The sequence below is a fragment of the Zea mays genome, chromosome 7 (assembly GCF_902167145.1).
Source record: "Zea mays cultivar B73 chromosome 7, Zm-B73-REFERENCE-NAM-5.0, whole genome shotgun sequence".
Lineage (NCBI taxonomy): Eukaryota > Viridiplantae > Streptophyta > Magnoliopsida > Poales > Poaceae > Zea > Zea mays.
This window is the reverse complement of record NC_050102.1, coordinates 28,340,193-28,412,281: the sequence shown is the minus strand read 5'-3', so window position 1 is coordinate 28,412,281 and position 72,089 is coordinate 28,340,193. Positions and strand designations below refer to the sequence as shown.

Here is a 72,089-nt window from a genome sequence, read left to right as displayed (position 1 = left end):
TGCGGATTGGGTGATGGCGATGCAAGAGGAGCTCAACAATTTCACAAGGAACGAGGTATGGCACTTAGTTCCATGTCCTAACCAAAATGTTGTAGGAACCAAGTGGGTCTTCCGCAACAAACAAGACGAGCATGGTGTGGTGACAAGGAACAAAGCTCGACTCGTGGCCAAGGGGTATTCACAAGTCGAAGGTTTGGATTTTGGTGAAACCTATGCACCCGTAGCTAGGCTTGAGTCAATTCGTATATTATTGGCCTATGCTACTTACCATGGCTTCAAGCTCTACCAAATGGACGTGAAGAGTGCCTTCCTCAATGGACCAATCAAGGAAGAGGTCTACGTTGAGCAACCTCCCGGCTTTGAAGACAGTGAGTACCCTAACCATGTTTATAGGCTCTCTAAGGCGCTTTATGGGCTCAAGCAAGCCCCAAGAGCGTGGTATGAATGCCTTAGAGATTTCCTTATTGCAAATGGCTTCAAAGTCGGCAAAGCCGATCCTACTTTATTCACCAAAACACTTGATAATGATTTGTTTGTATGCCAAATTTATGTTGATGATATTATATTTGGGTCTACTAACAAATCTACATGTGAAGAATTTAGTAGGATCATGACACAGAAATTCGGGATGTCTATGATGGGGGAGTTGAAGTATTTTCTAGGATTTCAAGTCAAGCAACTCCAAGAGGTCACGTTCATTAGCCAAACGAAGTATACTCAAGACATTTTAAGCAAGTTTGGAATGAAGGATGCCAAGCCCATCAAGACTCCCATGGGAACCAATGGGCATCTCGACCTCGACACGGGAGGTAAGTCCGTGGATCAAAAGGTATACCGGTCGATGATTGGTTCATTGCTTTATTTATGTGCATCTCGACCGGACATTATGCTTTCAGTTTGCATGTGTGCAAGATTCCAATCCGACCCTAAGGAATCTCACCTTACGGCCGTAAAACGAATCTTGAGATATTTGGCTTACACACCTAAGTTTGGGCTTTGGTACCCTCGGGGATCCACATTTGATTTGATTGGTTATTCGGATGCCGATTGGGCAGGGTGTAAGATTAATAGGAAGAGCACATCGGGGACTTGCCAGTTCTTGGGAAGATCCTTGGTGTCTTGGGCTTCAAAGAAGCAAAATTCGGTCGCTCTTTCTACCGCCGAAGCCGAGTACATTGCCGCAGGCCATTGTTGCGCGCGATTGCTTTGGATGAGGCAAACCCTGCGGGACTACGGTTACAAACTAACCAAAGTTCCTCTTCTATGTGATAATGAGAGTGCAATCCGCATGGCGGATAATCCCGTTGAGCATAGCCGCACTAAACACATAGCCATTCGGTATCATTTTCTTAGGGATCACCAACAAAAAGGGGATATCGAGATTTCATACATCAACACTAAAGATCAATTAGCCGATATCTTTACCAAGCCACTTGATGAACAATCTTTAACCAGACTTAGGCATGAGCTTAATATTCTTGATTCTAGGAATTTCTTTTGCTAAACTTGCACACATAGCTCATAAGTATACCTTTGATCATATCTCTTTTATATGCTATGACTAATGTGTATTCAAGTGTATTTCAAACCAAGTCATAGGTATATTGAAAGGGAATTGGAGTCTTCGGCGAAGACAAGGCTTCGACTCCACTCTACTACTCATCCTTCGCCGTCACTCCGCTCCACTCTCCGTCTTTGGTATAATCTTCACTCATATGTTTTATTTGCCAAAGGGGAGAAAATAGTTAACAAAAGGGCTCTAATGATTCCGTTTTTGGCGATTCATGCCAAAGGGGGAGAAAATATGAGCCCAAAGCAAAAGGACCGCACCACCACCCTAATTTTTTTAAAAAAAATTAATGATTTTCAATTGGATGGCAAATTTCAAAATTGGTATCTCTTTGTGTTCTAAAGGGGGAGCAAGTAGTATTTTCAAAATTGTTGTCCTAAAACCCTCTTGAACACTAAGAGGAGAATTTATTTGAGGGGGAGTTTTGTTTAGTCAAAGGAAAAGCATTTCAAACAAAAGGAGAAAATTTCAAATCTTGAAAATGCCTCTCAAAATTCTTATTCATTTACCTTTGACTATCTTGCAAAAGGACTTTGAAAAGAATTTACAAAAGGATTTGCAAAAACAAAACATGTGGTGCAAATGTGGTCCAATATGTTAAAAACAAAGAAGCAATCCATGCACATCATGTAAGTATTTATATTGGCTCAATTCCAAGCAACCTTTGCACTTACATTATGCAAACTAGTTCAATTATGCACTTTTATATTTGCTCTGGTTTGTGTTGGCATCAATCACCAAAAAGGGGGAGATTGAAAGGGAATTAGGCTTACATCTAGCTCCTAAATAATTTTGGTGGTTGAATTGCCCAACACAAATATTGGACTAACTAGTTTGCTCTAGTGTATAAGTTATACAGGTGCAAAAGGTTAATACTTAGTCAATAAAAAGACCAAGTGTTGGGTTCAACAAAAGAGCAAGGGTCAACCGAAGGCACCTCTGGTCTGGCGCACAGGACTGTCCGGTGTGCCACCGGACATGTCCGGTGCACCAGGGGACTCCGACTTCAAACTCTTCACTCTCGGGAATTTCCAAAGGCCACTCCGCTATAATTCACCGGACTGTCCGGTGTACACGGCCTCAGGAACTCGCCAGCCTCGGGTTTTCACTTGCGGCTGCTCCGCTAAAATTCACCGGACTGTCCGGTGTACACCGGACTGTCCGGTGTAACAGCGGGGCAATGGCTACTTTGCGCCAACGGTCACCTGCAGGCGCATTTAATGCGCGCCAGAAACACACAGTCGTCAGGCACGCGGAGCAGGCGCACCGGACACTCTACAGTACATGTCCGGTGCGCCACCGGACATCAAGACGGGCCCAGAAGTCAGAACCCCAACGGTCAAATTGCAACGGCTATGGTGACGTGGCTGTCGCACCGGACATGTCCGGTGTGCACCGGACTGTCCGGTGCACCATACGACAGATAGCTCCACCAACGGTCAAGTTTGGTGGTTGGGGCTATAAATACCCCAACCACCCCACCATTCATTGCATCCAAGTTTTCCACTTCCCAACTACTTACAAGAGCTCTAGCATTCAATTCTAGACACACCAAAGAGATCAAATCCTCTCCAAATTCCACACAACGCCCTAGTGATTAGAGAGAGTGATTTGCTTGTGTTCTTTCGAGCTCTTGCGCTTGGATTGCTTTCTTCTTTCTTGATTCTTTCTTGTGATCAAACACTCACTTGTAATTGAGGCAAGAGACACCAATCGTGTGGTGGTCCTTGCGGGAACTTTGTGTTCCAAGTGATTGAGAAGAGAAAGCTCACTCGGTCCGAGGGACCGTTTGAGAGAGGGAAGGGTTGAAAGAGACCCGGCCTTTGTGGCCTCCTCAACGGGGAGTAGGTTTGCAAGAACCGAACCTCGGTAAAACAAATCCGTGTGTCAATCCCCTTGTTCTCTTGCGATTTGTTTTGCACCCTCTCTCGCGGACTCAATTATATTTCTAATGCTAACCCGGCTTGTAGTTGTGATTATTTTTGAGAATTTCAATTTCGCCCTATTCACCCCCCCTCTAGGCAACTTTCAGTTGCCTACAGCGCCGAAGGTTATTGATACTCCTCTCAGCAGCCTATTGCTGAGAGTCTGACAACTAGGTTCAAGGTGGCTGCGAGCACGGAATTTTCTCCTAGCGTGGACAAGACTAGCACTTTGAAGGCTTACTCCATAACAAATGCTATTAGGGAGAAGGAACAAGAGAAGGCTGAGGTCTCTAAAGATGAAGGGTCTACATAAGAAAAGGCTTCAGCAGTGATTGAAGAAATGCCATCTGAACGACACGAATACATTATCCGCCATGCCTCTGGGGAAAATAGATTGTTGAGTAGACTGATGAAGTCCAAGACAATGTGAAAGCTCTCATGTGGGTTTTGGTGGTTTGGATGACAACCCAATTAAAGGATTGACAAGCGCGTTCAGTGTTGGACAGGTGCTTAGTGTAAAGCTTGTAAATTTCAACACAAGTGTTCAAGAGTGATGGTCCAAAGGTTGAATTATTTATGAATAATGGACGTCACAAGAAAGATGGACATTACTGAATTATTTATGAATAATGGACATTGCGTAATTCAGAGACAACTGATCAAGCTAAAGATGGAAGCAAGAAGTGCTCTGAGGTACCGAGTGCACGGGAGAAGGTCAAGGAGGCCGAGGAACCCAAAGCTAGGCGTGAAGGAGATGACTTGCTAAATCAAGGTTGATCAAGTTGAGAAGAGCTACGGTGCATCAAGGATCATCACCTAAGAACATGATTTACAACCCATGAGGTAACATCTATTATTATGTGGTGTAAGTCATAAGGCTCAAGATCAAGCTCAAGACGAAAAACACGGTCATTAGAAAGTAGAGCTTTGCTTGAGGTGAAACAGAAAAGATGGGAGAAGATATGAAAAGAGGTAATCTTCTAGGACTTATTCAATTGAATTATACTCTAAAAGTATTTGTCTAAGTCACAGGAAAGTCCTCACAAAAGTTGAAGATGAATGGGAAGAAAGAAGAGGAAAGCACACAAGTGTGCTGCTGTCTGGGTAGCACCGGATAGTTTGGTGCACCTCACTAGACAGTCCAATGTGCATCGAATAGTCTGGTGTCCTAGACGACCAACTACCCAGCCTCGGGTGTCTTGGCTAAACATGTCGAACAGTCTGGCCCCATGCACCAGACAGTCTGGGGCCGGTCACTGGACAGTCTAGTGCGTCTCAGAGGCAACGTCTAGTTGACACGTCAGCTGCGCCAATGGGAAGATTGGAGCACCAGACAGTCTGGTGCCCCACAAAAGTGGAAGGTAGCCAATCGTCGATTCTGTGACCTATTTGGATGGAGGCGCACCGGACAGTCCGGTGCTGGCGCTGGACAATCCGGTGCCCCCGCAGAGTGGCAGTTATCTTCTAGATTTGAGATCTTTGCATGGAAAGGGGGCAATGACTAGGGGATCTTTTGGAGCTATAAAAGGACCCCTAGGCACCCTTTTGAAGACACAAGTGCAGCCAACAAGTCCATACATCATTATGGTCAATTCTTTATCTCCCTCTTTTGTGTATCTCTCTAGTTTGTGTAGAGGCGAAGTTATAAGCCTTAGAAAGAGGGGAAGTGTTGCTGAGAGCTAGAGAAAAATCTTGAGTGCATTGTTACTCTGCCGGAGTGCTGTCTAGAAGATTGTAAGGAGCCACGACATCATTGTAACTGACGTCAACATAGTGGAAGGCTCTATCTATCATACTGACAGAGCTGAGCAACCAGAGGAAGGAGTTGAACTAGACTCCAATCCAAGGTGTGGCTAACTCCAACGAGGACTAGACAAGCATTTCAGGCTTGGCCATACCTCAGGATAAATCCCTGTGTCTTTGTGCTCTGCTCTGTGTTGTGTGCTATCTCTATATCTTAATTGCTTTTTATACTTGCACTTCAATACTTATCTGTGGTACAAGCATGCTTTTAGGTGCAGGGTATTTTGAGACAGGAACTTCAATTCCGTTGCGACCTACTCGAAGAGTCTTTCATTCCATTGTGATCCAGTCTCCGAGTAGAGTAAGAATTTCCAGTTTTAAGTGTTAATTTTTATTCGCCTATTCACCCCCTCTAGGCGACATCTAGATCGTGTTCCCGGACAAAGGGAACTTTTAATTGGTATTAGAGGTAGGTATGTCCAGTGTGAGCTTAGCCGTCCGGAGATGACGATGTCGTCACAAGAGGTAACTCTTGAACTTCTTTTAGGCGATGGTTCTAATTATAAATCTTGGTCTGTCTCGATTAAATGCTTTCATGTATATTGATCCTGATTTGAGACAGATTTTTAGTAGAAGTATTTTTCCCTCCGATATTAGTAAAAATCCTTCTAAGGTTGAACTAAGAAGTTTATCTCTCAATCACCATGCTTGCAACATCTTAGTTGACTCTCTAAAGGTGCTTATTTTGTCGTCATGAGTAGTGATAGTGATTTATTTGTTGATGCTCATGATGTATCGACTAGAATTAAGTTGAAAATTTTTAAGTCCATATGCACTGCTTCTGCTCCCTCTATTGCTTGTGGTACTAACATGTCCAAGGGAGAAGAACAAGAATGATGGACACCAAGCGATGAATCGACCTCACCGATAGGTTCATCTCCTACTAGTTATAAATGTCTTATTGCTAACGATGATAGTGGAGACAAAAGCGACGATGAGGAGGGGCATGATGATAGCGAGAATGAATCCACATCATCACAAGGTACATTTTTCCATATTGCTTCCACTAATAATGATGATAGGGAAAATAGACCGATGATGTGTTCGAGGAAAAAAATCCCTAGCTCTACACCAATCTCAACAAAAACTACAAGATGCTCCTGATGAAATTGTTGAGAAGAAATAAAGAACAAGGTGAGATGCTTCTCAAGCTAGAGAAGACACTCATCGAAACTAACGATAGCCTGGAGAAGATGACCAAAGAACATGAGGAGCTAAGGTGCTCTCATGATGATTTGGTCCAACGGTATGATTCAGTTCTAATAGAGAAAAGTAGTGATGATGCTTTATCTTGTATTGCTCAACTTAAAATTGAAAACGCCATACTTAAGAGGCAAGTAGAATTGCTAAATCTTGAGAAACTTGCTCTTAGTGAAAAATATGATATATTGTCTTATTATCATGATAATCTTTTGGATACACATATCATGCTTGATGTTGCTCATGAGGTTGTAATTGTGAGTTTAAATTCATGTAACCTCATTCTTGCACATGTGCACAATTATATAATATATCACCATGTGCTAACACCTGTTACTCAAAAGAAAGCCAATTTTTGACTGAGCTTCAAGCTGCAGGATCAAAAGAAAAGTTTCTCATAAATAAAGAAAGGAACAAGAACGCAAAGCAACTAAGGAGAAGACACATTGCTCAATCTCCTCAAGATATCCATGAACGCATGGTGAATAAGCTTGAGAATGGTGAAACCACAACAAGTGTAAAACTCCACAAGAAGGAAGTTCCTAAAGCAATAGATGAAGCAATCAACATGAAGAAAGAAAAAGGTAAAGATTCAATTAGTCATGTTGTTTGCACTTATCATCTCTTTATATCCTCCAAGAGCAAAAAGGGAAGAGGAAAAAGGAGATGCTTCAAATGCAAGGAACCAGGCCACTTCATTGCGTCTTGTCCACACAAAGACAAGGATGAAATGATGAGGAGATGCTTTGGCTGCAATAATATGGACCATGTGATCACTTCATGCCTGCTCATGAAGAATCAAAGACATGCATTCCCCACTGAAAGAATCTAGGCCCTGGTTGGTTTTAGTGATTAATGACAACTTAAGATTATATGTGACTAACGTGTGTTTTGCAGAGCAAATGGTAAGTTAGGTCGCATTACAGGAGGTTGCGCTGCAATGGTGAAAACAATCCCTGAGATAAGAACTTGAAGCAACGGCTGAAAAAGGCGAATCAAAAGATGAAGGTCTTCGTATTCCAAGTGTCAAAGGAGTTGTGGACACTTGGTGTAGAGTTAGGTCTTATATTTTTACTTTAGCCGTATTATAAAGAGGGGTTGTGGATGAGTAGTTTGACCAAGAGAATTCTAGTGTAGTGTTGGTGCATGTTCACACTCACAACTAGTGCTAGGTGTCACTCTATAACACACTCACGAGTTAGAACGAAATCAGGTTAGAAAAACCTAAGGAAAAGAAGTTGGCTTTGCTGTCTAAGGGGCACCGGGCTGTCCGGTGTGCACCGGACTATCCGGTGTGACCCCTAACAGTGGGGCCAGGTCCTCTGCCCCCGAGAAAACCCGAGAGCAATGAGTTCGCAGAGTCAATTTTTAGCTGCGCATCGGCCGTTTGGTGCATACCGGACACTCAGTGTTCATTGTCCGGTGCACAGTCAGAGCAACGGCTAGATGTCAGGACTAGCCATTGCAGCGCACCGGTGGCGCACCGGATTGTCTGGTGCGCTCATGCGCAGCAGCCTACAATAACGACTAGTTTTGGTTGTTGGGGGTATTTATACCCCTCCACTAGCCACATTAAGTGTCTTGCAGCCCACATACACTTGTGTTCTTTGCTAGTGCATTGCAAGCCCTAAAAGCCTAGTGAGGTGATTAGAAAATCATAATCTCGTGTTAGGACCTCATTAGTGCGCATCAGAGCCACCTAGAGCACACACCATATGCATTAGGCTTCTCTTAGTCAAGTGAAAGTCTGTAGCTTGTTACTCTTGGTGATCGACATCACCTAGATGGCTTGGTGGCGATTGGAGTGCGGTGATCACACGAAGGACTTGTTGGTGACCTGGCTCAAGATTGTACGGGGTCGTGAGGGATCTGTTAGAAATATGCCCTAGAGATAATCATAGAGATGAGCATATTTCTTTGTATCCATGATATATATATTGCTTAATTGAATATCCATGGAAGGCACCTTGTATTGATTAGCAATTATGTGAATTGTTTGTGAGATTCTTTACTTATATGGTTATTCTAAATGATGTCCCTAGTCAGAGTCGATGACTAGCACATGTATTAGTTGATGACTACATTTCGCAAGTCATGAACATGGAGATGTTAAACTAATAATGTGGGCGCATGTATGACATGAGGCTGGACCGACCCAACGTGAGATATTGTAATATAGTTCTCTTTTTGCAACATGAATACTGTATCCTTAGACCTAAGATTGTCGCATGTTCTCAAGATGTGAATTGGCTTACTTAGGGACTATCAAACGCTATTCCGTAACTGGGTAGTTATAAAGGTAGTTTTGGGTTTATCAGGAAGCATGCTGTGAGGCATGGTCAGTCAAGATGGAATTTGTCCCTCTCTTTGTGAGAGAGATATCTCTGGGCCCCTCGAGTGATTGGATCAAGAAATGCATGGCCGTGCTAGGGTTAAGAGTTAACCATTGAAAGGATTCCAATTCACAGTATCGAGAAAGAGAGGTCAGCTTAGAGCCAGACCAAATATCGTGAGACAAAGGGAACAGCATGTACGTAATGTTGCAATGGTTCGTCTGATATGATCTTTACGTGCGCATAGGAGTTGACATGTCTTGCTAGAGGCTGCTGTCAATTATTGGGCCAAGTAAGAGTACTCGGGCTATGTCTATTTGTACGTGAACCTATAGGGTCACACACTTAAGGGGAAGGAAGCCTAACTCGGATTAGATCCGAAATTAGACTGGGCTTTAGGGTTAATGATGGGCCTCGGTGTCAGAAGCCCACCATAACGCCTATATAATGAGGGGCGGGGGCGCGGTTAGGCTTAACCTAATTTGCCACCATCAAACGAGCAGCCGCCGCTCACCTCTCGCCCTCGCCAAGCCGCCGTCGCGAACCTAGCAGTTCGGTATGCGGCGCTTCCTCTCTGTACGTGTGGATACCTCGGAGGTGCTGCATCTGGAGCACTAGGACGAACCGTGCGAGGACGTGAAGGACGCCGACGACTGCACGACACTGCTCGACGCGTTCGTCTACATCGAGACGTCTTCCGCTGCTCTGCGCATCTAGTGGTAATTCCATGACCTATAACCGCAGTAGTTCTTGGTATTATGGGGTTGAAAATTTTGTTTTGCGCTAGCGTAGCCTCCCCGTAATCCTTCAGTTGCGCTAGCCTCCCCGTAATCCTTCAGTGGTATCGGAGCAGGTTCTGCGTAGTTTTAGGTCTGGATCTAGGTTCATGAGATGGATCTACTTGATGCACGGTTTGATTAGATCAATTGGTTATAAAGGGTTGAAGTAGATTACATCGGATATGACTGAAGAGATTAGTTCGTCCTTCTCTGTTATGTGCGCGACTTGCTCCTACCGGCTGGAATCACCATCGGGGCTAACTGCGTACACAACCAGTAGATTGACGTAACAGATCGACGTCATGAGTGTAATCTTCTTCGGGTCGAAAGTCTCGGATTTGGGTTGATTTGATCAACCGCATGAGATTTTCAGTGGAATTTTCATACATACGATGTTGTCTGTTGTGGCTATCTGCTGTAGTGGCGAACATATAGAAACGTGTTTGTCTAACCTGTTTTTGCAGGACATCTTGTGATCGGTATGGCTATTGTGTGTATATGATGCATATTAATGAATTATTCATGACCTGCGTGTCGTGACCAGGGCAATACGGCTGGAGCCACATGTATTGTCCAAATTTAATGTAATGACCTGCGTGTCAACATGTGATGTTCCAAAGCGTATATGTAATTTGTTTACCAGCATACGTTAGATAGGTCTTGAAGGACTCATCACCTGAAGGATGGCATACCTATATCATGGAGATGGAGATCATCGTGATGGACAGATTATTGGAGATGGGGATCACCATGTGACAGCAAGCCATACCGAATCACAACTGTTGTGTGAATGCCATTCTTAATGTTCTACTTGTTCATATTGCATATATGTCCTTGCGTGCGATGATATAAGTAGGACGATCCCTCATAAATGTTTAAACTTAAATGCCTCTCCAATCCTTGCACTATCATAAGTCTTGTACAATTGGTGGTGGGTCTATGAAATTAGGGTGCCACCAGTTTTCCTTGACTAGATAGGTTTGTATCGGATACGAACTGCAGAAAGGGTTGGTTAACTTAAACAAAGTCAGCTTAATGGTTAAGGACTTTGGGGCATAAGGTTGGGAGCCGAGACATAGAGATGTCACCCAACAACAGAAGTCATATATATGATATGATTAGCAAGGAGTTGCTTACCGATCTACCTTGTCTTCTAGCGGTGATGCTAAAGCTCACTAGTAGACTTGTTAGTTGTGGGTTCTGAATCACTAAGTAGCAATCGAGGGATATTGATTTTAGTGGGAGTAGACTATTAAATGTTTAATATGATTTACTCTGTCATGGATATTTTTGTCTTAGTATTTTGCATTATTTTGTTGTAGATAAATGGCACCTAGCACACCAACATTTACTTTGCGATCAATTCTTGAAAAGGATAAGTTAAATGGAACAAACTATACGGATTGGATCCGTAACCTGAGAATTGTTCTCAGGGCTGAAAAAAAGGAAGACGTTCTAGACACCCCACTGCCAGAGGATCCTGGTGAAAATGCAACTGCTGCAGCTAAAACCGCTTACAAGAAAGCAATGGATGCTAATCTTGAAGTGAGTTGCCTAATGCTTGCTTGCATGGAGCCTGAGCTACAGATGCAGTTTGAGACAAACCATGAGGTGCACGATATGATCGTGGCGCTCAAGGATATGTTCCAGACTCAGGCTAGGAATGAAAGGTTCAATGTGTCCAAAGCCTTTCTGGAATGCAAGCTAGCAGAAGGCGCAGCAGTTGGGCCACACGTAATCAAAATGGTTGGTTACAGTCAGAGGTTGGAGAAGCTAGGCTTCCCAATAAGCCAAGAGTTGGCCACTGACTTCATTTTGGCATCTCTTCCGCCCAGCTATGGAAACTTCATCACGAACTACCATATGCATGGGGCGGAGAGGGGCCTCAATGAACTATGTGGCATGCTGAAAACAGCAGAGGGGGACATAAAGAAAAGCGCTGGCAGCAGCGGCCATGTGATGGCGGTCCAAAACAAACCCAACTTTAAGAAGGGTAAATCTCAAAAGAAGAAGGGCAAGGCAAAGGATACAGTATCCAAGCCAAATCAAAAGCCCAAGGCTGGACCAGCTGCAGATGCAGAGTGCTTTTATTACAAAGAACTTGGTCACTGGAAAAGGAATTGCAAGCAGTACTTGGCCTCTATTAAGGATCGCGACGGTAAGGGTATAGCCGCAGCAGGTACACTTGCTATTCACATTATAGAAATTTTTCTTGCTGATTCTTATATTAATTCTTGGGTATTTGATACCGGATCGGTTGCCCATATTTGCAATTCGATGCAGGGAATGATAAGAAGTAGAAGCGTGAAAAGAGGAGAAGTTGATTTCCGGGTAGGCAATAATGCAAGAGTTGCTGCGTTGACCGTCGAGACGATGCAACTCCACCTCCCATCAGGATTTATTTTGGAGTTAAATAATTGTTATCTAGTTCCTAGTATGAGTCGAAACATTATGTCTCCTTCATGTTTGATGAAGGATGGTTATTCATTTGCGAGTGAAAACAATGGTTGTGTGATCTCTAAGAATGGCATGTTTGTGGCTTTTGCATCCATTATGAATGGGTTATTCATTTTAAATCTTGATGATGCACCTATCTTTAATATTAGTGCTAAAAGGCCTCGGCCTAATGATTTGAGTCCTACCTACATGTGGCACTGTCGTTTGGGTCATATAAGTGAGAATCGCATGAAGAAGCTTCATTCTGATGGGCTTTTAACTTTGTTTGATTTTGAATCATACGAGACATGTGAAGCTTGCTTACTTGGTAAGATGACCAAGGCGCCTTTCACGGGTTTACTGGAGAGGACATTAGATTTATTGGAACTCATACATACTGATGTGTGCGGACCAATGAGTACGACAGCTAGGGGAGGATTCCAATACTTCATAACCTTCACTGATGATTTTAGTAGATATGGGTATGTCTACTTAATGAAACACAAGTCTGAATCCTTAGAAAAGTTCAAAGAGTTTCAAAATGAAGTAGAAAATCAGTGTGGCAAGAAAATTAAAGCACTTTGATCAGATCGTGGAGGTGAATATTTGAGTCATGAGTTTAGCAATCATCTAAAGAGTTGTGGAATTGTTCCACAGCTTACGCCGTCTGGAACGCCTCAGAGGAATGGCGTGACTGAGCGACGTAATCGGACTTTATTGGATATGGTTCGATCAATGATGAGCCAGTCGGACCTACCTTTGTCGTTTTGGGGATACGCTCTAGAAACAACAACTTTCACACTAAATAGGGTATCGTCTAAGTCTGTAGTTAAGACACCATATGAGATGTGGACTGGGAAGACTCCCAGTTTGTCTTTTCTGAAGATTTGGGGTTGTGAGGTTTACGTCAAGCGACTTCAGTCAGATAAACTCACTCCAAAATCGGACAAGTGCATGTTCGTGGGATATCCAAAGGAAACTTTAGGATATTACTTTTACCACCGGTCAGAGGGCAAAGTGTTTGTCGCCCGGAACGGTGTGTTCTTAGAGAAAGAGTTTCTCAAAAGAGAGAAAAGTAAACAAAAGGTGTATCTTGAAGAAGTTCAGGATGAGCCAGTGGGACAAGATTCAACAAGTGATGCTAATGTAGCATAACAAGTTGAGACGTCTATGGCAAGAGAATCACCACCACAACCACGAAGGTCAGCAAGGCTTCGCGAGGCACGAGGAGAAGTGCTATTGTTGGGCAATGGGGAAGTGTTGTTGTTAGACAACAACGAACCTGCAACATATTCAGAAGCGATGATGGACCCAGATTCCGAGAAATGGCATGTCGGCATGAGATCCGAGATAGATTCCATGGGAGAAAATCAAGTTTGAAACTTGGTTGACCCGCCTGATGGTGTTAGACCTATAGAATGCAAATGGATCTATAAGAAGAAGAAAGACATGGATGGAAATGTTCACATCTATAAGGCTCGACTTGTTGCAAAGGGTTTTCGACAAGTTCAAGGAGTTTGACTATGACGAGACATTCTCGCTAGTAGCGATGCTTAAATCTATTCGGATCATTCTAGCTATTGCCGCATATTTCGATTATGAGATTTGGCAGATGGATGTCAAAACAGCTTTCCTTAATGGAAACCTAGATGAGGACGTGTATATGATACAGCCCGAGGGTTTTGTCGATCCGATCAATGCTGGAAAGATATGCAAACTTCAGAAATCCATTTATGGGTTGAAGCAAGCGTCTCGGAGTTGGAACATTCGTTTTGATGAAGTGATCAAAGGGCTTGGTTTTCATCAGAATGAAGAAGAAGCTTGTGTTTACAAGAAGGAAAGTGGGAGCGCTGTTGTATTTCTGATCTTGTATGTGGATGACATATTATTGATTGGGAATGACATTCCTATGCTGGAGTCCGTCAAGGCTTCACTGAAAAAGAGGTTTTCTATGAAGGACTTAGGGGAAGCAGCATATATTTTGGGCATAAGGATCTATAGAGATAGGTCGAAGAGGCTTATAGGATTAAGTCAAGATACGTACATTGACAAGGTTTTGAAACGGTTCAACATGGAACAGTCCAAGAAAGGGTTCATACCTATGTCACATGGTAAACACCTTAGCCAGATGCAATGTCCTGCGACGGCTAATGAGCGGGAGCGCATGAGTAAGGTACCATACGCCTCAGCAATTGGATCAATCATGTATGCCATGATAAGTACATGCCCAGATGTTTCATACGCTATAAGTGCTACGAGTAGGTACCAGGCTGATCCAGGTGAGGATCACTGGACAGCGGTAAAAGGCATTCTTAAGTACTTAAGAAGGACTAAAGATATGTTCCTGGTATATGGGGGTAAGGAGGAGCTCGTTGTTACTGGTTACACCGATGCTAGCTTCTAAACTGACCCAGACGAGTTAAAATCGCAATCAGGTTTTGTGTTCACAATAAATGGTGGTGCTGTTAGTTGGAAGAGTTCCAAACAGGAGACTGTGACTGATTCTACAACAGAAGCCGAGTACATTGCAGCTTCTGAATCTGCGAAGGAAGGTGTTTGGATAAGGAAGTTCCTCATCGAGCTTGGTGTGTTTCCTAATGCTTCTAGTCCATTGAACCTCTACTGTGACAACAATGGGGCTATTGCGCAAGCTAAGGAGCCAAGGAACCACCAGAAAAACAAACACGTACTGCGGAAGTTTCACCTCATACGGGAATTCATTAGGCGGGGTGAGATAAAGATATGCAAAATACATACGGATTTGAATGTTGCTGATCCTTTGACAAAACCTCTTCCACAACCTAAGCATGAAGCACACATGAGATCTATGGGTATTAGATATCTTCTAGATTAATTCTAGTGCAAGTGGGAGACTGTTAGAAATATGCCCTAGAGATAATCATAGAGATGAGCATATTTCTTTGTATCCATGATATATATTGCTTAATTGAATATCCATGGAAGGCACCTTGTATTGATTAGCAATTATGTGAATTATTTGTGAGATTCTTTACTTATATGGTTATTCTAAATGATGTCCCTAGTCAGAGTCGATGACTAGCACATGTATTAGTTGATCACTACATTTCACAAGTCATGAACATGGAGATGTTAAACTAATAATGTGGGCGCATGTATGACATGAGGCTGGACCGACCCAACGTGAGATATTGTAATATAGTTCTCTTTTTGCAACATGAATACTGTATCCTTAGACCTGAGATAGTCGCATGTTCTCAAGATGTGAATTGACTTACTTAGGGACTATCAAACGCTATTCCGTAACTAGGTAGTTATAAAGTTAGTTTTGGGTTTGTCAGGAAGCATGCTGTGAGGCATGGTCAGTCAAGATGGAATTTGTCCCTCTCTTTGTGAGAGAGATATCTCTGGGCCCCTCGAGTGATTGGATCAAGAAATGCATGGCCGTGCTAGGGTTAAGAGTTAACCATTGAAAGGATTCCAATTCACAGTATCGAGAAAGAGAGGTCAGCTTAGAGCCAGACCAAATATCGTGAGACAAAGGGAACAACATGTACGTAATGTTGCAATGGTTCGTCTGATATGATCTTTACGTGCGCATAGGAGTTGACATGTCTTGCTAGAGGCCGCTGTCAATTATTGGGCCAAGTAAGAGTACTCGGGCTATGTCTATTTGTACGTGAACCTATAGGGTCACACACTTAAGGGGAAGGAAGCCTAACTCGGATTAGATCCGAAATTAGACTGGGCTTAAGGTTAATGATGGGCCTCGGTGTCAGAAGCCCATCATAACGCCTATATAATGAGGGGCGGGGGCACGGTTAGGCTTAACCTAATTTGCCACCAGCAAACGAGCAGCCGCCGCTCACCTCTCGCCCTCGCCAAGCCGCCGTCGCGAACCTAGCAGTTCGGTACGCGGCGCTTCCTCCCTGTACGTGTGGATACCTCGGAGGTGCTGCATCTGGAGCACTAGGACGAACCGTGCGAGGACGTGAAGGACGCCGCCGACTGCACGGCACTGCTCGACGCGTTCGTCTACATCGAGACGTCTTCCGCTGCTCTGCGCGTCTAGTGGTAATTCCATGACCTATAACCGCAGTAGTTCTTGGTATTATGGGGTTGAAAATTTTGTTTTGCACTAGCGTAGCCTCCCCGTAATCCTTCAGTCACTACTAGAAATATGCTTATTTAAGACATACATCTTAAGACAAATATCAGTGCATTTTATAGAAGCGTCTTTTATCATATGGTGCTGAGTAAGGTAAGACGGTTTGTTGGACATCCGTCTTTAATAAAGAAGGTTTTTGAGACAGATATATGGTTGGAAATGTCTTATATCTAATTAATACAGTTTAATTTTGAAATCGTCTCAAATAAATATACCTTTTGAGGCATTAAGTTTACAAAAAGTGTCTTTTATTTTGGTTACTATATTAGACGCTTCTGTATATGAAACCATATCAAATAAAGATTTAACTAATAAAACGAGCTGCTAACTTTCTACGGCCGCCTCTAGGAAGTTAGCTTATCCTGCTAACTTCTTACGACCTACTATAGGAAGTTAGCTTTCAGTTGTTGGTCCGCGGGTTCGGTCAAATGAATGAACAAGAGAAAAACAAAAGGTTGTAATTACTCTAAATAATATGAATGATGAATAAGAGTTGTTTATGTATTTTAATATCTTAAAAATTAGGCAATATACCACTTTATTATGTATTTGCAAAAATTACAAAATATTTGTCTTTTCGAATACAGTTTATTGTTTTCGAATAACTGACAATTTTGTTCCCGTATTTTGGTTGGTTTTCTATTTGTGTTTTCGTCATATTAAAAAATATGGAAACAAAATCAATTTAGCTATTTTCTTAATCGTTTTCAACAATTTTCATCATGATTTCATCGCTACAGATTGCACATGGCCGAAGGCATTCTGTGACCGTCACATACCATAACTTAAAAAAGAAGGAATAATTATAATGATATAAGAGCATCTCCAAGAGTTTCCAAAAGTCTCCCTTAAATCAAGTTTTTTTGTGAAAAAATACAAAAAAAGTGTCTCCAACAGTTCCTCTAAAGTGCTTTTAATTTTTTCTATAGCCTTTAAAACTCTCTCATTTGTAGCTAAAAATGGGGGTTTCAGGCTCTCCAAAAACAATCTGCCGTTTTAAGGGATCTGTTGGAGAAATAATTAAAATTTACCCTACTAATTTTTAGATGTACTTTAAAAATAATTTTTAGGAGTCATTTTCTGGAAGCTCTTGGAGATACTCTAAAATTCAGAAGGTAAATAGTAGCAGCAGTTATCAAAACTTCAAAAATGATAAGATTACTAATACAATATTTTTTTGTTACCTTTAGATTTCAGCTCCCCTTGGCAGGCCCAAATCTATCCGTCCATAGTCCTTGTACCGCGAAATCTAAAATCCCCAAAACCCTAGCTACCCGGCGTAACTCCCCTTTCCCTCGCCTCTCTGCGGCGCTGCGCGGCACCTAGCTTCCTATACGAAGCACCGGAGGCGGGGTAGACTAGCGGGCTGGCCATGGCGTCAACGGTGCTGGAGGCGACGAGGGTGGCCCATGAGGACTTGGAGAGGCTGGAGCGCCTCGCGGCGCGCGAGCTGCAATGGGAGCCCGATAACCCGCGCGACCGCTTTTTTCAGTCCCACCGCGTCCGCCACATGCTCGACCTCGTCGTCTCCACCTCCTGCAAGCTCGTACGTCCATTTATTCTCTTTCTGAGGGTTCACGACTCCATCCACCTTAGTGATTCGCTTTGTTTAGCTATTTTAGGTTTGGACACGATCTATATTTGTCGTTTGTACTATGAAAGGCTCAAAGAGGTATTTATATAACCTTGCCTAGTTGGTTGGCTGATTGTGACAAAAGTCGAATATATGCCAGTACTCACTACTCACGCACCAAAGCTCATGATGCTGCATATTATGTTTTTTTGGGACGCCGCACTCACTCTCAGTATTGGTAGGTCCATCCGCTTCTGCAGAAAAGTTATAGCATAACACAGCAATTCAGAGGGGTGATTAGGAAATTTCCTCTCAAATGTCATCTTATTGCACGTTTTCCAAATTGACAACGCCAAGCCTGCAAAGAAAAAATAAGAAGGCATATGTACGTTGGGGTAAATTCAGGTTAGTTTTAGCCTAACTTCTCATGAAGTCAGATTTAAAAATGGGATGAGTCCCATCTGAAAACCTCTGTAAAACTGCACCATGCAAATCTAGCAATAGGACATCTAAAGAAAATATTTCTATGTTCTCAGGTTCATTAGAGAGATCAATTCACACACCATTTCTTGGCCCTTCTTTTTGGAACTGTTGTGTCCTGCATCTTACCATAGAAGAATTGATAATTTTCATGGGTGGTTTTCATTTCCAAAGTTCTGTCATACTGTCACTGACCCCACCATGAGTTAAAAGTATGTATAAGATTTAGTAGTGAACTGCTGCCATCAAATCCACCCATGTATTGTACATTGTAGTGAGATGAGATCATGAGAATAGAAACCCACTGAAATTTATACCCCAATCATCTTCAATATTCAGCCACTATAGCATTTGGTTCTTCACAAATCCTATGTAACTCAGTGTACTCGGTTTTTAAATCTCAATCCATATATCATTCCACAAAAAAATCTTCCTGTTATTGTTTGATTTCTGTTGTGGGATTTTGGTGGTGTCGATGGTAAGATTTAGGCAATGATTGAAACTGTGATGGTGAATTATCAATAACTTGACAATCATTCAATGATACATTCTTTTTTTATTTTCACCAATGTGTGGTCCTTTTTATGCTAGTTAATGTTACATATTCACTACACTTTTTCTATTAATATTATACTATTCTCACAATAGTTTTAATTAGGTTGCTAATGACCTGGTTCTGCATTTTGATAGGAAACTTTTGGTCGTTACCTCGACTTGCATGAGCTTTATAACGAGTTCATAAATTCCAAGTTTGGAACGCTAATGGAATACTCGACTTATGTTGGCTGTTTCTCCTAGATGGACAAGATCTCACATAGTCATAAAGCTACCAGATATGTCATGCCTTTTCACTAAGGTCTGAAACATATGATTTCCTAGCATGTGCTTGACTAGTATGGTTATGCCATATCCATCTCTGGTTGAATCCCTTTTGTCTTTTCTGATAGCGGTAGTATGTGGTGAGGGACATTGCCTACCGTAGGTTAGTAGGGTTCAACTTCAACATGTTCAAGTCTATATCTAGGATAGATAATCAGCTGCCTGTTGTTGAACCTGTGTACCATTTATTTCATATGGTTCATAGGGAAAAAGAACCTAATTCATGGTATAGGGCAGTGCATATCCAAGTACATATGTATGATAGTTGCTCAGCTTTTTCATCTGTCTATTATTCAGTTTCATATGTTGGTGCGCTTATAAGTGAATTGTAGTGTTGGATATTGTTTATATTTTTCAACTTCTTTAATTGACAGACAATGCAGAGAATACTTGGAACACATTTTGGAATATCTGACATCATTTCTGTATCGCACAGAGCCATTGCAAGACGTCGATAAGATTTTTTTTAAAGGTCAGTATTATTTTACCTTTTTCTCCATATTAATGTTCCTTTGTGTTCCACATTTTTATGTGATTATGTAGTGTTTTACTTTGGGTTATACTCCGTTTCCTAGCTTTTTTTAACTATGATGTCACACCTTTATATTCATTCAGGAGCTACTAATAATAGTGTTTTGGCAGTAGTTTGTTCAATAGTATAGAGCATATTTATGACTAAATACTTATAACTAACATTCTAACGGGCGTACATTTGTACAGCTGAAGAGTGAATTTGAGGAACGATGGGCCAATGGAGAAATACCTGGATGGGGAAATAAAGGCGCAGAAAACGAGTCTAAAATAGATCTTGATTACTACAGCACAGTTGAAACAGGTTTGATCTTAAAACATTATGTTGTTACCAAGCATTAATTTCTTGTCACTTATCATTGACTGTACATCGATTTTTGAGCACATAATTGACTGTCTCTGCCTTTCTGTTTCTAGGTCCTTAATGCTTTGTTCAACCTTTGCAAAATTAATAAAAGAAGACAGGAACAAGCAGCCAAAAATGGAATCATCCCTCACTTGATGAAATTTGTCATGTCAGACTCACCTCTGCGGCAGTATGCCCTGCCTTTGTTGTGTACTTAAATCTGCTCGAGGATGATGCATGGGCATGCACGACATTAGATTCTATTGCTGTTTGTTTGGCTCACGATAATGATCACAGAAAAGTGGAACAAGCACTCTTGAAAAGAGGCCATTCAGAATTTAATGAAGTTCTTCCAAGATTGCCTAGAACAGTTTTTTGGCCATATATTGGACGCTTTCTTGAAGATAATAACGTAAGAGTACATGACATATTTCCTGATTAGTTGCAATCATGCTACAGATTACTGATCGGTACATTGTATGCATGTTTTCGGCAGGAAATCTTCTAGGCTAAATATAACAATGGCTACCAATGGTTTAACAACATTGCTCATTGCAAGACTTGACCATTCAAATTTGGTGGTCGCAAAAGTGTGGAGACTTGAATTCATATAAAGTTAGGCTTAACATTAGTGCAAACAGTTGTATTTTAGTTTAGATTTAGAGTACACTAATGTATGCGTTGTTTGACAATGCTTATTTATGATATATTGAATGGTACTTATTTATATCATATTAATTATAATGTTGTTCAATATATGTGTATGTATATTTCTCTTTCAAATTTTTATAACGTGATGTCTGAAAAAATGATTATAAATTGAAGAATGTACTGCCGTGTAAGTCATTTCATTTAAATCTTAATAAGACGGTCACCAAAATGTCTAATATCAGTCTCCTAAATAAGACGGTTTCTAAAACGTCCATTATTAGTCACCTAAATAAGATGGTTTTCCTATTGTAATTGTCTATTATTGTAGGATATTCGAGACAGTTTGATAAATACTTTATGACTTATAATGTTTGTATTCTCTACGGTTCTTTAGAAGCAGTGTCTTAAACAAAAACCTAATTCAAGACGGTTTATCAGATAAAATGACTTAAACAAATACCTTTTTCAGACGGTTATAAATTAAAAATTGTCTTATATAGTATCTTTTAAGACGATTTACAACCATCTTAAATGTAGGACATCTTTTGCGACTCCATCAAAATTGGACACTTTATAAGCGTCTTAATAACTGAAAATTAACCGTCTCATATAGCATGAACTGTAGTAGTGAGTTGCGCTAGCGTAGCCTCCCCGTAATCCTTCAGGATCCACCACGCTGGAGTGGTAAAGGTTCATCTCATAGAGAGCACTTGGTTCTTGCGAGGACCAAGGGGGAGCGATACCCTTGCGCGGGTGCTCCAACAAGGACTAGGGAAGAGTGCCGACACTTCGATACCTCGACAAAAAATTGGAGGACTCTTCTTACCCTTACTTTACATTCTGCAATTACTTTGAGCATTCTACTTTGTTGTGCAATTGCTTAGTTAGTATTTGTAGTAATGACTTAGGGTTGTTGTTTATCTAGTAGTATTTACTTTAGTTTGGGTGAAGATGGGCTCATGCTTAGGGTTTAACTTTGGTTAGAATTTTAGAAGAGCCCAATTCACCCCCCTTGGGCATCGTGATCCTTTCAATTGGTATCAGAGGCTTGTTGCTCCTTGTTTAGCTTAATCGCTAGAGTAGCGATGTCTAGCAGGGATAGACCTCCTCCTATTTTTGATGGTGATGATTTTTCTAATTGGAAAATTCGTACGGAAGCTTATTTAGAGGCTACAGACATTGGAGTCTATAAAGCCGCCACCCAAGGGTTCCCCAAACCTAGAGATGCCACAAATCTTGTAGGTGATGAGTACAACTATGAACAATGGAATGCTAAGGCCAAATACACTCTTTTTAGGGGCCTTTGCAAGGATGTATTCAATAGAGTGAGAAATCACAAAAATGCTCATGATTTATGGTTAGATATTTGTGCTCTACATGAGGGAACCAAAAGAGAACGTGAGGAAATATATCATATTTCCATGATAAAATTAAATTTTTTGAAATGCTTGCCAATGAAAATGCAAATGATATGTACTCATGACTTAATATTCTTGTAGAGGAAGTCAATGGTTTGAGACTCACTCAAATTTCACAACCGAATGTTGTGAGAAAAATTCTCAGTGTCTTGCCAATTTAAAAGTATGGACACATTGTCATTGTGCTACACCAAATGGATCTTTCCATCACCACACCAACTCAAATATTGGGAAAGATCAATGCTCCTGAAATGTATATGCACATCAATGACAAAGATCGGTCTTCCTCCAAGAAGGAAGATTTGGCTCTCAAAGCTAGTCAAGAAAATAAAGGCAAGGCCAAAATCCAGGTTGAGGAAGAATCATCAAGTGATGTTGATCTTGATACAAATATTGCCTTGATGGTGAGGAAGACAACAAAGATGTTGAAGAAACGCAATTGACAAGGCATCAAGTTTGATTCAAGAAAGAAGAAGTTTTCTCTAGCAAGAGAAAGCCCATCTCCGAGATGGATTGCTACAATTGTGGAGAACTTGGTCATCTTGCTCATCAATGCAACAAGCCCAAGAAAAACAAGTTCAAGGGCAAGAAAGATGATGGAAGTGATGATGAGAAGAAAGAAAAGAAATTCTTCAAGAGGAAAGAAGGCAAACACAAAAGGTTTGACAAACAGAAGAATGAAAAAGCATATATTGTTGGTGATTGGCTCACTGACATTGAATCCTCAAGCGGGTCTTCTTCAAGTGAATAAGAAAATGATGAAAAGGTCGCCGCCATCGCCGGGGATTTCTCTTCACCACCATCATCACCTCCATCTACTTCACACCTATGCCTCATGGCTAAAGGTGAATGGAAGGTACAACTTGAAAAATAATATTGTTGAAGATTGTGATAGTGATAGTGATGATTAATATGCTTCTCCTACTTATAATGAATTAGCGGACTTTCTTAAAGAATATACTCAAATCATTAGAAAGTCCAAAGCTAAATGTGACAAGCTAAAAGATGAAAATGAGTTCTTAACTGCTAAGTATGACATAGTTGTTAAAGCTAGTGAAGAAATGAAGGAAGAAAACAAAACTATGTCATCCACCAAAAATGAGCTCAAGACCTCCCTTAATGATGCTACAGAAAAATGTGAAAAATTAAGTGAAGCAAATAGGGAGCTAAAATATAGGCTTGTCAAAATAAAGGAAGATTACACAAAGATTAAAATTGATTGTGATAATCTTCTTATTGCAAATGAGCTTTTATCTTGTGACACACATGAGTCTATTAACCCTATTGGTAAGATTGATGTAGTAACCTCATGTGATGATTTGAGCAAAGTTGATCAGTCTAGTCTCCATGATGAATTGATTGAAAAAGTTGGAAGTCATGATACTAGAGAATCGGAATTGAAGAAGTACTTGACAGATGCAACCACTAAAGGAAAAAATGCCATAGAAAGCAATGATTTTAATAATGAGTTGACAGTGGATAATGAAAGGCTTAGAAATGAAGTCAAGAAATTTAAGCTTGAGAAAGAACATCTTGCAACAAGTTTACAAAAGTTCAACAAAGGCCAATACCTTCAAATTAAAGTGAGTTACTCATGAACACTATCATGAAAAATAATAAGAGTGGTATTGGGTATAGTTATTTTGTACAAAAGAAAGCGACATGTCAATACAAGGCAAAACAAACTCCTAAGCCAATCAAGTGCTATGAGTGTGGAAAAGAAGGACATTTTGCCCACAACTGCAAAGCCACACCACCAACTCCCTTTCCAAAGCACTCAAGACCATTTGCTTTCAATGCTCATTATGTTCTAAGAAAAGTTGCAAATGGAAAAGTCAAAGTAACATTCCTAGGTCCACCCAGCAAGAGTAGATCTAGACAAATTTGGGTTGCAAAGTCCTTGATTGAGAAAGTTACTGGTCCTATGCAAAATAGGGCCCGCAATATTGAAGCTTGATTTATTTGTTCATGTAGGTGAACTACACGACTAGTGGGAGCCATTGGTTAATTGACGGTGGATGCACTCAATATATGACTGGCAACCCACATATGTTCACCTCACTAGATGAAGATGTTGATGAACAAGATAAAATCACTTTTGGGGATAATTCAAAAGGAAAAGTTTAAGGGCTTGGCAAGGTGGAAATTTCAAATGATCTTTCAATTTCAAAAGTTCTCTTGGTTGCACCATTAAGCTTCAACTTGCTATCAGTGGGTCAACTTTGTGATCTTGGCCTTTAGTGTTTATTCACTCCTACAGAGGTTGTTGTGTCTAAAATGGATGACGAGTCAGTGATATTCAATGGATTTAGTTACAACAACCTATAATTAGTGGATTTGTCTTCCGAAGATGCAAACCTAAGGACTTTCCTCTTTACCAAAGCATCTCTTGGATGGCTATGGCATAGAAGGCTTGCACATGTTGGAATGAGCACACTCAAGAAAGTTCTAAAGAAAGACATGGTTAGAGGATTGAAGGATGTTGTATTTGAAAAGACAAGCTTTGTAGTGCATGTCAGGATGGAAAGCAAGTTGCTAACACTCATCCTACAAAAGCTTTTATGTCAACATCAAGGCCACTAGAGTTACTTCACATGGATCTATTTGGACTAACAACTTATGCTAGTGCTGGTGGCAACCTCTATTGTCTGGTTATTGTTGATGATTTTTCAAGATACACTTGGGTGTTCCTTCTTCATGACAAGTTTGAGGTTGCATCATTATTCATGAAATTTGCCAAGAAAGCTCAAATGAATTTGATTGCAAAATCAAGAAAATAAGAAGTAAAAATGGAAAGGAATTTGACAACACCAATATTCATGAATAATGTGATGAAATTAGGATCAAGCACGAAGTTTCTGCAACGTAAACACCTCAACAAAATTAGGATCAAGCATGAAGCTAAAATGACTTTGATCACTCTTGCAAGGACAATGATTGACGAGTATAACACACCAAAGAGGTTTTGGGCTGAAGCTGTCAACACTGCATGCTATGCATCAAACAGACTATCCCCTCACCGGCTACTTAAGAAGACTCCCTATGAACTGCTAAATGGGGAAAAGCTAGATGTCTCCTTCTTGGGTGTTTGGATGCAAGTGCTACATCTACAAGAAACGCCATCACCTAGGGAAGTTTCAACGATGTTGTGACATTGGTTTCTTTCTTGGTTATTCATCAAAATCCAAAGCATATCGAGTATTCAATCATGCCACTGGCGTGGTAGAAGAAACATATGATGTGGAATTTGATGAGACTAATGGCTCCCAAGGAGCACTTGAAAATCTTGATGATGTAGGTGATGAACGACTTAGGGAAGCCATGAAGAATATGCCAATTAGAGCCATCAAACCAAAAGAAGATGAAGAAGAGGTGCAAAATATCAACATGCCTTCTTCATCAAATGTACCACATGATGATGAAAAAGATGAGAGGCATGCAAATGAAGATACATTTGTCTCTCATGAACAAGCAAGGGTGCAAGCCGAAGATGTTGATGCTCCAAGATCTTCTTCCCAAGTGGTTGACAAGAGGAACTCATCACTACTACAAGCACATCCACAAGATCTCATCATTGGGAGTCCATCACAAGGGGTTATTAATCGTTCTCAAAGATATGCTTCATTTATTGAACATCACTCTTTTGTTTCTTGTGTTGAGCCTACATGTATAGATGAGGCGCTACAGGATCTGGACTGGATGAATGCCATGCATGAAGAATTAAGCAACTTCACCCGGAATCAAGTTTGGACCTTGGAGAAGCCTTCACAAGATGCAAGAATCATTGGAACAAAGTGGGTGTTCCGAAACAAACAAGATGATCAAGGTGTAATTGTGCGGAACAAGGCAAGGCTTGTTGCAAAGGGGTTCTCTCAAGTTGAAGGTTTAGATTTTGGAGAGACCTTTGCACCTGTTGCTTGACTCAAAGCCATCCATATCCTTCTTGCATATGCATCCTGCTATGACATAAAACTTTATCAAATGGATGTAAAAAGTGTATTTTTAAATGGTTTCATAAATGAACTAGTATATGTTGAGCAACCACCCGGGTTTGAAGACCCTAGATATCCAAATCATGCTTACCGGTTGTCCAAGGCGCTATATGGTCTAAAGCAAGCTCCAAAAGCTTGGTATGAGCGTCTTCGTGACTTCCTCATTGAGAAGGGCTTCAAGATCGGGACCGTCGACACCACTCTATTCACAAAGAAACATAACAATGATATTTTCATTTGTCAAGTTTATGTTGATGATATAATTTTTTGCTCAACAAATGATTGTCATTGCAAGGAATTTGGTGAGTTGATGTCGAAGAAGTTCGAGATGTCAATGATTGTTGAGCTAACCTTTTTCCTCGGCTTCCAAGTCAAGCAAATGAAAGATGGCAACTTCCTCTCTCAAGGGAAGTACACCAAAGACTTGTTGAAGAAATTCAAAATGGACAAGTGCAAACCAATCAAGACACCCATGCCTACTAATGGACATCTCGACCTAGATAAGGGAGGTAACTCGGTTGATCAAACTCTCTACCATTCTATGATTGGTAGTTTATTGTATGTCACGCATCTAGGCCCGATATCATGTTTAGTGTCTGTATGCGTGCTCAATTTCAAGCAAACCCTAAGAAAGTTCATCTTAAAGCTGTTAAAAGAATTCTGAGGTATCTTAAACACATCCCAAGCATTGGCCTTTGGTATCCCAAAGGAGCTACTTTTGAATTAATTGGATATTCCGATTCAGATTACGCCGGATGAAAAATTGATAGGAAAAGTACATCCGTAGGATGCCATTTGCTTGGAAGATCACTAGTTTCATGGACTTCTAAAAAGCAAAACATTGTTGCCTTGTCAACCGTCGAAGCAGAATACATTGCCATGGGTGCTTGTTTTAGACAAATTCTTCATATGAAACAAACTCTTCTAGACTATGATGTAGTTCTAGAAAAGGTACCTTTGTTGTGTGATAATGAGAGTGCTGTTAAAGTTGCTAATAATCCTGTACAACACTCTCGCACCAAGCACATTGATATCCCTCATCACTTCCTTAGAGATCATGTTTCTAAAGGAGATATAATATTAGAAGGAGTGAGATTGGAAGATCAATTAGCGGATATTTTGACAAGGCCTTTAGCTCTTTAGACAAAACCCGCTTTTGCATGTTGAGGAATGAGCTAAATATTCTTGATCTCAGAAATTTGACTTAATCATAAAATGGTGATGTCAAGTTTGCATTGCATATTTAAATTACTAGTATTGCATCTAGGACTTGTCTAACCTAGTTGAGATAATCGCCAACAAAGTGAGTGAAAAAGCTTAACTCGGGTTCAAACATGACAAGTTCTAGCTTTTAAGCTTTTGGTACTTAAATTTCATTTACTATGCAATTGTTGGTTTTTGTGATATGCATGCGGTACTGCACTTAGGGGTAGTATTCACAACTCAGTTCATACATGAAACCTCCAGTGCCACACCCAAATGCAAAATCTCACCATTTGCTAAAAACTATCTAGCCTATGGCACAATATTTTGAAAAATATGAGAGAATATGTGAGGGTACCAATACCTATCCCAACATGTGTTCTTTTGTGTGCTTATAAGTTGGGATTTGGTTTGGTTCAAAGTTCCTAGAAAAATTCAAATCTGCCCTCTGTCTGGGCTCACTGGGCAGTCCGGTGTGCACCAGACACTGCACTGTGCAATGTCCGGTGCACCGGCTAGGCGCACATGGATATGCCAATCTACGGCCTTGTCCGGTGGTTCACCGGACAATTACTGTGCTTTGTATGGTGTGCACCGGATAGGAACTGTTCACTGTCTGGTGTGCCCATGACACGTTTTTGAAAAGCTTTCCCAGTCCGAGCCTGAAGCCAGGCCTCATTCTCTCACTCGTGCGCTCACTCTGCTCACCCTCTGGTCGTCTGCTCTCCTCGCCGATGATAGCCGTCTGCTTTGCTTCAGCGTGCTGCCCCAGCTTGTGCTCGAGCTCCTTCCTCCCCCTGGTGAGCAGCTGCTTCCCCCTTCTCTTCTTCCCTCTTCTCTCTTCTGTCATAAGGAGCTCTCATCCCACCTTTTGCAATCAAATCAAAATCTTGTAAAATAAGTGAATACTTGTGTCCTTGAGTGTCCCTAGTACACTATCAAGCCTTCCCTTGCAGGTGTTGTCCTCCTTTGGGAGATTTTAAACCCTAAAATAGCCATTTCACCGCCATTCTAAAATCTCGCGCACCAAGTGCTCGGTGAAATGCCTAAACCAGTCAAACAAGCTCAAATCGACCCCAACTTTTTCCAACACACTCCAGCTACTACCAGTACCTCCTATGTCAAATTTCACACCTATCCAATTCTCCAGGCACCTGTTATACAACATCTTCATCTTTATGGTGATCCTTCTCAAGCCGTGTGCTAAAATTATTTCTCCTCAGCCAAACTTCAAACCAAGCACTCAATTCACTCATTCTTAGACAAATTTACCTATCCATGAAGTATCGGCTCATTTTCTAGTCATTTCATGCTCTATTTCGAAATTCAAACTCTCTATTGCATTCAAACACCGTTCTCGCGCCGTTTGATCTTTGTTTCCCCAAAACCCTTAGTCTCTGTGTCATGACTCTCTGTTTATGTATTTATTCACATTTCATATACTTATGACTATGTGACTAATACGTGCTCACCTCTTCTGTCATTTCAGTGATCCCGCCTACCCGCCTGCGCATATCCTATCCTGCTTGGTTCCACTCTCTCAAGACATTCCTAGGTAGCCATTTCATTCTAAATCAGTCCTTACGTGCTGCTCTATTGCTCTCGCTTACCTTCTCTCATTATCTTGTAGTGTGTTAGTAGCCAGTTTTGGATGGTGCGGACAAAGAATGTCACACCATCAGGGGGAGGAGATGACCAAGACCCTCCTTGCCCCTTCAAACAGGAAAGAGCAAGGCTTTCTACCTTGAGTAGCAAGGGGCAAGAAGAAGAGACAGTTGGACAGAGCCACCCGTGCAGCAGATCAGGCATAGCAGGGAGGTCAGCTGAAGATTGGCTCTGATTAGATCACTTTTCGAGTTTGTTGCCTCTCATCTCGGACTCGCTCCTCCACTACTCAATCCACTCCCTCAGACCCAATCTCCACTCCACCACCCACTTCGCCAGCTCCTTCCGCTCTCGAGCCTTCCACCACACCAGCTTCCACTGCTCCCACTTCTGCTCCACCCATTCCACCACCTCTCTTCCGAGAGCGTGACGAGACTGAGGTGAAACCTCTTACTGCGGATCCTCGTCTGCTTGATCTTTAGAGGGCCACAACTACTAGGGTACGTCGATTTAGACACGTGCCCGTGGACTCGTGGCTGCTAGCTCAGAGGGACCCAGCGGCTGTGCCACTTTTTAGCACTTGGACCCAGGATTCCTTGTTTAGTGCACAACTGTCTGCTCGGATCGCTCTGAGGGCTCACTGATGATTGGATCTCACTGCCTTCCGTTCAACGGCCGGTCCAGAGTCCAAGGGCCATATCACCTATCTGCCAGGTTTATACTCTCTCTTGATCTTCGGAGGCAGCTATGTTGAGGAGTGGGTCAGAGTGTTCTATGCCACAGTTTGGATCGACCTAGACCATCAGTGGATGAGGTTCAGGTTTGAGCGTGAGGATGTGACTTTGCATGCTGCTTAGATCAGAGATCTTTTTGGTTTCCCTAAGTCGTCGACGAGGCTTCATAGTATGTGCTATGGTACTTCAGACCCTCCTCGTCGCCCTCACGGTGGAGTAGCTCCTGGCACTGATCATGTCGCCGCCCTGTTTTGACCTCCGTTTACAGACGGGTCTCGGCGTTCTCCAGCAGATTTCACTCCAGTAGCCAAGTTTTTGTATGAGCTCATGAGGCACACACTACTACCAAGGATGGGCAACAGAGAGGCTACCACTCATATCTAGCTCTGGCTCCCGGTGCCCTGGTGTCATATTCAGTCTTTGATGTGGTTGATTTTCTGATCTGTGAGATCGAGGACACTATGTTGGATGGTCTTCGGGCTTGGCATCAGCTGTCCTATGCACACTACTTATAACATATCTTAGCTCAGCTGATCCAGTCTCCTCAGTTCTAGGCTACCCTTGAGGTCTCTAGACTGCAGTTTGGTTTCTACCGCCCAGCTCCTAAGGACACAACTCTAGCTCCAGTTGATCCACCGGCACCAGATCTCAGGGTTGAGGACGAGGCCATAAGATAGTTTGAGGATCAGCGTGCAACTGCAGAGACTTCCTTTGATGATGATGATGATGAGGATCTAGGGATTCCGCCACCACCTCGCATACCACCTCGTTCCCATGATCACGAGGTTGGTGGCTCCAGTGCTGCTCTTCTAACTGCTCCTCTTGCTATTGACCCTGCTTTAGCTGCGATTCTTCGGTCTCTTACTCAGTAGCAGGCTCACATGGCAGCAGAACAGGCCCGTCAAGCAGTAGAGCAGGCCAGACAGGCAGCTATTCAGCATCAGTTGTCCGAGCGAATGTTATCTATGTTTCAGACTATTCAGGACCGCCAGGACACTCTTCAGCAGTAGCTCCTAGAAGATAGGGCAGAGCACCGAGTATTCATGACACATATCCTTCAGCACACCGGTGTTTCGATCCCCCAGTGCAGTTTGCTCTACCTTCTGCTCTTCAGGCTGCAGTCATGCCAGCCATTCAGTCAGGACTCCAGCTCCACTCTTTTGGTCCTTCCATCTCTCCGCTCAGGCCGATCACCCTGGACTTCTCGACCTAGGTCGTCGGACTAGTCAGCTCTCAGCCACCAGTGCCTCTAGCGTTTGCTGTCACCACTGCTGTCGTGGCTGTTTCTGTAACTACTCTAGCAGATCCTGCATCGCAGCTAGCATCAGAGTCACCACCAGCTCCAGCCTCTACCATAGATACGGGGTCCGAAACTAACTCGAATACTTTGCTCGTGTTTGCACTACTGCCTCGACCACGACCTGATGTGCCACCTCCTCCTCCTCCTTCATCTAGGATATAGGTTCGGGTAACCCTTTTGGTGTTTGACGCCAAAGGGGGAGAGATATGAGTTGTGTGAGCTAGGGGAGTTAGTTGAGAGCTCATGATCTTTTGATGTAATATATATGCATGATACTCTCTGTATTAGCTCCACTTTTATATGATGTTTAACTCACGAACTCTATGACATGTTCTCAGTGTGTTTTATTAACTGTGTGTGTTATGTTTTCACCTATGATGTTGTCACCAGTCTTTTAGTTCTTGTTCATGGACTTTATCTCATACTTGTGTGAACAAGAAACTTATGTTGTGTATGCACTTATACTTCCTATAATATTACATGACTTTTTCTGTCAAACTTATTGAGTATCACTAACTATCTTCAGTATTGACAGAAAAACAGACAAACTACTCTCACACTCGTGTAGGGTTGTCATCAATCACCAAAAAGGGGGAGATTGAAAGCATCTAGGCCCCTGGTTGGTTTTAGTGATTAATGACAACATAATACTATATGTGACTAACGTGTGTTTTGCAGAGCAAATGGTAAGTTAGGTCGCATTATAGGAGGTTGCGCTGCAACGGTGAAAACAATCCCTCAGATCAGAACTTGAAGCGACGGCTGAAAAAGGCGAATCAAAAGATGAAGGTCTTTGTATTCCAAGTGTCGAAGGAGTTGTGGACACTTGGTGTAGAGTTAGGTCTTCTATTTTTATTTTAGCTGTACTATATAGAGGGGTTGTGGATGAGTAGTTTGACCAATAGAATTCTAGTTTAGTGTTGGTGCATGTTCACAATCACAACTAGTGCTTGGTGTCACTCTATAACACACTCACAAGTTAGAACGAAATTGTGTTAGAAAAAATTAAGGAAAAGAAGTTGGCTTAAGCTTTTTCGACTAGTGTCTACTTTACAAATATGACAAATGGCTATTAAATTGCCCTATAAATTAAATTTATTTATTACATTGTATTAATTTGATCGCTTCTATTAAGAATGAATAGCCATATATTGCCATGTGGATATCAAAACTTGGGCTATGATGTTATAATATTTTTGCTAGTTGCTAAATTATAACAAAACAAACATGTTGAGAATGATGGTGATGATATGGTAATCTTGGCTGATGGTTCTATGCAACCAATTGTCAAAAGTTGGCATTTTATCAACTTGGATCTGGGAACTTGTTTTCAAGTGCTCCACCCTAAGGACCAGTTATTTGAGTGACCATATAGGAAAATAGTGCAACCATAAGAACTATCATGGGATTGGATATTGGCTAATTAATTACATAATTCTTATGTAGATATTAACTAATAGTAGCTATGTAACGAAGGAATATTTATATGCCACTTCTACGCTTGATAGGAATTGGGGTATGAAAGTGTGCTTCTATGCTTTCCTACTACAAGGGTAGAAGGTTGGCGGTTTTATGAGAGATGGTTCTAGGTGTGCAACTATTACTAATACTCATTTGAGGACTCTTTGTAAAGTCTCATCATTTACCTGACCAGACTTTCTTGGAAAAGGTGGTATTGGATTCATGACCTCTTGCATGTTGGGAATCATGTCTTGTGGTAAAGCTGTATACATAACCTCTGTAGATAGTGGTAGACCTAGGTTTTTTCTATAGGGTGTGCCACAAAAAATTATATAAAATTTTATATAATGTATATATAATTCAATAGTTAATTCAGCAAATAATTGTAAATAGATATAAAATCTAGCATTCAACAATTAAATAAGAGTGTTGGTGGTAGAAACATGTTTGGTGATTTGTGGAGGGCGGATGCAAGGAGCTCTTACTATTACACTCATCCTAAAAGGGTGTTTGTTTTATAAATACTTATTTTTAGTTCCTTTTAGTTCTTAAATGGCCAAACATAGGGACTAAAAGAGGTATTATCTCTATTTTAATCCCTATGTTTGACCATTTAGAGACTAAAAGAGACTAAAATGAATGGACTAAGGGCTTGTTTGGTTTCCTTAGTCCAAGGACTAAAGTTTAGTTAGGATACTAAAGTTTAGTCCCTACCCTGTTTGGTTCTTAGGACTAAAAGTATTTAAAAATCATTAAATGAATCATAAGAGGACCAAAATACCCCTTAGTATTCTCCGGTCATTAGTGCAACTAAAATAAAGGATGGGCAAAAGGTGGAATTAATATGTTTTAGTTCCTTTTAGTCACCCCTGGAGGGACTAGAGACAAACAGTTTAGTCCCTATTTTAGTCCCACCGTTTGACAATTTAGGGACTAAATGGGACTAAAATGGTAGTCCCTCAAATCAAACGTGATTTTTAGTCCCTAGAAGCCAAACACCCCCTAAGATGAAGCCTACGCTGAAAGGGGAACAACTTAGGCTGCTCCACTCCTAATAAAGAACCTAGCACGTGAGAGTGTGTAGCAGTAATTAAACTACGTTCACTACTGGAACCAGCTGCTTTGTCGAGTGTCTGAAGCACTCGGCAAAGCCTAGAAAACACTCGGCGAAGTAAATATGATAGTTATAGCAAACTCTTTTATAATTATACCAAAATCGAACATGTAGGTCTACATAATGTAGGAACACACACAAAAAGTTTGGTGGGAAAAAGAAAAAAATGAAAATATACTTTTCCGAGTGTCAAGAAAGACACTCTGTAAAATATGGCTTTGCCGAGTGTTTGCAACCTGACAGTCGGCAAAGAAGTTGTTTTGCAGAGTGTCAACACCTAGCGCTCGGTAAAGTTATACGGTCGTCAACCATAGATGTCTGTTGATGGCCCTTTGCCGAGCATCACGTTTTGCTGAGAGTTTGACACACAACAAAGTGGTCTTTGCCAAGTGTCTTTCTATACTGAGTGTCTCGCTCTCGGTAAACGAGGTCATTGCCGAGAGTTGTATTTCGCCGAGAGTGGCACTTGGGAAAGTATGCTTTGCCGAGTGCCCGACAAAATGCACTCGGCAAAGCACCGAGCACTCGATAAAGAGTCGGATTCCGGTAGTGGTTCTAGATCAAGAACGTAACACAATGAGACTACTCTCAGCTTTGTCTACAAATGAAGGACCCTATGAGGCATAGGACGTGAGAAAGTAGCATGCCAAAGTAGATGTGGCATAAGAGGAGATAGATGCAATTGTCGGTGACAAGACAACAACAAGGCTTTGTTTAGATACTATAGTATTCACTCCAATCCACATGTATTGAGGTGGATTGGGGTGTAAATTAGTTTAATTTACATTCCAATCCACCTCAATACATGTGGATTAGGGTCAATACTAGAGTATCCAAACAAGATCTAAGAGGGGAGGGCCATCGAGGGGAGAGTGTATGGTCGTCATCATCTCTAAGACATCGCTGCAGCGTCACCTCACATCCCGCATGTAAAAATTCCACACACGCTTGGGTCGGTGATTATTTTTCCCAGCCGTGTTGAGGGGAAAAGGACAGGATACAACTAGGTTATCATTCGCGCTGGGCTTAACCGAATGCACAATCATTCATGCTGCCAAAGAAATGATCTTACCTGACCACGTGAGAGTGTGTGACAGCTAGGCGCTCATGTGTAGGGCTAGGCACGACATCGACACATCCTAGTGGCAGGCGTTGCGGCTAGGGCTGATTCTCTAGTTTACCATTGGGCCCACAAATTATAGACACAAATAGTCCCACAAGCCATAGAAACAGAGCGACATAATAGCAGAGAGCCCAAACTAGGGGTGACAAAATAACAACTTTATCGGCTATGAGCGCTAGGGCTTGGAGTAGCTAAGGGTACAAGTTGTACAACTGAGATGGTTTTTGCAAACATTATATCATTAATATAAGTTGACCACCTAAATGTCAATGTTTCATATGCATTATTGGTTTACACTTCTTGAGGATTTATTTTCCAAATACAACTTCTTTAAAAAACCATATGTTTGCCAAGACATATGCGCGCTAAGGATGGAACTTAGTACGTGAAGCCCTAGAACATAGGTAGGTAGCTAGGTAGAGTATGCTGCCTACTACTCTCTCTGTTCTCGAATAATTGTGGCATGCTAGTTTATTTTTGAACTAAAGCATGAAAAAAAACAGAGGAAGTACTTTCAGTTCACCGATGAAAGGGGCAGCATGATACGACTGCCCACCATGTGGTCCCTATTTGTGTTTTCAATATATTATTATCAGTTCACTCTTTACATTCATGACTACAACGTGCCAATAACAATAGTAATTGTTTTATGGGTCAGGGCATGCCTATAAAATGACAGGTAGTTTGGTTTTGGGATCGTTAGGTCATCGTTGGCACAAGCCAAGTCAATGCACATATTGCTATGTTAGTTGACGAGTTATTATAGTATATTGTGGTAGGAGGCTATATGCTCATTAGAAAATGATATGATGAAGAAAAATGCAGCAAAAGCATGTTATTTATAGTTTGACAGAGTTAGGATAGAGAAGCATCAGGAAGCCACCATGCCAGAGTTCCCCTTCAACTTGCACAGCTTCGCCAGCACAGCACAGTCCAGCTTTGGTAGGCACGACATCTAGGTGTTTTGCAACAAGGCATGTGAGTTGAGGTGACAGGAAGGATGAAGACGATTGTTGTGAACTGATGTGGATGTCGGCTTCTCTGTTCCATCATCATCAGCAGCAAGCATGAGCAAAAACTAGAAACACTTGTGTGTCGAAACACGAAAAAATTAACATTATTTATAGGTTATGGGCAAGTCTATTTTCTTCTCTGTCATCAGCTAGTGTTGACATGGATTAATCTTAAAACTGGTTTTTCCAGGTATGAAATGTTGTTTCCAACATTAAGAACACGTCCACCCAAAAAAATAAAATGAACTAAGAACATTTTACATAAATCATTTTCTTTATGTTATCTTTTTAAGTTGTACTGAGCTGTCCGAGCCGTGTCCTGCAGATCATGTATATGGCCGCACAAAACAATATTTTGCACTATAGACAACACTGTTTATAAAGTGGAGTTTGAAATAAGATATAGGATAGAGAATGAGATATGAGAGCTGTTGGAGACATGGAATTGATATGATAAAATATATTAATATAAAAACACTAATTGATATTCTATACTTTTGTGAGCATCACTAAAAGTGGATATTTATGTACCTTAAAAGATATATAAGATTGTACCCAAGTTTTGCTATGACTATCATCTTTTCATATACAAACATAGTTGGTCCGTAAACTAAATTGTTCAAAAGAATCAAAGCTATAAGACATGCCCATTTTAGAATTTACATGATTGACAGAGCTGGCACAATTAGATAAGAATATGAATAGATTCAAAGTTTCCCTGTTATATTTAATCATTCCCATGAATTTAAAACGATGAAGATGTTATACATAGAAAGAAAAAAAAAGAAGCTACCAACATACTCACTGACAAGAAAAATCTTAGAAATCAGTAGACATTGCTACCTCTCATTCCCCATTTTACATTTATTTGTTACCAAAAAGTTAATGCATTGAACATCGTAGCTACAATTAGTTTATTTGTAATTATTTTAATGATTTTGCATAATGCTACTGCTACAGAATACAGAGACTTCCTCCTAGCTCCCAACACTATTTCAAGCACTCGTAGTGATGACTACACATCAGTCACAAAGAACTTACATGTACAACAAAACATGTGCATTTGGTACCCAACACCAGAAAAATGATTCGCAAAATAAACAATATTAATTCTCTCTAAACAGTTGTCTACACACTTTACAAATCCATAAGGCATAAAATGCAAATAAATGAGTGGCACTCCCCATCTTCACCCTACTATTTGGGATACACTGAAGATGATCAAAAATTTCATAGACTATCTGCTTGTCAGACAAGACCCAACTGTCATCAACAAATAAGAGTCAAAGGCGAACTTAATCGACTTACAACCAACTTTTGCAAAGATGAAGTTGCAGGTTACTGGCTAAGGGCTGGTTTGGTGACCAGGAATCATGAGTGGATCCATGGGAGAGGGAAATCATTTTAGTTTTTATGAATCAGCAACTATTACATTACCTCTCCAAGAATCACTTGTGTTCTTTGAATGGCAAAATAGAACAACTTCTTAGCAGGAATGTATGTGTCTACTAACAATATATATGCAAAGGTAAGTGATATCTATTTAACACTTCTGGATTATGGATTTATGCTAGCATGACTATAAAATGATGTTTTCTGCATAACTGTAATACACAAAGGTCAGTGATATCTATGAAGTGGATGTACATGCTACATAACTACACATTGGTGACTTCACAGAATAAGAAAAGAACTAAAAAATTATTCAAATGCTCCAAAACAAATGTGATCATCAAATATTGTTTAGGATGGTAGGATGACACTAGTAATAGTATATCATCACATTTCTACAAAAAGATGGGCCTGAAAGCTGATTTAATGTTCCCGATGATATGGGCCTCATGTAAGTAAATAGCTCCAAAATTTAGTGATAACCTACTCAATGAGATGGTTATAGCAGAGGTAGACCAAGGGCAGGTTTGTGGATCAAACTCCTTAATTGCCATAAATACACATAATTAATAATAACTAAGACACTAATAAATGAATAGCAAAAGATGAGTGAAATATTAGCCTAACCACTAAGACTTCTGCGGGTTTTCTAGTATGTCTTGCAAGACATAGGATCTTATTTCCCCATTGAATATGAAAGATATTAAAGCTAGATGCAAATACATTATACAGTTATAAGCTAACCGACTGGAATAAGACTCGAGTGAAAAGAGATTTTGGTGATTACCATTGAATGACCAGCACATGCTAAAAATGAAACTGCTCCAACTAATTCTGATGGTTCTACTTGTGATTTAGCTTCCAGCTTTGACCATGACAAAGTTTTGAAGTCTAGAACCTTCAATCAGAAAAGGATTCCCGATGTTAAATCCATGGTGTTGTCGGTAAGATTAAGATAATAACTCAGTACAACGTCTCAATTGAAGATGGTCATGAGAATTCCTACTCATAAATGCAACTATGAATAAATACAACATCTAAAGGAATAATCTACCTGAATGTTGCCAAGGTAACGACCATTGTGGTTTCCACCAAAGACATACATCTTCTGATGAATCACCATAGCTCCATGTTGTAGTCATCACATACAACATGTCACTAAATGAACAAAGTTAAATTCGATAGCCAAAAAAATTAAAGTGGACATGTTGGAGGCCTTCCTCTTCCGAAGGTCCTCAAAAATGTGACTAACCATTTGTTTTCAGTAGGATATAGAGTATTACAGGAAACTTCGGCTTTGGGATGAAAGTTCTCTCATGATAAAGGCATGTGATAAGAATATACAACCCGAAGGTGACATGGATGGATACCGAAGATGTGGCTCGAGGAGCTTCGGCTTGGATGGAAGACGAAACCGACCTAAGGGGGAAAAGACTACTTAGTCCTTGATAACTTGTATTATAACCAAGAGTAAATGTCTGGGGTATGAATGTAATCTTATCCGGGCTGCGCCCCGCGCCTATAAATAGATGAACAGTAACACCGTACTGTTCACGCTCGATTGTAATCTCTCTCTCGCGTCATCTTTGCATTCGTATCTTCTGGCGAACCGAAGGTACAATTGTATTATAAATATCATTAATGTTTATTCTGATATGTGGATATGAATATAAATAAATTGTGAGGATATAGTCATTATCTTTCATTCTTTATTGTTCTTTCACACTCTTATTCATATTTATATTTATATTCATATTTACATACTGAAATGATGAAGCTACGTCCTTCATAACCTTCGTCTGAAGATCATTATATATGAAAGGAAATAATGCTTCGAAGAACGAAGGTCTTTAACAATTAACAATTGTGTTGCCTTGTTCTTGATCTGTAGCATTTGAGAACAAGTGACCAACATTGGCGCCCATCTTTTGTGAACTCAAACGACCACCTTCGGCAAGCATCGACCTTCGTCATGCCACCGAAGAAAACAACAGTGCCAGGGGCTGCCCTGCAGCCACTGGACACAAATCAGGAGACAATCTCCCTGCAAGAAGCTAGGAGCCAGAAGAGGAAAGCTACTAGCCCAACACCTCAGGAGGAGAAGCTGGACCAAGAGATCAGGGATTTGGAGGCTATCCACCAACAGGTGCAAAGGAAAAGGGAAAGGATGCTTCGGCTCGCCAACCTTCAGAAAAAGATCGATGAAGCTGCTGAAGAAATGCGTCATCTTACTCAGGATGATCAAGACTGAAGGCCCCAACACAGGGAGCTTCGACAAGAAAGCCCAATCAATGATGATGAATGGTATGGCGACTTTCACCATGGCAATTTTACTTTTGATGATGCTTCTCCCTTGGCAGCGGAATTGCAGGCCACCCCGTGGCCACTGTCATATAAGCCACCTTAGCTCCCCATTTATGATGGGCACTCAGACCTGAAGCAATTGATGAGTTACCAAGCAACCATATCCTCATATGGGGGCAATACTGGCGAAGTCCTTCGTCATGGCAGTCATAAACATGCCTCAAACTTGGTATTCCTCTTTTCGGCTAGGGACAATTACGTCATGGTAGGAGCTAAAGGATATGCTAGTTACCAGCTTTCAGGGTTTTCAAACGAAGCCGGTCACTGCCCAAGCTCTCTTTCAGTGTACCTAGGATCAGGAAGAGTATCTGTAGACGTACGTCCGAAGGTTCTTGTGGCTGAGAGCTCAAGCACCTACAGTGCCCAATGAGATCGTCATTGAGGCCATGATCAAGGGGCTCCGGCCAGGACCTATGGTGCAATATTTTGCAGGAAAGCCACCACAAACCTTGGAGAAGCTCCTCCAGAAGATGAATGAATATATCTGAGCCGATAATGATTTTCGGCAAAGAAGGGAAGAAGCTTACAAATACTCTGAGATGGCCAGGGGCTTTGGAGGAAGATTCCACCCTAAGCATGTCAGATCGATCCATAATCCCAGATGACAGGGGGAATCATACCCAAGCGCAACAACACAGCTCTCAGTCATCAGGGGTGCAACAAAGTTCTTTCAGGCCACCAGCTCCAAGGGGTAGAGGGGGAAGAAGCTTCGAAGGAAGATTTGGAAATCAGCCCAGGAAACTGTTTTGTTTATTCTGCGGAGAAGATAAGGGGCATAACACAAGGACGTGCCAAGTCACGATCCAGAAGTAGAAAGAAATTGCCGAAGCTGAAGCACGGCAAAATCAGCCAAAGCAGGTCCTGCATACCGCTTCGTGCTACTCTCCCTACATCCCAGAGTACGTAGGCAATCAACAGCCTACGGCCTCTGTCGCTTTGGCAAGCCATTCCCAAGCTTACTTGGCCCAATTGCCACCACCACCACCGCTAGCGCCTGCCTTGGTCCGCAGTCAACAACCAGAAGGGCACCACTACGCTCAGCAACAGTGCGACCTTCGGGAGGAGTCCGAAGCTCGCACAATCAATAGCACTGTGCCTGAATCAAAGCACATCTACTAGAGGCTACAGTGGTGCGGCCAAACAATATCCTAATCTGATGTATCTTAAAGACAATTCAGGAAGAATTAATATCCAATTTGATGTAATAATAATACTTTCGTTACATCATCGATTGTCGAAGACGTTTCTAAGGGAGCGCAGAGTAAGTTCCGAAGCTACAAAGTCGTTCCTAAGGGAGCGCAGAGTAAATTCCGAAGCTCCAAAGTCGTTCCTAAGGGAATGCAGAGCTAAGATACCACCTAAATAAAAGGTGAAAAAGCTCCAAAGTCGTTCCTAAGGGGATGCAGAGCTTAAATACCACCTAAGTCAGAGGTGAAGAAGCTCCAAAGTCGTTCATAAGGGGATGCAGAGCTTAGCTCCAAAGTCGTTCCTAAGGGGATGCAGAGCTGAAATGCCACCTAAGTAAAAGGTGAAGAGACTCCAAAGTCGTTTCTAAGGGGATGCAGAGTCTAGGCGTGTTCTCGTGTGGGTGTGTGTCTTCGGCTATCCATTGGCTCCATTCCTGGGTTGTGCTATGTTTGGAGCAAGTGGTTTGGAGAAAGTGGTCAATGAGTTCTAGTTTTTTACCTAGGCTCGTGGGTAGAGATCTAGTCTTAGGATTGATTACTACAAGAGTGATTGGGTTGTTAGTCTTCTTTAGACTGTGTGCATCTAGCGCGATGCAGAAGTCGATTTTTTGTTGTCAAGAAAGTTGTGACTTATGATTATCTTGATGCAACAAATTTTCCCTTCTCTAAAAAAAGAAAAAAATAACAAATCAAATCTAATACACAAGATATTTATCACGGCGGTGCTCAACAATGATTTTTGTTTAGGCACCAAGGTTTGTTGCTTAGAAAAAAATAGAGAAAGAACCAACGATTTTTGTTTAGGCACCAAGTGTCAAACTAGTAGCATCAATGAACATCCAACAGTTGAAAAAGTTTCCGAGTATCTTAGAAACATTCTCTAATAAAACATTTCAAACAATAACAATCTAGGAAACCGGGGCGGGCGTCCCTAGGCCTGTGCGGGCTATGTGACCGCACATGCCCCCAATTTTAGCAAATGTCCATATATATTAAATAAAATAATATATTATATTCCATGTAATGTAGGTCAAATTATTTGAGGTAGCTAAAAGACAGCATCAGACTGCATCTTGTCTCTAGAATCAAAGTGGTGTCCATTGTTCTTCTAAATCCTAAGGGTCTAACTCAGAGCTAGACAGGCCCTAGTCAGTACTCAGTAGTATAAAAATATGCAAGCTTCTCCTTGTCGGCACGGGTGTCCAATAGACCGAGAGCCCATAGGCAAAGAGTTGGGTTGCTACCTACCATGCAGCAAAAGCATCTGCTCTGTAAATTAAATCCATTCAAGATTGAGAAGCTTCAGGAACCCTGCACGCCCCAATTTTCATTTCGCTTCCAGGCGCCACGATACTCAAGGCACTGTAGCTTAGGAATGCACCGGTTCTACTCTGAAAAGATGGACTTGAGATGCCTGCAGCTAGGTAGGTTGCGCGTTGTTGTAAAAGGCACCATGCGTCGGGGGTTAACGTTATGCATCTTGATTCAAAGATGTGGAGGACAGCACCAAGTTTATATTACGCATGACTTGCATGACTTGCGAGTTTGCGACTTCGATTGGTGATTGCTCACGGTCCACAATGGAAACTATGGTATCGGCATGTGTAGTGTACACAAGCGGAATTGATATCTTTCGTCTATCCAAAAAGTGCCTTATTAGCCAAACCACTACACGACGGTTGATCTTTAGCGACCCTTATTAGAGATCGACGGTTGGTCGCTAAAAGTTATGGACCGATGGTTAGTCGCTAAATGCGCTTATAGCGACGGTCTGTGGGTCGATAAAAGTCTAGAAATTTGACGACTTATGGTCGGTCGCTATAGAGGTAAGTGCGTGACTGATGGTGGGTTGCTATAGGGGTACGTGATTTTTGTGCTATAAGGCATCAAAACTGTATTTTTATTTGCAAATGTAGCAACAATATACTAATTTGATGTACTTTTTTCTAGGGTGTTCTGGACAAAGAAAGCTTGTACCTTAAAACAGGAGGATACAAGAAGCTGGAGTGGTTGTCTGAAGACTTTTGAACTGCTTGAAGCATTAGTGTAGATTTGGTGCTTTTTTTGACTGATCAACTCTGGAGCAGCTAGAGTGATGTAGTTGTGGGCTTTTAAACTGCTTCAAGCTGGAGTGATGTCGCTGTGGTGCTTTTGTGACTGATCATCTCTGGAGCTTTTGTGAATGATCTAGCTAGCTATCTATTGGGACCATGCTTCGTCGCCGAAGGTCCTGCAGAAAGAAACAGCTTCGGCTGAAGCTGCTCGTACGTGATGCCGAAGGTGCCATTTCGTGAAGCTTCGGAATTACAAACCGACTTAAAGATAGAATGACATTTTAATCCATAAGAGTCCGAGTCATTATTGTAAACTTTTATGAGGGGTACGATTGTAATTCCTCACGGACTGTGTCCTGTGCCTATAAATAGTGAACAGTATTCCTTTACTGTTCACACATTCCTGCAATTGCAATCGCATCACTCGGAAATTATCCTTTGTCAAGGCAGAGGTATAAATGTGTCTAAATATTATGTTTGAACATCTTAAATTGGTATAGCATATAAATGATGCTATTTATTTCCAATTTATTTGTCTTTAATGCTTTGTGCCTTACGTTATTTTATAATATCTTCGTGAGTTCAATTATGAAAGCATAACCTTCGTAGTTCTGCCATTATAACCTTCGTCCGGAGTACATCCCTGGGGAAATAATGCTTCAGCGGACGAAGGACATTGATATTTAACATTTTATGTTGCCTTGTTCTTAATTCATAGCGTTTGAGAACAAGTCACCAACACTATCTGTAAATGATCTAGTTGTGAATGATATTATAATTGTGATGCTTTTGTGAATATATAATTGTGGTGCTTTTGTGTTTATGTGATGGATCTATGACTGTGGTATACTGATTAACTGTGTATGTCTTTATGATTTGTGTATAAAAATTTGTGATTTGTGGTGCTTAATTAAATATATATTATTATTAATAACAACTGTAAAAAGAGCGACTTTCTGTTGGTTGCTAAATGTATAGTATGACGACTTACGGTTGGTTGCTAAATCTATAGTATAGCAACCCATAATTGGTCGCTAAATATATAATATTAGCAACGGACGGTCGGTCGCTAAAAAGATGTCGGTCGCTAAAGCCTTTAGCGACGGCACTTACAGCGACCATCCTTATGGATCGCTAAAAGTTTTTAGCGACCAACCGTAGGTCGCTGAAGGCCGTTTTAGCAACCAACCGTAGGTCGCTGTAAGTGAACCGTCGTGTAGTAAACCAATATATGTCCTAAAATTTATAATCATATTACTTGTTATAGTATTTGTTAGTTTTTAACAGTACGATGAAACACTATTGCTTCATTGTCATGAGTGGCTAGGCTGGTACCCATTTTTTGTTTTCTTAAATATAATTACTGACAAATGTTTCTTTGGATTTCAACCAAATATAATCTCTATAGCTTAGAAATTTATTCGACATTTATGTTGTCTGATTTCAATACAGCTTCGAATCGACAGTCGCTGAAGCACGTTGTTTTAACTTTTAATAGCATTAGGGCTTGTTCGGTTTGAAGGGGTTTAAGGGGGATTGGAGGGGATTCAATCCCCTTCTATATAAATTTGTATAGAAGGGGATTGAATCCCCTCCAATCCCCCTCAATCCACTCCTAACCGAACAGAGCCTTAGTGGTGTGTCCACCTACGAGACAAATGCTAGGTGAAGGTATTATGAGAACGATGACATGACCAACTAAAAAGGATGGAGATCGACCAGAACCTTAGCAAGACCACTAAGGGTTTGTTCGTTTTGCTCTCAATCCATATGGATTAGGTGGGATTAAATTCCAAACAAGTCAAAATCTTCCATAATTTTTTTTAATCTCATCCAATCCATATCAGATAGAAATAACCGAACAGCCCTAATAGATTTATATGTCGATACCATAGAAGCATATCAATTTTGTCTGGTATCTTATTTGTCATTGCAAATGTTGTAATCCTTTTTATATTGATTAGATATAATTTCTTACCGTTTCATATTATGGTATGTGACATAGGAGAATTAAAACATGCAATTTTCTTACCCTTCTATGCCACTGGTGATAGCATGGAAGGCACAACATTACACCCGAGTGGCATTAAAGGAATCAGAATATTTGTGGTAGTAAATAAGATAGAATAAAACTGATGCGGCATACAAAGAATTTTGTCTATAAAATGGGGTTTGCAGAAGCTGCTCAAGCAGCAATATGTAGCAGAGTTTCAGGATCGTTAGGTTGCCTCAAGGCACGTCTAGTATAGGACCGAGGTGGACATGACGAAGCAAAATGCAGCAAGATCATCTTTTTGTTGGTTGGGATTGAGAAGACTCGGGAACCCACGATGCACCAGTATGCACTAGCTCCATCTTAATGCTTTGTTCGTTTTTATCAAACCCATGGGAATTGAGGGGATTAGAGTGGATTGAGGAGGATTTTGACTTATAGAAGATTCAATCCCTCTCAATCTCCATGAGTTTGATAAAAACGAACAGGGACTAAAAGATGAACATTATCACCTATGGATTAGGCTTGTGAATATCTAGGAAAAAAATCTTTTTTAAATGAATTGGGCAGAGTTATTAAGTTTTACTAGTCGGTTGCTCGTGCGTTGCGACGGCTTACAACAATACCCACGTAAACTATCCACCAATAAAATTTCTAGATTTTTCATTGATTGTCTACGCTCTCCGTATAATATTTTTTGATTTGGCTAACTGATGTTATTGTTTACTCTATGCAATATGTCTTGGTACAACACGGTCAATGAAGTGAGCGATTAGAAGAGAGTTCACAACGACTGACTGAACGAACGGAGATTATAAAATGACATAATTCCACATATAGAGACCAAATAAGAGAAAGTTTGTGAGCTAAAGTTTCTAAAATAAGTCACATGAACTCAAACTTAAAAAAAGATAGATCAAAATATGGAGTGATTGCTAAAGTCAGGCATCAATAAAAACTGGATGCGCTCCATATAAATTATGCTACTTCGTAGCAATTACTAACGTTTAAAACCAACAAATAATCTTTCATTTTATTGTTAGTGTGATAAATCATTGTTGCTCCATCCAATTCAGCAACCTCAAACACCATGGAGTCCATTGCGCCAATGTGGTCTTAGAAACGACTTAATACTTGTAAGAGCCAACAACGTCGTGTCGTGCTTGGGCTGTAGCCTCGGCCTGTAGTGCTGACCCGACACAACACGATTATATTTTTTATTTGCCAAAAAAACGTATATACATATATACAATTTATATTCAATATTAAAAACATCTGAGCATGATGTTCTACTGGTTAGACATCTTCATCCAGTGTTTCCCACCCTATTCTCATGCACTATTTTTTAACATTTTACGCTGATTTAATCAAATGAGCTGACGGGCCACAACTCTGGCCCGGCACAGTCAGCACCCTTTTCCATCAGGACATAGGTTCGAACTCCACCTTCTGCACTATTTTTTAACATTTTACGCTGATTTAATCAAATGAGGTGACGGGCTAACAAGCTGGTCCGGCACAGTCAGCAGACCAGCATGCCGTGCCTGGGCCAGAGTTGTGGCCCGCAGGCGTCTGGCCCGTGCCAGGCGCCGTTTGGCCATCTATAGGCGTGCAGCGAATTAATTTGAAATAGTTGTGAGGATTATTTGTAAAAAGATGACGTGGGATGACCATTGAAACTGGTGCTTTAAGTATAGTATAGAAATAGAAGAGAACACGGTCAACGTAAAACAATACATATACACATTAGTAGAGAACAAGTCTTGGGTTTAGCATATTAGTGCCAACTGAATTTGGACCTAAGACTAACACGGGTATTAGCCTGGTCCAAGTTTTTTTTACGTTGAAAGACGTTTAGTCCTAGTTGGTAGTACCAACCTAAACTAAAGAATTTATAGGGAAACATATACACTACACACTAGCATATCTACGATATTTAACTTTTTTTAGAATAGGGAATATATTGAAATATTCTAGCTTCTGCACCAATAGATGCATGTGGTTGTTCAATTATTACATCTCAAACCAATATACACGATGTTTAATATCTCAAGAACAACCATATTTCGAAATTTATTAAAAATCAATTCGATTACTAAAACTCCATCCGTTGTATGAGAAAATTTGCATCATTGTAGTCTCAAGCGCACGACATCCCCACTTGATTTATGTCATGTTTTCCTCTTTTTGCAACACGGACCATTGTCTTATCCAGTGGGTTCCTCTGAACACTACCTGCATAGGAGTAGAAACTAGTATATTGTTAAATATCACATCATTTCGACATAGCCATATTGCCCAACACAAGGTGCATGCTCCTTCCCAGATTTTGTACTTAAGTGTATCATCCACCCCATTCAACCAGTTTCCAAACATATGTTGTATGCTTAAAGGTGGTGATATGTTAAAGGAGATTTGTACCCCTCTCCAAATGCATCTAGCAACAGAACAATCCAAGAAGAGATGCTGAACGGATTCATTTAAACTGCATCCACAACACTTTAAACTCCCTTTCCAATGTTTTCTCGCTAGATTATCTTTAGTTAGAGCAATGTTCTTGATCAAATACCACATAAATATCTTAATTTTCAAAGGTAATTTTAGCTTCCAGATGGGATGGTTTTGTTGTACAATATGTGGAGCAATAAAGGCTTTATACATAGATCGTAATGTGAATCTCCCATGTTTCTGTGAGGACCAAAAGAATGTATCTCTTTGAATGGTAAGTTGGACGTTGATGACTCTTGCTACCACTTGGTGCCATGCTATCAAATTTTGTCCCACCAAGGATCTCCGAAAAGATACATTTAATGGTTGAGATCGCAGCACTGTTGCAACTGTGTCTTTTTTCTTTCTAACAATATTATATAAATTTGGATATAGGTCTTTGAGGGATGTGTTACTAATCCATTTGTCCTCCCAGAAACGCACCTGAGTACCATTCCCTAGCTTAAATTGCCCATGTCTCAAGAAGTCATCTTTTACTTTCATTAGTACAGACCAAAATTGAGAGTCTCCGGGCATGTATTGAGCTTGAGTAATGGTTTTGTTCCTCAAGTATTTGTTCATAAGTAAATTTTGCCACACTCCATCTTCATTAATTAATCTAAAAAGCCATTTGCTTAAGAGGCATTTATTTTACAAGTTAAGATTTAACACGCCAAGACCACCATATTCTTTTGGTGTACAAATAATACTCCATTTGGTCAGTCTATATTTCTTTTTGTGACCTTCGCCTTCCCAGAAGAATCTAGATCTATAATAGTCTAGCTTCTTGAGAACCGTACGTGGGACCTCAAAAAAAGACAACATGAAGATTGAAAGACTGCTCAAGATGGAGTTTATCAGCACGAGCCTTCCTCCAATCGAAAGCATTTTACCTTTCCACGCACTTAGTTTTCTCTGAAATCTTTCTTCTACCTCTTTCCAGTCCGTATTTTTTAATTTTCTATGGTGCATCGGAATGCCTAAATATCGGAAGGGGAATATTCCCATGTCACATCCAAAGATCTGAGAATATTCCCTCTCTGATTCTTGAGCTGCACCATAGCAAAAAAGTTCAGTTTTATGGAAATTAATTTTTAAGCCAGAAAGTTGCTCAAATGCATTCAGCACTAGCTTCATGTTCTTGGCCTCTTCAATGTCATTTTCCATAAAAATGATAGTGTCGTCAGCATACTGGAGAATAGATAATCCTCCATCAACCAGATGAGGAACAACTCCTCTAAATTGTCCTAAATCTTTAGCACGAGTGTTTAACACAGCCAACATATCTACAACAATGTTAAAAAGTATAGGTGACAAAGGATCTCCTTGTCTAACCCCTTTTTTTGATTGAAAGTAGTGACCGATGTCATTGTTAACCTTTACCGCTACACTCCCCTTGGTTACCACTTGTTGTATCCAGGAGCACCAGGTAGAAGAAAAACAATTCAACCTTAGAACTTGTTGCATAAAAGGCCATTTAACCTTGTCATATGCCTTTTCAAAGTCTAATTTAAGGATTATTCCATTCTTCTTTTTCCTATGCATCTCATGAATTGTTTCATGTAGAGTAACTACTCCATCCATGATATACCTTCCCGGAATGAAAGCAGATTGTGAAGGTTTAATAACTTTATCGACTACAACCGATATTCTATTTGTCAACACTTTGGTGAAGATTTTGAAACTGACATTTAGAAGACAAATCGGCCTGTATTGTTGTATTTTAAGAGCTTCTTTTTTTGGCAATAGTGCAATCACACCAAAGTTGAGACAATGCAGCGGTAAATTTCCTTTATGGAATTCCATAAATAGGCCATTAGGTCTATTTTGATGATGTCCCAGAAGGCTTGATAAAATTCAGCTGGGAAACCATCTGGACCTGGTGCCTTATTATGTTCCATTTGGAAAACTGCCTTTTTAATCTCGTCCTCTTTAAACTCTTCTGTGAGTAATTCATTTTCAATATCTGACACTTGTGGGATGTCACCCCTTAACTCTTCATTTAAACTGAAATGGTTAGACTCAGGCTCAGCAAAAAGTTTTTTATAGTATTTAGTGATGTATTCCGTAAGGTTGTTTTGCCCTATTATTACTCCCTCCTCCTGCTCAAGCTGAAAAATCCTAGTCTTTCTATGTCTGTCGTTTGCTAGTAAATGGAAATACTTAGTATTATCGTCGCCTTTTAACACATTTGTTGCTTTAGAACGCTGGATCCAATAAATCTCTTGTTCTCTAAGCAACTTAGATAATTCGACATTGAGATAATGCTTGTATTCCCACTCTTGTGGCGATAGCATTGAAATTTCAGATTTTCTATCAATAACATCTAGTTCATTTAGAAGAGTTTTTTTTCTTTTTCCTCTTTTCACCTAATATATTTTTAGCCCAACCCCTTAGATGGCGCCGTAAAGTTCTAATTTTATTCTGCCATCTTTCCATAGGTGAGCGTCCTCGAGTTTCTCTTCCCCACATATCTACCACCATATCATGAAATCCATCTCTATAGAGCCAACCCAGTTCAAATTTGAACCTTGGATTATTTCCTCTATGAGATGGCTCACCGGTTTGTACCAATAACGGTGTGTGGTCTGAGATATTTCTAGATAACGCTTCCACGGTGGAAAGAGGAAATTTTTGTTCTCATTCTGTGCTTACCAGGATTCTATCCAATTTTTCAAAAGTAGGGTTTGAACCCGAGCTAGCCCAAGTAAATTTACGGCCCGAAAGCTCAAGTTCCTTTAGGTTGAGAGATTCAATGCACGCATTGAAGAGATTAGACCATCTTCTACAAAACCTATCATTGTTTTTTTCTGAGGGGTTTCTAATAATATTAAAATCTCCACCTACCATCATCAGAATAATTTCATTACTACTAGCACTTACAAACTCAGCCAAAAAACGGTCTTTGTGTTCGGGTTGAGCTGCTCCATAAACAGCCATCAAAACCAACGAAAACCGTCGCTTTTGTTTTTTAAGTGCACTTTGATTGAGAATTCTCCCTTCCAAAAATCTGTGATGTCAAAGGTAAGAGCATTGATACCCAAAAGGATCCCACCAGACCTTCCCTTTGGTGGATTCCAGTACCATTGAAAGTCTCTACCTCCACAAAATGTTGTTAAGACTTCATTAGAAAAGTCTTTACTATTTGTTTCAAGCAAGGCGACAAAATCAAGATCATATTCTAATGAAGTATCATACAAAAAAGTAGATTTAGCCAAGTCACGTAGACCTCTGCTGTTCCAAAACATCCCTCTCATCGAGAAATATGTATTTGGTTTCTTGTCGGGTACGTTTGGCTTTTCTTCTTTTTAACAGAATTAAAATTCTTTCTCCTTTGAGGATTGTGTACCAAAATATTTTCTTCAACCTGACTATCCATGATTTCCTCTGTTAAGTCACCACACAAAAGACTTAGAGGTTTCAAATCAATGTCCTCATCAGATTCATCTAATTTTGTCTTGTTATCCTGATCAGTTTTAACAGGAGGTCTTTTAAATCTAATTTTTTTCAATGGACCTAAGTAAATTGACTGATTTTTTAACTAAAGCATCATTATTTCCTAAAGAGATACTGATGCTCGTGACTTTCTCAGTAATTTGTTCATCAGAAAAGGATAAAACTGAATTCTTAAAAGTGTTACCTTTAGAATTCTCCAAATTCCTTTTTGCCACCAACCTTTCAGCACGTTCGATGGAATCTTCGTTGACAGAGTCCTCCCTCCTTTTACTCCTCCTCTTCGGTGTCCTAGCATTATAGTTTTTTTTCACCTGGTATGGTGGAGTGTGTAGTTGGTTGTCAGTCAGAACTTGACCATCCTCTGTGCTGCCATTATGTGGAAACTGTCTTTCTTTAAGCTCTGTCAAGGCCCTATCTAGCAAAGGACCTAGGGCATCTGATGCAGTAGCTTCGATGCCGCCATCATCTTCTTTCTGGTTTTGCTTTGTTTGTATTGCTGCAGGTTGTGATTCAGCATGTGTTTCACTAATTGTGAACAAGCAATTTTTCCTTAAAGTAGCCTGCATATGGGGTTGTATCTGCTCAACATCATTGCCCATATTTTTCTGAATTTGAATATTGTTGTTGTCATTTTGGACTACATAATTATCCAGATACAATTAAGAGGGTAAATCAGTAGTAGGACCATCTGCCACCTCCCAACCAACATCCAATAAATCATCTTCCTCTAAATCCTCAATGGAACCATCATCAACATGCTGTCCTTTAGAGGTCCCTGCTCCTTTAACTGAAAAAGAAACATTTGATTGAGAGGACTTATGATCATTAGCACCAGCTTCTTCATCCTTCATTTCTGAGTCATTGCCTTTTTCATGATTGTCGCCATTAGTGTTACCATTATCCTCAGTCGTTCTTGTCCCTGAAGAAGAACTTGTACTCTCAATTTGAAGTTGTAATTCAAACCATCTTGTGCCGATGACAACATCTATCTGTGTAGGCATTATTGATGTGTTTAGAACAGCCACCTCAAATCGACCAAAATTACTCTTTCGAGTAGTGATCATATTCACCTTTGTAGTAGCTCCAATCATCGTTCCAATAGCCCACAACACCTCATATGTTCGAAGTACGTTAGGTAAATTCAGTACCCGCATCCACACACGAGGCAGTTCCACTCCAAAGTATTCCTCCTCCTCAAATTCTTCAAATTTTAACACTAAGCCATTCTTTAGATCAGCAGAACCAAAGTTCACTGTTCGCTTTAATTCTACTTTTGAAGGAAAGGATGTTACCCATGTATTTGGTGCATGCAGTTGCGCATCCCATTCAAACTTTTCAGGCACCAGCCGCTGTAAGTGGGCAACCAAATCTGCTTGTTGAAGTGCACCTCCTATAACTTTGATTAGTGCCATATTCTTTTCATTTTTGGTAGTAGAAATCGGCCCATGTGGAATATGAAAGAAACCTAAACCATCCACAGCATAACCGACCGAGAGAGCCACCGGTCGAGGTTTTTTCTTGATGGGGCAAGTGGCTGCTACATGATCACCTCCCTCACATATATTGCAGAAAAGGATCACGGTACATTCTGTTGTAGCATGTCCCTTAGTTCTACAACGGAAACACCATTTTGGTTTACCTTTTGGTGCCTCAATCCTGGGAGTGATCTTTATAGCATCCTGAACTATTACATTCTCATCTTGCTTCTCCATCCTTTTTTTGTCATGCCTATTGTCAACCATTTCTTCCATTATCCGTTTTGCATTCAGCTTCATAGGTAGGTTCAGGTTCAGCACTGTTCTGCATCATTTTATTGGTGCGCTGCCCCTGGTGTTGCAGAGAATTCTCCAGTTTCCCACCCTTACAACATGTTTGTTGGCACTGAACTTCCCAGCACGGGGTGCATGTGTAGACCGAGCACGATGATCTCGCCCATGTGTCCAAGACAAATCCCTATTGCCTCCAGTGCTGCCACCAAATCCATGATTGAACCCTAACTGCGAACCTTGCAGTCGCTGACCAAACACCAAATTCCCTTGCCCAAAAAACGAACCACCAAAATTTGGGGCAATCTGCTGGCAATTACCCCCAAGCATTGTTGCCGGCTGAAAAGGTCCACTTCCCTGCCCAAAGCCAGTGTTGTTCCCCTGAACCTGTCCTTGCCGAAGCTCCATTCGATCACCTCTATTGTGACCCAAAGCTCTGCCTGCTCCATATCCAGAGAATCCAGTTTTGCCTCTGTCCTCCATTGCCTTAACCCCTCGTCTCACAACCTCGGCGTAAGATTTGTATGGTGGCTTGTGTGAAGGCAAAACTGGGAGAGTAGGAGAATTGACGGCGGCTGCAAATCTGGGCAGTGGTGGTACGTAGGGTATGACACCTTTGGGGCAAACGTTTGTGGGCTGGGCTTTGCCAAAAAACTTGCCCCGTCTGGTCAACAGGCGTGCAAGGGCCCAGTTTGGCCTGAATTTGGTGTTTCCTTTTTTTGAGGTGCTGCCTTCTGTAACTAAAGCCTGAAATCTCGCGTGGAGTTTCAAATTTTGAGCAGCATCACTCTTCCTTCCCCAGCTCTGGTCACTGATTGTCACCATGTTACCTGATCCCTGCTCACCAATTCGTTGGAATCTACGATTAACACGGAACGGACAGTCTGCAAGTGTTAAAGGTGGAGAAATCCTTGGAGCCAGAAGGGGACCTTGCCATGGTTTACCTGTCTTTTTTTTGTTTGTAACAGGGTCTGTCAGTAGGTTTCTGACGAATTTGCCTTTGCTCCCCAAATCAGATGGTGTTTCAATGGCAGATACTTGTGCACTGATAGTAGAGCTGTCAAGATATCGATCTGCCTGAACCAAATCCTGAAAGGAGTATCCAGCCATATATGCCTTTTTTACAATCAATGATTTGGATGGTGTTTCAACTGATTCAGACTCCTGCAGATAATCCTCATTGCACTCATCGCCATATCCCCAAAAACGTGAGATGGAGCCCTTCACCCGTAGGTCCTTAAGGGGATCAGCATCAACACGTAGAGCAATATCTGGTGTGAGCCAATTGAGTTTTACTTCATCTTGTATTCTGTCTACATCCAAATCTAGTTCTTCTGTCGAAGCAGTTTCATCACGGGAAAAAGTAGAATTCGAACCTGACGCCCACCGTCTCCGAAGTTCATCGACAGGCTTGACGCGTACCTTTCCTTGAAGCTCTGTTGTCGCTCGTCGCCGCGGCCGCCCACTGCTCATGACCGACACCGGCATGGAAGGATAATCTACAGTGCGTTCACCTTATCGCAAGATCTTCCTCCATGGAGGACTTGGACACCGGCGTCCTAGTCGGCTGCTGGCTGCGGGCCTTCGTGAAGCCCGGAGTCGCCACTCGCCGTGTCGCTGTCCGAAGCGGAATCGTCGCTACAGTCTGATCATGGCAATGGTGCCATCTGGTCACCCGGTTCCACAAGAACTTCAGGAAAAAAAGCGTACAGGATAAGAATAAGATGAGCCCGTGACTAGCCACGCTATCCAGGCAATAATGCCTTCTCCACTTCTAATCCTCTACGGTATTTAACTATATAGCATACAAATAGAGGATTATACACTATAGCAACAGTGTATTTTTTCGTCAGCCATAAACCATAAACCGGCGAAACAAGGACTCTCCAATGAAATTATATATGTTTTCCGACGAAAATAGTTAACAAAATAATACTCGAAAAAAATGAGTCGATTTATTTCATCAGCCCCGACGAAAAAAATATTACTTTCAATGGTTTTTTAAAGCCGACAAAAAAAAATTCGTCGGTTTATTAGACCCACAAAATAGTTTGTCATTATTTTGTTGGCCACTTGGCTGACAAAAATAAAGAGCCACGAGGAAGTTAATTTCGTCGACCACATAGCCGACGAAATAACATGACCGACAATATATAATTTCGTTGGCCGCTCTTAGGCCGATGAAATTAAACTTTCCTAGGGCTTTAGCCTATTTTTCAGATTTAGAATTCAATCCACATACATATCGCATATACTAGAACATGAGGTGCTTTTAACATGACCAAATATGTTTCTATACAGATTTATTCACATAAAAGGATAATCAACCCATCTATTTAAACTCCTAGTATTTAGCAGCAGCAGGAATTTGCTTATAACATCTATCAAGAGCAGCTGAAGAAAAAGAAGATTAACAAATCAAAAGTACACATTAGCCTCGTGCAAAGAAAATGAATTACACATTAATTTGTTCGAAGATCTGACCGCTACAGGCCTAAAAATTATATATTGTTTATATAAAATGCTTAGTAGATTCTGTTTATATAAAATTTTGTATATAAGATTGGATTGTTCTTTTGTATGGAGGCTACATATGACAAGGCAATGTCTAGTCAACACAGACTGAACTACGACTAGAAGACCCAACCTATTGATCCTCAGATTGTGTATGCAAGTGGTAGAAAACCTCATAAAAGATGTAGATCCTACATATCTTACCTTGTTTCATTGGTTTAGGTACAAGACATGTATTTTGAACCTATCGTGTTGTTATTTCTTTGTAGGTACTCAATGTTCGATAATGACATCGACTCGAGTCGGGTGAGAGTTCAGAGAGGAGGTTCATCGAGATCTACTGCTGAGAGCACCTAGAGGGGGGAGAATAGGTGATCCTATAAAAACTTAAAACTTAAAGCCACAAAACTTAGTTAAGTGTTAGCACAATTTAATTCACGTGGCTAAGGACTAAGCTCGTGTGAAACACAATGGTCACAGTGAAAAACAAGCACACGATACATGATAGTTTATCCCGTGGTTCGGCCAAGTATAACACTTGCCTACTCCATGTTGTGGCGTCCCTATGGACGAGAGTTCCACTCAACTCCTCTCAAGTGATCCAATGATCAACTTGAATACCACGGTGTTCTTCTTTCTTTACTTTTTCCCGTTTGCGAGGAATCTCCACAACTTGGAGTCTCTCGCCCTTACAATAAGGATCAAAGTGAAAGTACTAGAGTAAGGGAGGGAAGCAACACACATAAATCCACAGCAATACACACACACAGCCAAGACTTGAGCTCAAATGAATAGCACAAAGTTCACCACTAGAACGGAGCTCAAATCACTAAGAATGTCAATCGAGTGCGCAAAGACGGAGTGTGAATGATTAAGAATACTCAAAGTATGCTTGGTGTTCTCCTCCATGCGCCTAGAGGTCCCTTTTATAGCCCCAAGGCAGCTAGGAGCCGTTGAGAGCAATCCAGGAAGGCTATCCTTGCCTTCTGTCGGGTGGTGCACCGGACAGTCCGGTGCACCACCGGACATTGTCCGATGCTGATTGCTTTCTGTCACACCCGGTTTTAGAAGGCAAACCGAATGCGAACCATGTACGCGCCAGGATCAGTTATTCACGTACACAGCAGTTACATAACATGGACATCATCACACGGTGCTCAAAATAGTATTAAGAAGGGAAATAGTCGATTACATCATACGTCTGAGACGTCCATATAGTTCTTACAATAAATCAAAGTGTGGAAAAGAAACGTAGATAAACGCGGCCTTCACAGGCAGCCGACTGGGGGTTGCCGCTAACCCACACCTAGAACTCGTCGTAGTCTTGAAACTCCTGGAAGTCTCCTTCCACAGCTTCATCTTCGCCTGAGCAGTGGTTGCAATGCTGACAACCTGGGGATGGGGGGGTTTGGTGTGTAGAGCAAGGGTGAGTACACATCAACATACTCAACAAGTATCCTGTTTGGCTGTAGTGGACTAGCTTTATGTGGGGATAAGTCAAGCAGTTGCTTTTAGTTGGTCAGATTATTATTTACTAATAGAAAGCCAAGTTTTAGCATTAACCCAAGTTATTAGCCTGATGTACCCTTTCCAAACGGAAAGAATACCACTTACCAGCACCAAAGTCATAACCAGAACCATCGATCTCATAACCACATGTACCATAATGTCTCTGATCAAGTACCACTAATCACTGGAGCTCCCTTGGCCGCTCATAACCGCGAGCACGGCTGATATATCAGTTTTCAAACACTCTGCAGAGGTTGTGCACTTTACCCACAAGCCGTGATTCCCATTCTGCCCGGAGATCATGACTCTCCATTGATCACTACCAAGGTGACCCAGCAGGGCATCACTACGTAGCCTTTACAAAGATTCCCCGGGGCTGTAGCCACCCGTTAGGTTTCCTAAATGCACCGCACTCCTCCCCATGGGGCGAACCCAAAATTGGCAGAGCGAGCCGCATACACCGAGCCCCATTGACGGCACGACGGCTAAGTGAACTACACCCCGGATCCTCTAATTATTCAGCTAAGGGCATCCCATTCCACCCTCATGGTTGCACTGTTTTCTCGGGCGGTCATCCATAGAACAGGTCCTTACGGAGAGGCACTCGAGAAACCGCTCGAGCCCCCTTGAAGACCACAAGTATAACATCATAATAAGAGAGGGGAAAACAGCGTATCATAGATATTCTCATCATGTTCATTAATTAGAGTTGAGCAATAGCATAAAGCTAAACAGTAATAATCCAACCCAAATAGGTGAACAAGGACATGGATCACAAAAGCTAGTCAATCCTTAGGCATAAATGTGTAAAGCGGGAGGTGAATTAAAGAATGAATAGGACAGAGATAGGTCAAGGGACACTTGCCTCCACCAACCGACTGCTGCTCAGAGGCTTCTCCTGCGAGTTCCTCAGGCTCTTCAACCGGATCGTTCTCTATGCGAGCGCAAACATACATACATCCACACATTTAATACAAAAGAACAGTACACCATACAATAGAATGCAATAAGTAAACAGACGTTCCACGCGGGCTCGCGAGTACGGTTAATAGAGAAAGAGGAAAAGACAGTCGAGAAACGATCACGTTACATGATTATAAATTAACCACTCGCTTAATGGAAGGAAATTTAATGTAGACACTATGTTTAGCGTAAAGTAAAGTCATGTTTCATGTCTAATTATTATCAGCAGGTGGAGATAAATAAAAAGATGGTCACGCGGCGAGACGCGCGACAAAGCTCTCTAAAACAAATTAAGAAGTTAACGACTCGTCGCGCAACCGAGCACGCAACGAGGCACTTCGCCTTAGTTACGAGGAGACGTTAAGCGTCGCGCGACGAAGCGCACGACGGCATACGTCGACTAAACTGAGTCCAAAGTGGAACGTCGCGTGAATACACACGCGGCGTTACACCTTAAACAACCTGAAACAAAAATGGATCGTCGCGCGACGAAGCGCACGACGCAACACAAGATAGAATCTGAATTTAGACAAATCCGTCGCGCGGCGAAGCGCGTGACGCAACACGCTAATTAACGAATAATCACCGCGAGCGCGGGCGAGCGAAGATACGGTCGGGCGAGGCCGGGACGGGGGAACGGGCGGCCGAGCCGGAGCCGGGGCGGTTGAACCGGCCAGGGGGCGGTTGAACCGGCCAGGGGCGGCCGAGTCGGCCGGGGCCGTGCCGGGGACACGCCGGGGGCCGGAGGCCGCGCCGGCGAGCAGGGGCCACCGGGGCCGCGCCGGGGCCGCGCCGGCGAGCAGGGGCCACCGGGGCCGCGCCGGGCCACGCCGGGGGCGCGCCGGGGCCGCGCTGCGCGCGAGCAGGTGAGGAGCGGGGGCGGGCGGGCGCCGCCACGGGGCCGGGACGGGCGGGCGCCGCCACGGGGCCGGGACGGGCGGGCGCCGCCGCGGGGCCGGGACGGGCGGGGAGCGCCGCGCGGGGCCGGGACGGGGCGGGCAGGGGGCCGAGCGGGGGGGCCGAGCGGGGGCCGAGCGCTGCCGGGGTGGGAGGCCGGGCGGGCGAGCGCCACCGGGGAGGGAGGGGGAGGGGCCGCGCGAGGGGAGGCCGGGGACGGGCGCCGAGCGCCGCCGCGGGAGGGGGCGGGCGGGCGAGCGCCACCGGGGAGGGTAGCCGGGCGGGGTCGAGCGCCGCCGCGCCGGGCAGGGGCGGGGACGGGCGCCGCCGCGCCGGGCAGGGGCGGGGACGGGCGGGGTCGCGCGCGGGCAGGGGGAGAGGGAGGGCGCGCGCGGGGGGAAGAAGAGGAGGGAGAGGGAGAGAGAAAGGAGAAAGGGAGGGGAGGGGAGCTCACCTCGGGGTCCAAAATCCGGTGATCGCCGTCTCCAAATCCTAGGGCACCACGGGGAGAGAGAGGTGGAAGAGGGAGAGGAGAGGTTCTTTGCGCGGGAGATCCAAATGAGAGAGAGAGAGGGGAGGGGGGCGCATGGGGGGGGGGTTTGGGCGCCAGGGGCGCGCAGGCCGGGGCGGGCCGGGCCGGTTAGGCTGGGCTGGACTAGGTTGGGCTGGGCCGGGCCACTTCGCGGATCGAAAACCCACGACGAGCGCGGACCACTAAATGGAATTAAATCGCGAACCGAAATCCGGAACGGAACAAGACGAACACTCATCATCAGACAAAGAAATGCGCTTCGGCATGATGCAACACCCATGACACTTAGGTTTTGGTTTATACATGACACGGACACCTGCCGCTATACTGGTTTGAAATTGGGAAGAAGGAGCAAACGGGGAAAGAGAAAAGAGAGTAACGCCCGAATTTGGTGAGAGAAAAGAAGAAAAAATTCTACCCCCAAATTCAGGGCGTTACAAACCTATCCCCCTTAAAAGAATCTCGCCCTCGAGATTTAGGGTTGGCTAGCAAAAAGCTCAGGGTATTTAGCCATCAGATCGTCTTTACGCTCCCAGGTTGCTTCTTCCTCAGAGTGATGATTCCATTTGACTTTGCACATTCTGATGGTCTTCCTTCTGGTGACTCTGTCTGCAACCTCAAGGATTTGCACTGGCTTCTCAACGTAGGTCAAGTCCTCCTGGACTTCAAGACCTTCCACTGGCAACTGCTCTTCTGGCACACGCAAGCACTTCTTCAACTGAGACACATGAAAGACATCATGCACAGCAGACAAATTCTCGGGCAAACTGAGCTGATAGGCCACTTCTCCACGTCTTGCAAGAATCTGATACGGACCAATGTAGCGGGGTGCTAGCTTGCCTTTCACTCCGAATCTTCTGACTCCTCTGATCGGTGACACTTTCAGGTAAACAAAGTCTCCGACTTCAAAACTCAGCTCTCTTCTTCTTGTGTCTGCATAGCTTCGCTGTCTTGATTGCGCTATCTTCAGATTCTCTCGGACCATCTTGATGTTCTCTTCGGCTTCAAGCAAAATGTCTGGCCCAAACACTTGCTTCTCTCCAGGCTGATCCCATTGCAACGGAGTTCTACAACTCCTTCCATAGAGCGCCTGAAATGGTGACATCTTCAAACTGGCCTGGTAACTGTTGTTATAGGAAAACTCCGCATAAGGCAATCTCTTGTCCCATCCGGACTGATCTTGCAACGCACAGGCTCTCAACATGTCTTCCAGAATTTGATTGGTCCTTTCGGTCTGGCCATCTGTCTGCGGATGATAAGCTGAACTGAAATTCAGATGCGTGCCCAAAGCTTCATGCAACTGCTGCCAGAAATGAGAGGTGAACTGCGTTCCTCTGTCTGACACTATCTTCTTTGGCACACCATGAAGACAAACGATCCGAGACATATACAACTCTGCCAATACTGCACTGCTGTAGTTGGTCTTGACAGGTATGAAGTGGGCTGACTTGGTCAAGCGGTCCACTACTACCCAAATGGAATCGTAGCCGGCTCGAGTGCGAGGCAATCCGACTATGAAATCCATACCGATTTCATCCCATTTCCACTGAGGGATCTGCAACGGTTGCAACAATCCAGCAGGTCTCTGGTGCTCTGCCTTAATTCTTCGACAACTATCGCACCTAGCCACATGCTCTGCGATTTCCCTCTTCATTCTGTACCACCAGAATTTCTTCTTCAGATCCTGATACATCTTCTCACTGCCAGGGTGAATCGAATAGGCTGTCTCATGAGCTTCCTTGAGAATCAACTCCCGAATGGACTGGACATTGGGAACACACAAGCGGTCTTTGAACCATATCACGCCTTCTGCATCCTCTCGAAAATCTTTGCCTCTGCCATCTCGAATCAGTCGCCGGATCTCACTGATTTTCTCATCATTCTTCTGCGCTTCTTTGATTTCGCGCTCCAAGGTAGGTTCCAACTCAACTGTGACTCCTCGAGAATTGTTCAGAAATCCGAGACTCAACCTGTCAAACCCTTTGGCCAACTCATAAGGCATCGGACGAGCGGCCATCAGATTGACTTGACTCTTTCTACTCAAAGCATCTGCCACTACGTTTGCTTTGCCTGGATGGTAATGAATCTCCAACTCATAATCTTTGATCAACTCTAACCATCTTCGTTGCCTCATGTTCAACTCTGACTGAGTGAATATGTACTTCAGACTCTTGTGGTCTGTGTAAACATCGCATTTCTGTCCATACAGATAGTGCCTCCATGACTTCAGTGCGTGAACCACTGCTGCCAACTCTAGATCATGGATTGGGTAATTCTTCTCATGAACCTTCAGCTGTCGGGACGAGTAAGCCACAACTCTTCCCTCTTGCATCAACACGCATCCCAAACCTGTGTAACAAGCATCGCAATACACCGAGAAGGGCTTGTGCACATCAGGCAAGACTAGGACAGGCGCTGTAGTCAACTTCTCTTTCAGCACTTCAAAGGCCTCTTGGCATTTCTGGGTCCACTTGAACTCAACTTTGTTGCCTAGCAACGCTGTCATTGGTTTCGCAATCTTCGAAAACCCTTCAATGAATCGCCGATAATACCCGGCCATTCCAATGAAGCTCTTGATTCCTCTAGCATCTGTTGGCGCTTTCCAGTTCAAAATGTCTGCCACTTTCTTCAGATCCACAGCCAATCCTTCCTTGTTGATTATGTGACCCAAGAACAGGACTTCACTGATCCAGAACTCACACTTGCTCAATTTTGCATACAACTGGTGCTCTCGCAATCTCTGCAATACCATCCTCAAATGATCTGCGTGTTCTTCTTCGCTTTGAGAATAAACCAGAATGTCATCAATGAATACCACCACAAACTCATCAAGGTAATCCATGAATACACTGTTCATCAAGTTCATGAAGAATGCTGGCGCATTGGTCAAACCAAAAGACATCACTGTGAACTCATACAACCCATACTTGGAAATGAATGCCGTCTTCGGAATGTCCGAAGGTTGGATCCTAAGCTGATGATAACCTGACCTCAGATCAATCTTGGAGAACACACTGGCTCCTCTCAACTGGTCGAACAGATCTTCTATTCTGGGCAAGGGATACTTGTTCTTGATCGTGACTTCATTCAAAGCTCGGTAATCGATGCACATCCTCTTGGTGCCATCTTTCTTCTCCACAAATAGGACAGGGGCGGCCCAAGGCGAGGTGCTTGGCCGAATGTAACCTTTCTCTGACAGCTCATCAATTTGCTTCTTAAGTTCATCCAACTCTGGTCCAGATATTCTGTAAGCTCTCTTAAAGATAGGGGCGGTTCCAGGAAGAAGCTCTATGGCAAACTCAACTTTCCGCTCTGGTGGCATACCCGGTAGGTCCTTTGGAAACACATCTGGGAACTCGGACACAACCTTGATCCTCTCGATTGGGTCTGCTTTACTGCTATCAACAGCTATCTGATAACAACTTCCTTTCTTTGGCTCAGGCGGGACTAACTCGGTCACCACTTCCTCTCCTAGTGGAGACACCAACTTGATTGTCCTCTTATCACAACTGATAACTGCCTGATACTTATCTAGCCAATTCATCCCTAGGATGACATCTATTCCCTGAGTACCCATTACTATAAGGTTGGCGGGAAACGCTATCCCCCTTATTTCCACACTTATATTTAAACAAATGCTATCGGCTCGAATTCTACCACCGGCTGAGTCAATTTGAATGGGGGTTGACATGGTAGTAATTGGAAGATTATGTGCTTCTACCCATGATGCAGTAATGAAAGAATGCGTTGCTCCAGTATCAAATAACACTTCTGCAATATGGGAGTCGACTGGGAACATACCTACTATCATGCCGGGGGTCTCCTGAACTGCTTCAGCCTCCAAGTGGTTCAGCCTTCCATGATTATAGCGCGGCTGAGAGCGATTGCCTGCTCCAGACTGAGGCACATTCTGCTTTGTTGGGGCATTGGGGCCTGACTGCTGCTGGGCTGCCTTCTTCGGACATTGCATCACCCAATGGCCTTGCTCTCCACAGTGGAAACATGCTCTGTTTCCAACCTGAGCTGGTGCTGCCTGACTGTTCTGCTGGGTTGCTGGGGCAGGAAGACGAGGTGCTTGCTGATTCTGCCTCTGAAACTGACCTCCTGACTGATTGCTCTGACGGTTCTGGTACTGATGCTGAGGATACTGCCTTTGGAACTGCTGATGCTGTTGAGGTGGACGCTGGTTCTGCCTGAACTGCTGAGGTTGATTGCCTGAGAAACGAGGACGATTGCTGCTTCCAGGCTGGGGTCCACTGATCTTGCGCTTACGATCCTCCATCTCCTTACGCTTCCTCTCTGTCATGATTGCTCTGTCAATCAGGTGCTGGAATGTCGGGAAGGTGTGATTCATCAGTTGGTACTGCAGAGGGTCAACCAAGCCTCTCAGGAAACGGTACTGTCGCTTGGCGTCAGTGTTAACATCTTCAGGAGCATAGCGAGACAATTGCAGAAACCTGTCCCGGTACTCACTGACAGACAATGGCCCTTGCTTGAGGGCCAGGAACTCCTCCTTCTTCACTGTCATCAGACCTGCAGGGACATGGTACTGACGAAAACTACCTCTGAACTCTTCCCAGGTGATGGCGTCAGGGTGGGCATGGGTGGCGAGGTAAGACTCCCACCATGATTGGGCTGCTCCTCTCAACAGACGGGGACCATACAGAACCTTCTCTCTATCATCGCACTGAGCGGTATGCAACTCCCGCTCCACAGTGCGCAGCCAGTCTTCAGCATCCATGGGGTCAGAAGAATGAGCAAACGTTGGTGGATGACCTCTCATGAATTCAGCACGCTTGTCTCTGGGCATCTGAGGCATCTGAGGCTGAGGTGGGGCCTGCTGCTGTTGCTGCTGCTGCTGCTGAATGGCGGCCAAAGTCTGACCGATGGCTTGAACTGCCTGAGTCTGCATCAGAAACATCTGCTCGATGGACATCGGGGGCGGGGGCGGCAGGTGCTGCTGCTGAGGCACCTCCTCCTGTTGAGCGGCTCGCTCCTGCTGAGCACGCCTTCCTCCTCTGCGCCTGTTCTCTGACATCTACAGAATGCAACCACACATCAGAACTGATCTGGCAAATCTTGCAGCATAAGAAAAGAGGATAGAATTCTTCAACAGCACTGAACAGATGAGCATCTTCACTGATCTCCAACACAGACCACACAGCTTCTCAGATAAAGAGGAAAGTGGAATAAAAAGGCTTCCCAACTATATAACTAACTCCATTAACATAATAGATAAACCAAAATGCAGGGGATACCCACACTCTGGTGACAGTCATTACAAAGATCCAAACCAAACATAGTTCATCATGACAAACATGAATGCACAGGATATAGCAAACTACCCTGTCTAACTAAGACTAACTAAGAGCGAGACTAACGCTAAGACTGTAGCTTCTACGTATATATTTCGTATTAATTACAAGATCCAACTCTAACGAGCTATGGTTCTAGAGTTATCTTGGTCTTGCAGGCGGGATTGCCATAAGACTGGTGTCCACGCTGAGGTGAGCGGTACGGGTGCTGAGTCCCGACGGGAGCGGGGGAACCACCGTCCAGGTGACGACGTTCCGCGCGCTCAGCCCGCAGCAGGGCGATCTCAGCACGAGCCCTACTCAGCTCGTCTAATGCATGGTCCAGCTCCGTGTTTAGCACGGCGGCTAGGTTGACTGTGCTGCTCAACCTAGGATTGCCCTCACCGACAGGTGAGACAATCACGCCTCCTGTGCTGCCAGATGGACGGCGGGGGTAATACTTCAGGTCAAGACCGTCAGCTGCCCCACCGAAAACCGAGCAGTAGTGCGAAAGCGCACGCCGTGCAGCATCTTGCATGGCTGCCTCAGCTGAGTCCCGCTCAGAAATAGAATAGTGCTCTGAGCAGGCCTCCGCACCCTGGAGACTGTTCTCCGGGCAGCGCACCAAGTAGGTTAACTCCCAGCGGTCCGGGTAGACCCCGCGACTGTGCTGGTAGACCACACAGCGATACTCGACGGACCAAGTATGCCGGTTAAATGCCCGACGTAGCAGGGTGTCGAGCGCATCGTGGAAGTGACACCCGCGAGCAGCGTCGCGAGTGATGGGTCGAGCAACCCATCCTTCCGGCTCATGGTTAGCAGAGAAGTCGGTGTCGTGGCTCGAGCTGTCGTCGCCACCTCCGTCGTCCGGGTCTCCTCCAGCAGCTACTCCAGAAGCTGGGGCGCCCGGTGGTGATGCAGGGGGCGCCTCCAGAGGAAGCACAGGGGAGCAGCTCCTCACAGACTCTATCTCCTGCTGGAGCGAGAAAGAAGAGCCCTGCTGCTCCTGTCGTCGACGTTCCTGCTCCTCATGCAGGCGGTGGTGCAGTCTCTCCAAGTGGCTGGACTGTCCGGCCACGGGACGGCGAAGCGGACGCTCAGCAAGGCGGGAGGGTAAGAAGGGGATGACTGACTTTCGTGCAGTGTGTCTAAGTCGAGCCATCTACAAAAGACATCGCAAGCAAAAGGGTGAGAACAGAATCAATATGACCAGCAAATAATGAACCATAAGTAAATGAAGGATTAGAATAAAACATGGTTTTCAGCAAGGTATAATATATAGTAGAACATAGGTGTGGTCGGTATGACCAACTTTTGAAGGGATATCAAAGTCAAGGCAGGGACAGAGGTCTATAGTCCTTAGAACGACCATTCTATTCTAGGTTAGCGGTCCTACAGTCAGCACGGCTTTGATACCACTTATGTCACACCCGGTTTTAGAAGGCAAATCGAATGCGAACCATGTACGTGCCAGGATCAGTTATTCACGTACACAGCAGTTACATAACATGGACATCATCACACGGTGCTCAAAATAGTATTAAGAAGGGAAATAGTCGATTACATCATACGTCTGAGACGTCCATATAGTTCTTACAATAAATCAAAGTGCGGAAAAGAAACGTAGATAAACGCGGCCTTCACAGGCAGCCGACTGGGGGTTGCCGCTAACCCACACCTAGAACTCGTCGTAGTCTTGAAACTCCTGGAAGTCTCCTTCCACAGCTTCATCTTCGCCTGAGCAGTGGTTGCAATGCTGACAACCTGGGGATGGGGGGGTTTGGTGTGTAGAGCAAGGGTGAGTACACATCAACATACTCAGCAAGTATCCTGTTTGGCTGTAGTGGACTAGCTTTATGTGGGGATAAGTCAAGCAGTTGCTTTTAGTTGGTCAGATTATTATTTACTAATAGAAAGCCAAGTTTTAGCATTAACCCAAGTTATTAGCCCGATGTACCCTTTCCAAACGGAAAGTATACCACTTACCAGCACCAAAGTCATAACCAGAACCATCGATCTCATAACCACCTGTACCATAATGTCTCTGATCAAGTACCACTAATCACTGGAGCTCCCTTGGCCGCTCATAACCGCGAGCACAGCTGATATATCAGTTTTCAAACACTCTGCAGAGGTTGTGCACTTTACCCACAAGCCGTGATTCCCATTCTGCCCGGAGATCATGACTCTCCATTGATCACTACCAAGGTGACCCAGCAGGGCATCACTACGTAGCCTTTACAAAGATTCCCCGGGGCTGTAGCCACCCGTTAGGTTTCCTAAATGCACCGCACTCCTCCCCAAGGGGCGAACCCAAACTTGGCAGAGCGAGCCGCATACACCGAGCCCCATTGACGGCACGACGGCTAAGTGAACTACACCCCGGATCCTCTAATTATTCAGCTAAGGGCATCCCATTCCACCCTCATGGTTGCACTGTTTTCCCGGGCGGTCATCCATAGAACAGGTCCTTACGGAGAGGCACTCGAGAAACCGCTCGAGCCCCCTTGAAGACCACAAGTATAACATCATAATAAGAGAGGGGAAAACAGCGTATCATAGATATTCTCATCATGTTCATTAATTAGAGTTCAGCAATAGCATAAAGCTAAACAGTAATAATCCAACCCAAATAGGTGAACAAGGACATGGATCACAAAAGCTAGTCAATCCTTAGGCATAAATGTGTAAAGCGGGAGGTGAATTAAAGAATGAATAGGACAGAGATAGGTCAAGGGACACTTGCCTCCACCAACCGACTGCTGCTCAGGGGCTTCTCCTGCGAGTTCCTCGGGCTCTTCAACCGGATCGTTCTCTATGCGAGCGCAAACATACATACATCCACACATTTAATACAAAAGAACAGTACACCATACAATAGAATGCAATAAGTAAACAGACGTTCCACGCGGGCTCGCGAGTACGGTTAAGAGAGAAAGAGGAAAAGACAGTCGAGAAACGATCACGTTACATGATTATAAATTAACCACTCGCTTAATGGAAGGAAATTTAATGTAGACACTATGTTTAGCGTAAAGTAAAGTCATGTTTCATGTCTAATTATTATCAGCAGGTGGAGATAAATAAAAAGATGGTCGCGCGGCGAGACGCGTGACAAAGCTCTCTAAAACAAATTAAGAAGTTAACGACTCGTCGCGCGACCGAGCACGCAACGAGGCACTTCGCCTTAGTTATGAGGAGACGTTAAGCGTCGCGCGACGAAGCGCACGACGGCATACGTCGACTAAACTGAGTCCAAAGTGGAACGTCGCTTGAATACACACGCGGCGTTACACCTTAAACAACCTGAAACAAAAATGGATCGTCGCGCGATGAAGCCCACGACGCAACACAAGATAGAATCTAAATTTAGACAAATCCGTCGCGCGGTGAAGCGCGCGACGCAACACGCTAATTAACGAATAATCACCGCGAGCGCGGGCGAGCGAAGATACGGTCGGGCGAGGCCGGGACGGGGGAACGGGCGGCCGAGCCGGAGCCGGGGCGGTTGAACCGGCCAGGGGCGGCCGAGTCGGCCAGGGCCGCGCCGGGGACACGCCGGGGGCCGGAGGCCGCGCCGGGGCCGCGCCGGCGAGCAGGGGCCACCGGGACCGCGCCGGGCCACGCCGGGGCCGTGCTGCGCGCGAGCAGGGGAGGAGCGGGGGCGGGCGGGCGCCACCACGGGGCCGGGACGGGCGGGCGCCGCCGCGGGACCGGGACGGGCGGGGAGCGCCGCGCGGGGCCGGGACGGGGCGGGCAGGGGGCCGAGCGGGGGGCCGAGCGGGGGCCGAGCGCCACCGGGGAGGGAGGCCGGCCGGGCGAGCGCCGCCGAGGAGGGAGGGGGAGGGGCCGCGCGAGGGGAGGCCGGGGACGGGCGCCGAGCGCCGCCGCGGGAGGGGGCGGGCGGGCGAGCGCCACCGGGGAGGGCAGCCGGGCGGGGCCGAGCGCCGCCGGGGCCGGGGGCGGGGACGGGGTCGGGCGCCGCCGCGCCGGGCAGGGGCGGGGACGGGCGCCGCCGCGCCGGGCAGGGGCGGGGACGGGCGGGGTCGCGCGCGGGCAGGGGGAGAGGGAGGGCGCGCGCAGGGGGAAGAAGAGGAGGGAGAGGGAGAGAGAGAGGAGAAAGGGAGGGGAGGGGAGCTCACCTCGGGGTCCAAAATCCGGTGATCGCCGTCTCCAAATCCTAGGGCACCACGGGGAGAGAGAGGTGGAAGAGGGAGAGGAGAGGTTGTTTGCGCGGGAGATCCAAATGAGAGAGAGAGAGGGGAGGGGGCGCATGGGGGGGTTTGGGCGCCAGGGGCGCGCAGGCCGGGGCGGGCCGGGCCGGTTGGGCTGGGCTGGACTAGGTTGGGCTGGGCCGGGCCACTTCGCGGATCGAAAACCCACGACGAGCGCGGACCACTAAATGGAATTAAATCGCGAACCGAAATCCGGAACGGAACAAGACGAACACTCATCATCAGACAAAGAAATGCGCTTCGGCATGATGCAACACCCATGACACTTAGGTTTTGGTTTATACATGACACGGACACCTGCCGCTATACTGGTTTGAAATTGGGAAGAAGGAGCAAACGGGGAAAGAGAAAAGAGAGTAACGCCCGAATTTGGTGAGAGAAAAGAAGAAAAAATTCTACCCCCAAATTCAGGGCGTTACACTTTCCTATTCTGGCGCAGCCGACCGTTGAAGATTTGGAGCCGTTGGCGCACCGGACACTGTCCGGTGCACACCGGACAGTCCGGAGCCCCCATCAGACCGTTGGCTTGGCCACGCGTCACGCGGGGATTGCGCGGCTGACCGTTGGCGCAGTCGACCGTTGGCTCACCGGACAGCCCGGTGCACCACCGGACAGTCCGATGAATTATAGTCGTACGCCGCCGATTAATTCCCGAGAGCAGCCTTTTCACCAGAGCCAGCCTGGCGCACCGGACACTGTCCGGTGCACCCAGACTGAGCAGCAGTTGGCTGTACACAGCCAACTCTTTTTCCTTTTGTCTTTTCTCTGATTCTAGCCCTTAGACAAATATGTTAGTACACAAAAACCAATGTACTAAGTCTAGAATCATACCTTATTGATGATTTGCACTTCATCCACCATTTTGCACAATTTATACTTAAGCCATTTGTGTTGGGCACTTAATCACCAAAATACTTAGAAATGGCCCAAGAGCACATTTCCCTTTCAATCTCCCCCTTTTTGGTGATTTATGCCAACACAACAAAAAACAACACATAGAAGTGCAACATCAATGCAAATGAGATCAAGATTTGTTTTTTATTCAAATTTGGCATATTTGGATCATTCTTTGCCACCACTTGGTTTGTTTTTGTAAATCAAACTCAAATTCCTATCTCTAAGTCAAACACACTTGTTGAGACATAAAGAGAGGTATTCCAAGAGAAATTGATCAAAGATTCAAAAACTCCCCCTTTCCCATAATCAAACATTCTCCCCACAAGAGACCAATTTTTGACAATAAGAGACAATAAGAGTATTTTGACAAAACAAAAGCTCTAACTCTACTATTTTCAAAATTCTCAAGTGGTAGTTGATCCATTTGCTTTAGCCTTATTTTCTCCCCCTTTGGCATCAAACACCAAAATGGGATTATTTTTGGCCCCTTAAACTCCATTACCTCACCAAAATCTTCAATTAAGAGTAAAAAGGCAATAAGAGCATAGAGATGAACTTGGAATTAGTTACTCTCTTATCGGAGTGCAGTGGAAGTCTTTCATGGTCCAAGTCCACCTTTCCATTTCAATCCACTTTTGAGACTAAAACAAATAAACTCAAACACAAGGTTAGCCTCAAAGTGTCAAGTTGTAGCATGCCTCCCCCTAAATAAGTGCATCACTTGCAAATAGACTTGTGAGGTCCAGGGATCATGGGTACAACTTGAGCACCATAAATAAGCAACAAAATGCATAAAGGAACATGATCAAAGGCATAAGACACATGTATGGTATAGGTCAATCCAAGTTGCGCGAATCTAAGACATTGAGTTCACTACGCAGCCTGCAAAAGGTCTTCTCATCTAAGGGCTTGGTAAAGATATCAACTAGCTGGTTCTCGGTGCTAACATAAAACACTTCGATATCTCCCTTTTGCTGGTGATCTCTCAAAAAGTGATGTCGGATGTCTATGTGCTTTGTGCAGCTGTGTTCAACAGGATTATCCGCCATGCGGATTGCACTCTCATTATCACATAGGAGTGAGACTTTGCTTAGATTGTAGCCAAAGTCCCTGAGGGTTTGCCTCATCCAAAGTAGTTGCGCGCAACACTGTCCTGCGGCAACATACTTGGCCTCAGCGGTGGATAGGGCAACGGAAGTTTGTTTCTTAGAACTCCAAGACACCAGGGACCTTCCTAAGAATTGGCACGTCCCTGATGTACTCTTTCTATCAACCTTGCATCCAGCATAATTGGAGTCTGAGTATCCAATCAAGTCAAAGGTTAACCCCTTTGGATACCAGATCCCAAAGCAAGGCGTAGCAACTAAATATCTAAGAATTCGCTTAACGGCCACAAGGTGACACTCCCTTGGATCGGATTGAAATCTAGCACACATGCATACGCTTAGCATAATATCCGGTCTACTAGCACATAAGTAAAGTAAAGACCCTATCATAGACCGGTATGCCTTTTGATCAATGGACTTACCTCCTTTGTTGAGGTCGACATGTCCGTCGGTTCCCATTGGAGTCTTTGTGAGCTTGGCGTCCTTCATCCCAAACCGCTTGATCAAATCTTGTGTGTACTTCGTTTGGGAGATGAAAGTGTCGTCCTTGAGTTGCTTCACTTGGAACCCAAGGAAGTAGTTCAACTCGCCCATCATTGACATCTCAAATTTTTGAGTCATCACCCTGCTAAACTCTTCACAAGACTTTTGGTTAGCAGAACCAAATATTATGTCATCGACATAAATTTGGCACACAAATAAGTTTCCATCACAGGTCTTAGTGAATAAGGTTGGATCGGCTTTCCCAACCTTGAAGGCATTAGCAATTAGAAAGTCTCTAAGGCATTCATACCATGCTCTTGGGGCTTGCTTAAGTCCATAGAGCGCCTTAGAGAGCTTACACACATGGTCGGGGTACCGTTCATCCTCAAAGCCAGGGGGTTGCTCTACGTACACCTCCTCCTTGATTGGCCCATTGAGGAAAGCGCTCTTCACATCCATTTGGAACAACCTGAAAGAATGGTGAGCGGCATAGGCTAACAAAATGCGAATAGACTCTAGCCTAGCCACAGGAGCAAAAGTCTCCTCAAAGTCCAAACCTGTGACTTGGGCATAACCTTTTGCCACAAGTCTAGCCTTGTTCCTTGTCACCACTCCGTGCTCGTCTTGTTTGTTGCAGAACACCCACTTGGTTCCCACAACATTTTGCTTTGGACATGGCACCAGGGTCCAAACTTCATTTCGCTTGAAGTTATTGAGCTCTTCCTGCATGGCCAACACCCAGTCCGGATCTAGCAAGGCCTCTTCTACCCCAAAATCTGGTCGACAGGATGATTCCTTTGAATCATCGCTCGGACTTGAGTTGGAGGGGCTTGAGGTGCTTCTTCCTCCATAGCATGATCATCTTGTGCTCCCCCTTGATCGCACGCCTCTTGATGAACCTGTTCATCAGTTTGAGTTGGGGGATGCACCATTGTTGAGGAAGAAGGTTGATCTTGCTCCTTTTGTTTCTGTGGTCGCACATCTCCAATCGCCATGGTGTGTATGGCGGCCGTTGGAACATTTTCTTCATCTACAACATCAAGATCAACTTGCTCTCTTGGAGAGCCATTAGTCTCATCAAATACAACGTTGCTAGAGACTTCAACCAAACCCGATGATTTGTTGAAGACTCTATACGCCTTTGTATTTGAGTCATAACCTAACAAAAACCCTTCTACAGCTTTGGGAGCAAATTTAGAATTCCTACCTTTCTTCACTAGAATGTAGCATTTACTCCCAAATACACGAAAATATGAAACGTTAGGTTTGTTACCGGTTAGGAGTTCGTACGACGTTTTCTTGAGGAGGCGATGAAGGTAGACCTGGTTTATGGCATGGCAAGCC

General features: G+C 43.3%; 1 protein-coding gene and 1 pseudogene across 5 annotated transcripts; one reads left to right on the top strand and one right to left on the bottom strand.

Annotated features, from left to right (window-relative positions):
* Window positions 1-17,472: 17,472 nt before the first annotated feature.
* On the top strand, window positions 17,473-20,758 carry LOC100384343 (splicing factor pseudogene; annotated as a pseudogene). 2 transcript variants are annotated; one of them, NR_158557.1, is made up of 6 exons: window positions 17,515-17,739; window positions 18,937-19,102; window positions 19,500-19,597; window positions 19,846-19,960; window positions 20,074-20,414; window positions 20,499-20,757. The product of NR_158557.1 is annotated as a splicing factor pseudogene, transcript variant 1 (transcript). The 2 variants fall into 2 exon arrangements; NR_158558.1 differs by lacking the exon at window positions 18,937-19,102 and having other exon boundaries at window positions 17,473-17,739; window positions 20,499-20,758.
* A 25,811-nt stretch (window positions 20,759-46,569) lies between these two features.
* LOC103632184 (uncharacterized) lies at window positions 46,570-54,069 on the bottom strand. Of its 3 annotated transcripts, XR_555744.3 has the most exons (3): window positions 51,620-54,064; window positions 50,734-51,538; window positions 46,570-46,841 (listed from the first exon to the last, which is right to left on the bottom strand). XR_555744.3 is itself a non-coding variant. In XM_020541337.3 (2 exons), exons 1-2 carry the CDS (start codon window positions 51,146-51,148, stop codon window positions 46,747-46,749), a joined length of 510 nt encoding a protein of 169 aa, XP_020396926.1. In that variant the 5' UTR covers window positions 51,149-54,058; the 3' UTR covers window positions 46,570-46,746. The 3 variants fall into 3 exon arrangements, 1 of the variants encoding a protein (XP_020396926.1); XR_002263723.3 differs by having other exon boundaries at window positions 50,734-54,069; XM_020541337.3 differs by having other exon boundaries at window positions 50,734-54,058.
* Window positions 54,070-72,089: the final 18,020 nt, after the last annotated feature.

What these genes read in the sequence shown, in the direction of transcription:
- LOC103632184 (XM_020541337.3), bottom strand. Translation starts at nt 51,148, where the DNA reads ATGGGCAATGATGTTGAGCAGATACAACCCCATATGCAGGCTACTTTA. An exon ending in GAATTTGGAGAATTCTAAAG is followed by an intron (nt 46,842 to 50,733) that starts GTAACACTTTTA and finishes ACTCCTATGCAG; the next exon opens with GTAGTGTTCAGAGGAACCCA.